Genomic DNA, 72,089 nt, shown 5'->3' with positions numbered 1-72,089 from the left:
TTTCAGAAATTAAAGTATGTTGGATCCTGCGACGCGGAATGAGAAGGAAGGACCTCCGGATGAAACGGTGGGTCTCCTTTATAAGGTTCGGCTTGAAATTTTCCCCTCCTGTAACTTTCTTCTGGGCAGCCGTGATCAGATTCAGCGGCCGTCTGCTGCTTACGCCGCAGATTTCAGTACGCTGACCTTTCCAGAGCAGCTTCTTTCAGAATGTCACCCGCCTGCCGCAGATTACAAAACTTGCGGTTTACTCAAGATCCAATTAGGTTTCCTTTTGCAAGGCTTTCAATACCTGCCCTATTTCGGTTAGCACGGTAATGGTTTTTGCGCCTGCTTGCCTCTGAAATTAAATTTAGCATCCCCTCCCGCCAGAAAGTCCCCAAGACTGTTCACGGACGTTTCGCTGTTACAAAGGATAGCTGCACACTTCGGGCATCGTAGGAGTAGCTGCAGATGCTCAATGTTTGGCTTTGAAACCGTCAGCCAAGCCTCAACACTAAGAATTCACAGGTCTAATACATACATAAGCGATAGAGCTATGTACAATTCTATTACGCACTCACCAGCCAGTGAGACCCAGTGTCAAATATTTCGAGGCAGCCATATCAACTAATTTGTTTTGTAATGTCCACGTAATTTTAATTCCGAGTAAGTTAGATGTCAAATTGGAATTAATTTGGGAAATAAAAAATGGTTCAAATGGCTCTGAGCACTGTGGGACTTAACATCTATGGTCATCAGTCCCCTAGAACTTAGAACTACTTAAACCTAACTAACCGAAGGACATCACACAACACCCAGCCATCACGAGGCAGAGAAAATCCCTGACCCCGCCGGGAATCGAACCCGGGAACCCGGGCGTGGGAAGCGAGAACGCTACCGCACGACCACGAGATGCGGGCAGGGAAATAAAAAGCAAGTCTAATCCATCAGCTAAAAAGCTTACATACAAAATTCTTGTCCTAAGTTTTCTTGAGAGTGGGATTCGTACTGTGGCTTTTTCATCAGAAGCGACACATTCTTTCCCTAGCAAATTTATTAACGGTTATTAACTGAGTCAAGTCGACTTCTCCGCAGGTAAACGAATCATTCGACAGTCGAACACAGGACGAGGTACCGTTTTCGGCGTAGCGGTAGGCAGTAGTGTCTGGCGGAAAAGATGTCCGAAATGGTAACTTATGCAGTAGCGTTAGCCGCCGAGCATTTGACGACGTGAATAGAGTCACTGGTAAACGATAACAATTTAGAAACCTAGGAAGTCTCAGTAATCCATAGTGATATGTAAATGGCTAATAAATACAATATAGTAATAAAAAATGAAAAATCATGCGATACAACGGATCCCCCACGAGAATTTACGAAGATCCTCGAAGGTCAGTTGAAAGGTATGATATCAGACTTGAGGGACTGGAGAGATGGACTCCAGAGGTATCGGACGTAGGACGTAGTATAGTCGTATTATGGCCTGCACGAGTAGTGAAAGTATAGAAATTTCCTAGCAGATTAAAGTAGTGAACCGTATGTTTCAAATCGGTGCACCCTCTGCGCCACAGTGAAAATTCGTTCTGGAGACTGTTCAAAAAAGTGGTTCAAATGGCTCTGAGCACTATGGGAATTAACATCTGAGGTCATCAGTCCCTTAGACTACTTAAACCTAACTAACTAAGGACATTTCACACATCCATGCCCGAGGCAGGATTCGAACCTGCGACCGTAGCTGTCGCGCGGTTCCGGACTGAAGCGCCTAGAACCGCTCGGTCACAGCGGCCGGCTGGAGACAGTCCCTAAGGCTGTGATTAAGCTATGGCTCCTCAATACCTTTCTCCCAGGAATGTTCGTCCCGCAACTTTCGCAGGGGAATTTCTACGAAGACTGGAAGGTAGAAGATGGGGTACTGCGGAAGTCAAATTGCGAGGACTGATCGTTAGTCATGTTTACTTAACGCAGTCGCCACAATACTTCTCCACACAAGAGAAAGATCCCGGGTTCGAGACCTGATCTGGTAAAACCTTCGACTGTGCGGCTGGTACCGGCGGAGGTTCGAGTCCTCCCTCGGGCATGGGTGTGTGTGTTCGTCCTTACGATAATTTAGGTTAAGTCGTGTGTAAGCTTAGGGACTGATGACCTTAGCAGTTAAGTCCCATAAGATTTCACACACACACACACACACACATATATATATATATATTTCCTTTTTTTTTTTTTTTTTTTTTTTTTGGTAAAAGCTTTTAGTCTCTCAGGAAGTTTCAAATCAGCCCACACTCCGCTGCAGGGTCAAAATTCACTCAGTGAAGCTAAACTGTTTTACTTTAGAGAGTTTGGTGCTTAGTATAAGTAATTAGTATAAGTAAAAGTAAAGTTAGACGAAGAAATACACACCATACTTGCTCCGGACACTGCGAGAGGGCTGTACAAGCAATGATCACACGCACGGCACAGCGGACACACCAGGGGAACCGCGGTGTTGGCCGTCGAATGGCGCTAGCTGCGCAGCATTTGTGCACCGCCGCCGTCAGTGTCAGCCAGTTTGCCGTGACATACAGAGCTCCATCGCAGTCTTTAACACTGGTAGCATGCCGCGACAGCGTGGACGTGAACCGTATGTGCAGTTGACGGACTTTGAGCGAGGGCATATAGTGGGCATGCGGGAGGCCAGGTGGACGTACCGCCGAATTGCTCAACACGTGGGGCGTGAGGTCTCCACAGTACATCGATGTTGTCGCCAGTGGTCGGCGGAAGGTGCACGTGCCCGTCGACCTGGGACCGGACCGCAGCGACGCACGGATGCACGCCAAGACCCTAGGATCCTACGCAGTGCCGTAGGGGACCGCACAGCCACTTCCCAGCAAATTAGGGACACTGTTGCTCCTGGGGTATCGGCGAGGACCATTCGCAACCGTCTCCATGAAGCTGGGCTACGGTCCCGCACACCGTTAGGCCGTCTTCCGCTCACGCCCCAACATCGTGCAGCCCGCCTCCAGTGGTGTCGCGACAGGCGTGAATGGAGGGACGAATGGAGACGTGTCGTCTTCAGCGATGAGAGTCGCTTCTGCCTTGGTGCCAATGATGGTCGTATGCGTGTTTGGCGCCGTGCAGGTGAGCTCCACAATCAGGACTGCATACGACCGAGGCACACAGGGCCAACACCCGGCATCATGGTGTGGGGAGCGATCTCATACACTGGCCGTACACCACTGGTGATCGTCGAGGGGACACTGAATAGTGCACGGAACATCCAAACCGTCATCGAACCCATCGTTCTACCATTCCTAGACCGGCAAGGGAACTTGCTGTTCCAACAGGACAATGCACGTCCGCATGTATCCCGTGCCACCCAACGTGCTCTAGAAGGTGTAAGTCAACTACCCTGGCCAGCAAGATCTCCGGATCTGTCCCCCATTGAGCATGTTTGGGACTGGATGAAGCGTCGTCTCACGCGGTCTGCACGTCCAGCACGAACGCTGGTCCAACTGAGGCGCCAGGTGGAAATGGCATGGCAAGCCGTTCCACAGGACTACATCCAGCATCTCTACGATCGTCTCCATGGGAGAATAGCAGCCTGCATTGCTGCGAAAGGTGGATATACACTGTACTAGTGCCGACATTGTGCATGCTCTGTTGCCTGTGTCTATGTGCCTGTGGTTCTGTCAGTGTGATCATGTGATGTATCTGACCCCAGGAATGTGTCAATAAAGTTTCCCCTTCCTGGGACAATGAATTCACGGTGTTCTTATTTCAATTTCCAGGAGTGTATGTACAGGCGGTGGACAAAATATTGAGTTACCTGTTACGATAAGTCGATGCCGGAGGCGATCTATACATTTGTACTACATTCTTCTGACGAAAGCCTCCGCTGCAGAGTGAAAATTCATTCTGGAAACAGTCCCAAGATCGCTATGTTAACACATTAGTGGATTACGACAATTATGGTGTTGTAACGCACATTTCTTGTGATCATTGTATGTTCTTCTTGTGACAGTGGTTTCAGTCACTGTATGACGTAACCGTAACTGTTTGGTTTTATGGATATGAAAATAGCGATTTATATTGCCGAAATTAGGAAACAATTAATTTGTTACCGTAGCGATCTCGGAGAATCAATAAATGGTTTTCAAAAGAAGACTACAGCTCAGAAATATGGTAACACTATAACGACCACAAGCCACCAAGACTAAAACGGAGAAGAAAGCCCAGCAGCACTCAAAACAGCTTCCAGTCATTTCGGAATGGATAAGTACAGGTCCTGTATGCAGAATGAAGTTTTCACTCTGCAGCGGAGTGTGCGCTGATATGAAACTACCTGGCAGATTAAAACTGCGTGCCGGACCGAGACTCGTACTCGGGACCTTTGCCTTTCGCGGGAAAGTGCTCAACCATCTGAGATACCCAAGCACGACTCACACCCCGTCCTCGCAGCTTTACTTCCGCCAGTACCTCGTCTCCTACTTTCCAAATTTCACAGAAGCTCTCCTGAGAACAATTCAGAACTAGCACTCCTGGAAGAAAGAATATCGCGGAGACATGGCTTAGCCACAGCCTGGAAGGATGTTTGAAGAATGAGATTTTCACACTGCAGCTTAATGTGCGCTGATATGAAACTTCCTGTCAGATTAAAACTGTGTGCCTGACCGAAAGTAGGAGACGAGGTACTGGCGGAAGTAAAGCTGCGAGGACGGGGCGTGAGTCGTGGTTGGGTAGCTCAGATGGTACAGCACTTGCCCGCGAAAGGCAAAGGTCCCGATTTGGAGTCTCGGTCCGGCACCCAGTTTTAATCTGCCAGGTAGTTTCAGATCCTGTATGGTTTTCAAGGGAATCGTATACCACTCTTCCTGCAGAACGGTAGAAATTACAGGTAACTATTATGGAGGCGGACTGCCCTACCACGCTCATCTCTCCGACATACGCTACAATGACTCAATAATACTGAGATCTGGTGGCTTTGGTGACCAGGGGAGATGCGACAATTCATCACAGTCCTCGCTAAAGTGGTCCGGGACGGGCCACCTGTGGGAAAAGGGTTGCTCTCTTGGAACACAGCTTCGCCACTGGAGAACAGACATTGTACTAAGAATGGACCTGACCAGCCAAAAGGTCTATGATCCTTAGCAGTAATGCTACCTTGCAGAGGAATTCGGGGTCCATGGAATACCACACGATATGGCTGCCCAGTTCATCGCCGAAACCCCGCCATTTTTCACGCTTGGGACGTAGCCTCGGCCATGTGACGGTACGTCACATAAATGGACATTTGGAGACGTGTGAAACATAAATTATCTAAAGACTAAGTACGTCTGCACGATGTATAACAAATAGTAAAGAACGTAAGTTATTATTATCAAAACACAGATATCGATGTAATTAACAAATCACAGTTTTTTGGTATAATAAAAAAAATGGTTCAAATGGCTCTGAGCACTGTGGGACTTAACATCTGAGATCATCAGTCCCCTAGAACTTAGAACTACTTAAACCTAACTAACCTAAGGACACCACACACATCCATGCCCGAGGCAGGATTCGAACCTGCGACCGTAGCGGTCTCGCGGTTCCAGACTGACGCGCCTAGAACCGCTCGGCCACACCGGCCGGCCTTTGGTATGATCTCTGTGTAACATAGGCCATAAAGGTCAGAGACAATGCTTTGATTGAACCAACTCTCCTTTTTTTTGTTTCGTCTAGAGGTAGGCCGCCATTGTAGAGTTGGATAATATTTAATGTAAGTTTGGTTGTAATTTAGTAAAATATAATTGTTATTAGCAAGTGTGTATTATTGACTTAGTTGTTACCTCTCATAATATCAACCATTAATTATAATTAACAACGTTTTTACAGAACTTCGTAGTGCAGGGAGCTCATCTCCCCTAACAGGATTTAGTCGGCCATTGCACAGACTGTATTATTTAATTAAAATTTCATGTCATTATATTAAACGAAAATGTGAGAGGTTTCTCTATGTAGTTTGATACATTAATAACCAGTAGCCCCTGAGACCCATACTAATAATTACAGTTCGCGTAAGAATACGAATATTTTTTTTTTAAATAGCAGCGCTCATGCAAACTATTTACTAGAAGGCGGTCAGTCACGCGTTTAGTTTAAAAAATATTACGTCGTACGTACTTCGGGGCAGCCGATCTCCGTAGTACTGTTATCGCGGTATAAGTTAATTAAAAGTCTCATGCTAGCCCACAATATTTCAAGCCATCCCACCCAAAATCATAAAATATATAATTATAAAAATAAAAATATATAATTAATCCGTGATAAAGGATCCACACCCACACACATGTACACTTATACCGTGATAGCCAGATGCTGGAAATAGTGCGCAACAAGATTCATCCGACCAAATAAGTTTCTTACATTGGCCCACATTCCAGATTTTATACCTTCGGCATCATGTTTTCGAGTTATAGGCCATTGCATTACTGACGAGTGGTTTTGGAATTCCAGCCGTCCCTGGTTCTGGTGCTCCCTTCGTGTTGTTTTAATGCTGACAGAGTTCGCAAGTGCGACAATCAGTTCTGCAGTGAGTTTTGCGGCTATCGTCTTCTTATCTTACCTCAGAATCCTCTTCAGTGACCTTTTATTACTATCACTCAACACGCATTTCCGTTCGCCGTGTGACTTAGCGTACGATGTTTTTTCGCTTCCCCTGCATTTGGTGTAAATCTTCGATAAGATGTCTCTTGGAAAACCAAACACTCAGACTGCCTCCGTTACGAAAGGAGGCACGATAAGAGTACCAACAATTTTATCACGTTTGAATTCACTGAACTATGACATAATTCACTGACAACTACACAGAACACTGTTCCGACAGTGACTGACGCTTTCACTGGTGCCGTTCGTGGTCAAGTACAACAGCGCAACCAGTGAGTTTCACTATCATCTGCATTTATGTTCAAGCATGCATTTCTTGCTTTGTTTCCACATATTTGTGTAACCTTTGTATGTTACTTTGTAGACAAAATGACGAATCCGTCATATTCTGTTGTTAATCGATACCGTACTGTCTTCTGCACTAGAAGAAAGAATGAATAAAACTGTGATACATAAAAAAATTTGTTCTGTACTATGTAAGGTAGATGAGCCGCATCGAACCAAAGACGACGTCATGCATATTTGAAAGGCGCAACAGGTCTCGGAATCACGAGACAAAAGCCGTACGAATACGCTTTCTCTTCTCCCATTGGCTCACCAGAGCATATCCTTCTAGGGAAGTGTTGTCTTTTCTGGCTCGTGACTGGCTAGTCTGACTGAAAGACGTACATACTGCAAGAGTGTATTTTATTCTATTTCAGCTGTGTGTCTATGACTACAGGCGCACGTTTCACAAGGATAGTTCTAGCGATAATTCATGTGTACCATGGCATTCCATGGCAAAATTGGTAGAAGCCGACCTCAGGGAAGATCAGTTTGCGTTCCGTAGAAATGTTGGAACACGTGAGGCAAAACTGACCGCACGACTTATCTTAGATTAAGGAAAGGCAAACCTACGTTTCTAGCATTTGTAGACTTAGAAAAAGCTTCTGACAATCTTAACTGAAATACTCTCTTGCAAATTCTGAAGGTGGCATGGGTCAAGTACAGGGAGCGAAAGGCTATTTACAATTTGTACAGAAACCAGATGGCAGTTGTAAGAGTCGAGGGCCATTAAAGAAGAGCAGTGATTGGGAAGGGAGCGAGCAAACAGTAAAGGAAACAAATATCCGCCAGGGTAGCCGAGAGCGCTAATGCGCTGCTTCCTGGACTCGGGGGGGGGGGGGGGCGCCGGCCCCGAATCGAATCCGCCCAGCGGACTAACGACGAGGGCCGGTGTGCCAGCAAGCCTGGATGTGGTTTTTAGGCGGTTTTCCACATCCCGATAGGTGAATTCTGGGATGGTCCTGACGTTCCGCCTCGGTTACTCGACTCGCTGACATTTAAAAACATTTTCGCCCTATTCCATGGATCACACTAGACGCAGAGTCGGGGTGCACACACTCCATCATGGGAAGGAGTGGGAGGGCGGGTATGGGGTGGTGACAGGAAGGGCATCCATCCACCCCTTAAAATTAACACGCCACATCCGGTTAACCATAACGGCAGATCCTGCAATTCGAGATCAATGCTTGGAAAGAGAGAATTAAAATCAATGTAGAAGAAATAAAAACTTTGAGGTTTGCCGATAACATTGTAATTCTGTCAGAGACAGCAAAGGACCTGGAAGAGCAGTTGAACGGAATAGACAGTCTCTTGAAAGGAGGATATAAGATGAACATCAACAAAAGCAAAACGAGGATAATGGAATGTAGTCGAATTAAATCAGATGATACTTAGGGAATTAGATTAGGAAATGAGACGCTTAAAGTAGTTAATGAGGTTTGCTATTTGGGGAGCAAAATAACTAATGTTGGTCGCAGTAGAGAGGAAGTAAAATGTAGACTGGCAATGGCAAGGAAAGTGTTTCTGAAGAAGATAAGTTTGTTAACATTGAGTATAGATTTAAGTGCCAGGAAGTCTTTTTTTCTGAAAGTATTTGTATGGAGTATAGCCATGCATGGAAGTGAAACATGGACGATTAGTGGTTTTGACAAGAAGAGAATAGAAGCTTTCTAGGTGTGGTGCTACAGAATAATGCTGACACTTAGATCACGTAACTAATGAGGGAGGTACTGAATGAACTGGGGAGAAGAGGAATTTGTAGCACAACTTAACTAGATGAAGGAATCGGTTGGTAGGACATGTTCTGAGGCATCAAGGGATCACCAATTTAGCACTGGAGGGCAGCGTGGAGGGTAAAAATCGTAGATGGGTGCAAAGAGATGAAAACACTAAACACATTCAGAAGGATGTAGTTTGCAGTAGGTACTTGGAGATGAAGAAGTTTGCACAGGATAGAGTAGCATGGAGAACTGCATCAAACCAGCCTCTGGAATGAAGACCACAGCAACAACAACAACAACAACAACAACCATGGCATCCCAAAGAAATTATCTAGAAATACATTCCCAATAGCCAAACAGACTGTGGAACATGTAGCTGATGGTTATTAATGTGTGCTATCAATGAACCTACTACCATGCGATATTTTCTGTGTTAGGGAGACAGCAGTAGGAGATACAACTTAGGCCTTCTCTCAGGCCTCATGGCTTACTTCTTTTTTCATGTATGACAAACTCGAAGACAAAAAAAGGCACGCTACGATGGAGTTATCTAAATGGAACGAAAATCGGTAGATACGATTTACGTGTTCTTAAACCTGATAGTCAAGGGAAGGCAGGATTCGGTTACGATTGTGGACGGCGCCGTAATCAGTTACTATTGGTTGCCTTTTACAGTTACACACATTTATTTTTAAAACAACAATTCCAGATTCAACAATAAATTTAAAAAAAGCCACGCGAATAAACAACTGTGTAAGTAATAGTGTTTTCAGTGCGTTACAATTTGGCAATCACCATACAATACAGATATAGATGATGTTTAAAAAAAGCCACTGTGATCACGGCTGAAGACCTTACAAGCCAAGGAATGGCAATAAATTAAGAGCTGTTTAAAACTCGCTGCAGGTGTTGAAATATTAAAGGCAAGTAGCCACAAACACATCAGACGGCATCAGACGCCAGGAATGGCAATAAATAACGTTTTAAAGGCTAACTGCGTAAATACAAATACAAATTAGAATTTTAAGGCAAGCGACCACAATCACGGATGAAGGCCTTACACGCCAAGAATGGCATTAATTAAGAATTGTTTAAGAACTCGCTGCAATTTACTACTTACAGATATTGAAATACACTCCTGGAAATGGAAAAAAGAACACATTGACACCGGTGTGTCAGACCCACCATACTTGCTCCGGACACTGCGAGAGGGCTGTACAAGCAATGATCACAAGCACGGCACAGCGAACACACCAGGAACCGCGGTGTTGGCCATCGAATGGCGCTAGCTGCGCAGCATTTGTGCACCGCCGCCGTCAGTGTCAGCCAGTTTGCCGTGGCATACGGAGCTCCATCGCAGTCTTTAACACTGGTAGCATGCCGCGACAGCGTGGACGTGAACCGTATGTGCAGTTGACGGACTTTGAGCGAGGGCGTATAGTGGGCATGCGGGAGGCCGGGTGGACGTACCGCCGAATTGCTCAACACGTGGGGCGTGAGGTCTCCACAGTACATCGATCTTGTCGCCAGTGGTCGGCGGAAGGTGCACGTGCCCGTCGACCTGGGACCGGACCGCAGCGACGCACGGATGCACGCCAAGACCGTAGGATCCTACGCAGTGCCGTAGGGGACCGCACAGCCACTTCCCAGCAAATTAGGGACACTGTTGCTCCTGGGGTATCGGCGAGGACCATTCGCAACCGTCTCCATGAAGCTGGGCTACGGTCCCGCACACCGTTAGGCCGTCTTCCGCTCACGCCCCAACATCGTGCAGCCCGCCTCCAGTGGTGTCGCGACAGGCGTGAATCGAGGGACGAATGGAGACGTGTCGTCTTCAGCGATGAGAGTCGCTTCTGCCTTGGTGCCAATGATGGTCGTATGCGTGTTTGGCGCCGTGCAGGTGAGCGTCACAATCAGGACTGCATACGACCGGGGCACACAGGGCCAACACCCGGCATCATGGTGTGGGGAGCGATCTCCTAAACTGGCCGTACACCACTGGTGATCGTCGAGGGGACACTGAATAGTGCACGGTACATCCAAACCGTCATCGAACCCATCGTTCTACCATTCCTAGACCGGCAAGGGAACTTGCTGTTCCAACAGGACAATGCACGTCCGCATGTATCACGTGCAACCCAACGTGCTCTAGAAGGTGTAAGTCAACTACCCTGGCCAGCAAGATCTCCGGATCTGGGACTGGATGAAGCGTCGTCTCACGCGGTCTGCACGTCCAGCACGAATGCTGGTCCAACTGAGGCGCCAGGTGGAAATGGCATGGCAAGCCGTTCCACAGGACTACATCCAGCATCTCTACGATCGTCTCCATGGGAGAATAGCAGCCTGCATTGCTGCGAAAGGTGGATATACACTGTACTAGTGCCGACATTGTGCATGCTCTGTTGCCTGTGTCTATGTGCCAGTAGTTCTGTCAGTGTGATCATGTGATGTATCTGACCCCAGGAATGTGTCAATAAAGTTTCCCCTTCCTGGGACAATGAATTCACGGTGTTCTTATTTCAATTTCCAGGAGTGTATTACGGCAAGTCACCACAAACACAGCAGATGACATCAGATGCCAGGAACGGCAGTAAATAAGGTTTTAAGGCTTAGTGCTAAAATACGAATACCAAATTTTAATTTTAAGGCAAATGACCACAATTATGGGTGAAGGCCTTACACGCCAGGAACGGCAATAGTATCAAAAAATTTTGAAACCTGCTGTGAAAAAAAAGGAAATACAATAGCAAAAGTTAATTAAGAAAACAAACAACTGATCCAGATGGTGCTCCAGGAATCGACCGTTGAGAAGGTCTGGCAACAAACACTTTGGCGAGTGATGAGACAGGCAGACAAGAGTTGCGTTCACTTCACAAGGTGGTAGCTCAAGACTAGGGGCAGTCTAACGAATGACTACTGATAATCTTGTTGAAGCTACCTGACGTCCGATAAACCAAATGCAACAATGTAACAATACACCAAAGCCGGAGCCAGCAGTCTGCACCACGACCCCAGAATACTGTGTTTAGAGCGCATGGAACGAGAAAAGAACCACTACCACCAGAGTAGAAGAATCACCAACCGGCCTACAATCAAGAAAGCCGCCAAAACTACACGTCTTACCGGACAGTAGTGGCAAGGCGAGGAAACGTACACTGCTGTTACAAACACTAACCCCCAGGGCAGGTAACTGGGGCGTTAGCGGCCACCAGCGAAGGAAAAATTACCGCTGGTTGAACTTGACAAATTGTAACAAGTTGAACGCAGTAAACAGTAACAAGAGGTCGAGGAAGGCTAATCAGATCCGCCTTCCCCAAACACTCCACTCGCTGCCCTTCGCCTCGGCGACACTATGAGCAGCAACACGAACCCGAGTCACTGGAGAATCGCGAAATATCACAGTGGCGGAGGTTTCTCTACTTGGATCGAAATTCACTCATCTGAAAGCCTGCTGGATCCGGTTTACGACTGGGTCGTGCACCCTCGTGACCACAGCCCTTCCATCCGGCAGTCCATGCGTGCCGCCAGCAGTCCCGGCGTGTTCTCACACAGTGCGGACCTGGCTCCTCCTGAGTCCCCAACCGAACTGGCGCACTCACACGGCCCAGAATAACAACGACGTCGCCCCAAAAATAGGGCAACAGTTACTACATATCGGTAACCGCCACTGCTGCCATTAGCGTACAGGCAACGCTTGCGAAACCGAGTGGGGCCAGTCATCACAAGAAGAAGACAAACAACCGCAACCGTGCCAACTAAACGATACGTCTCGACTGCAACAGAGGGCGGAAACCCAAGCAGCACCAACGTGAGACACAAATCGGCTCATGTACAGACAAAATTTCAGAAAAAGACGGATTATTTACTCAAAGAGTTCCCCAAACTGAGAATGGAAATAACACGTTGGTTCACCTATGGCCCTTATGCAAGCAGTTATTCGGCTTGTCATTGATTGGTAGAGTTACTGGAGGCATATTGTGAAAACATCTGTCCAATTCTCGCATTGTATCGTCAAAATTCCGAGATGTTGTATCGTCAAAACCCAAGATCGTGGGTGGGCCCTACCCATTACGTTCTGAATTCTCTAGAGATCCCTTGACATCACTGGCCATGGAAGGATTTGGCAAGCACGGAGACAAGCGGAAGAAACTTTAGCCGAGTCCGCGGCAGCACTATCTTGCTTAGATGTAGGCCCAAAATGCCTCTCCATAAAGAGCAACAGAACAAGGCGTAGAATACCGACGACGTGCTGCTGTGGTGTAATGGTGCAGCGTATGACAACCAAAACGGCCGTATGTCGAGCGACGGTCAGGTTGGTAACCCACCTCTGCCCAGGGGGTCTCCAGAGGCATCTTCGGCCTGGACTCTCATTGAATGGAGTGTAATAGTCTTTAGTGATGGACCCCACTTCGAGCTGACCACCAGGACCAGTGAGAGTAAGAGCCAAAGAGGCCTCTGGAGACGCCCCAGGCATCGGTTGGGTACCAACCTGACTGTTGCCTGACATACTGCCTGACAACCAGGAGCGATGGTTTCGGGTGTCACTTCTTTTCATCGCAGTGATCCTTACGATATTATACATCGCTTTTTCTTGCTCTTCATGGTAAGCCACCATAGACTTACGAGAATCACTCCAAAAGAAATGCACACAATTTTTGTAAAAATACAGTTTTCATTCTGCATGTGTGAAAGTTTTACAGTGTGTAGGTACATCCTTCCCACTTGTTTTCAAACTTAGTTCAACCTGTTCCCGTGAGTGGCGCCATCACAGCATGTCTTCAAGATGGCTGCTACACTTGACGTTCGTCAGAAGCAACGTGCTGTCATAGAATTCCTGTACTGTGAAAACGAGACACTGGGAAACATCCACAAGAAGTTGAAAAAGGTGTATGGAGATGATGCTGTCGATCGCAGTACAGTTAGTTGGTGAGCAAGCAGGTTACGTGATGAAAGCGGGCACGGCAATATTGAGGATTGTCGTCGCAGCAGCAGGCCTCGTACTGCACACACTCCAGACAATGTGCAGAGAGTTAACGAATTGGTGACTGCTGACAGACGCATCACAGAGAACGAATTGCCACGCTACGCTGGGATAGGGGAAGAAAGTGTTTGCAGAATACTGAAAGTGTTGGCGTTAAAAAAGGGGTGTGCCAAGTGGGCTCCCAGGATGTTGACAGTCGCTCACAAAGAAACAAGGAAAACGGCACGCAGCAAACTTTTGGAACAGTACGAGACTGGTGGAGATGAATTTCTTGGGAGAATTGTGACAAGTGATGAAACATGACTCCATCATTTTTCACCAGAGACGAAGAGGCAATCAATGGACTGGCACCCAAGAAAAATATTCAAAACCACACCTTCTGCTGGAAAAGTTATGTCTACGGAGTTTTTCGATTCCAAAGGACTCTTGCTTGTGGACATCATGCCATGTGGAACCGCCATAAATTCTGATGCGTATGTGACGACACTGAAGGAACTTCAAGCTCGACTGAGTCGTTTTCGACCACATCGGCAAAAGCAGGATATTTTGCTGTTGCATGACAATTTACGTCCATATGCCAGTCAAAAAACCATGGAAGCGATCACAAAACTCGGATGGAGAACACTGAAACACCCGCCTTACAGTCCTGACCTGGCTCCATCTGACGATCATCTCTTTGGGAAACTGAAAGACTCTCTTCGTGGAACAAGGTTTGAAGATGATGAGTCCCTTTGCACGCTGCCAAACAGTGGCTCCAACAGGTTGGTCAAGAATATTACCGTGTGGGTTCCAAGATGGCGTAAGGCAGTTGAGAGGGATGGAAAGTATGTGGAGAAATGAAAATATTGTTCCTAAGGGATGTATCTACACACTGTAAAACTTTCACACATGTAGAATAAAAGATGGATTAAAAGAAATAGTGTGCATTTCTTTTGGAGTAACTCTCGTATGTTTAAGGAAGATAATGCCCGCGCACACAGAGCAAGAATTTCTACTGCTTGTCTTCGTGATTGCAAAGCCCTAACTCGGCAGGTAAGATCTACGGATGTCTTCCCCAACTGTCAGCGTTTGGAGCATTATGGGCAAGATCCTACATCCAACTCGGGATTTTCACGATCTAACGCGACAGTTGGACAAAATGTGGCGCCATAACCCTTGGGAGGACATCCGACAACTCTATCAGTTAATACAATACAGCATCTGTTTGCATAAGGGAAGAGGTGGACCAAAGCGTTATTGAGCTGCTCTGTTTGTTAAGCCTTTCCTCTAGAATGAATCATCTAATTCTGCGGAACCCTTAGATAATTTGCTGTACACGTACGTCTCGTCTACCGATTTCCGTCACAATTGGTAATTCCTTCCTGGTGCGTACCTTTTTTGTATCTTGTTGTTGTGGTCTTCAGTTCAGAGACTGGTTTGATGCAGCTCTCCATCCTACTCTATGCTGTGCAAGCTTCTTCATCTCCCAGTACCTAGTGCAACCTACATCCTTCTGAATCTGCTTAGTGTATTCATCTCTTGGTCTCCCTCTACGATTTTTACCCTCCACGCTGCCCTCCAATACTAAATTGGTGATCCCTTGATGCCTCAGAATATGCCCCTACAACCGATCCCTTCTTCTAGTCAAGTTGTGCCACAAATTTCTCTTCTCTCCAATTCTGTTTAATACCTCTTTATTAGTTATGTGATCTAACCATCTAATCTTCGGCATTCTTCTGTAGCACCACATTTCGAAAGCTTCTATTCCCTTCTTGTCTAAACTATTTATGGTCCATAATTCACTTGCATACATTGCTACACTCCATACAAATACTTTCAGTAAAGACTTTCGCACACTTAAATCTATACTCGATGTTAACAAATTTATCTTCTTCAGAAACACTTTCCTTTTCAGTGCCAGTCTACAATTTACATCCTCTCTACTTCGACCATCATCAGTTGTTTTGCTCCCCAAACAGCAAAACTCATTTACTACTTTAAGTGTCTCATTTCCTAATCTAATTCCCTCAGCATCACCTGACTTAATTTGACTACATTCCATTATCCTCGTTTTGTTTTTGTTGATGTTCATCTTATATCCTCTTTTCAAGACACAGTCCATTCCGTTCAGCTGCTCTTAGGTCCTTTGCTGTCTCTGACAGAATTACAACATTATCGGTGAACCTCAAAGTTTTTATTTCTTCTCAATCGATTTTAATTACTACTCAGAATTTTTCTTTTTTTTCCTTTAACGCTTGCTCAATATATAGATTGAATAACATCGGAGATAGGCTACAACACTCTCTCTCTCTCGCATCCAAACCACTGCTTCCCTTTCATGCCCCTAGACTCTTACAACTGCCATTTGGTTCCTGTACAAATTGCAAATAGCCTTCTGCTTCCTGTAATTTACCCCTGTCACCTTCAGAATTTGAAGGAGAGTATTCCAGTCAGCCGTCCGGAGTGGCCGAGAGGTTCTAGGCGCTACAGTCTGGAACCTCGCGGCCGCTACGGTCGCAGGTTCGAATCCTGCCTCGGGCATGGGTGTGTGTGGTGTCCTTAGGTTAATTAGATTTAAGTAGTTCTAAGTTCTATGGGACTGATGACCGCAGATGTTAAGTCCCATAGTGCTTAGAGTCATTTGAACCATATTCCAGTCAAATTGTAAATAGTCTTTCGGTCCCTGTATTTTACCCCTGCCACCTTCAGAATTTGAAAGAGAGTATTCCAGTCAACATCGTCAAAACTTTTCTCTAAGTCTACAAATGCTAGAAACGTAGGTTTGCCTTTCCTTAATCTATTTTCTAAGATAAGTCGTAGGGTCAGTATTGCCTCACGTGTTCCAACATTTCTACGGAATCCAAACTGATCTTCCCCGAGGTCGGCTTCTACCAGTTTTTCCATTCGTCTGTAAAAAATTTGTGTTAGTATTTTTGTATATCAGAGTGAATTATACTTTCTGTAACAATAATCAATACGAAGTTAAGGAGGAGGTCAGACCAAACACAAATGATTTGCTTATATTCTTAATTCTAGAGCAATAATTTAATCGAACATTTACAATTCGAATTAAACTTCTACAAAAATTACCAAATAAACGCGTTATATTTCGATAACACACTACGTACATTGGTATTAAGGGGGGTAGGACGTCAGATGTGCCGACTTGGAGCAGGAGCGTCACCACAGGACATTTTAATTTACACTGTCTGTGCTTTTACAAATAAATTCATAAAACTTTGTTAGCAGGACCAGGATGGATTCAGGATTCACACATAGCAGTGGAAGTTCAAAAACAAAACAAAACAAAAATTTTTACATGCGAAATTTCATCATTTTTTCACTTGGTATTAGCTGAATTTGTTGCTGTAGGTGCACTTTTCTTCATAAGTAAGAGAGATTCTTCGATGAATTTTGCACAGCACACAAACCATACTTACAGGTGTATGAAACTCTAGAATTTCCCAAATCTGTTAAAAACTGTGGTAAAAATTGAGCTAATTAACTATGAAATTCGAGTTTTCTCTAAACGCGAAGTTTAAAATGTAACGGCCCATTCATTTTTCCATAGATTAAATAAATTCTAGAGTTTCATACACCTGTAAGTGTGGTGAGCATACTGTAAGACCTTCGGTACACACACCATCAGATTATTTGACTTGTCACTCTAACGAAGTAGGCGAGTGTCAGCAATATGTCTTGTGGTCTTATCGTGGCATGTTTATCTTCTGCCGTTAGGTCAGACGATAGAAATGCCACTTGCACTCTTAGAGTAGCAGATTGACGGTGACCAACTTGATTAATATTCACACACATTTATTAAAATAATAAAAAGCATAGACATTACATAATTTGATTCTGGATGCTGTTTACAATTGACAGTATGAAGTTCCTTTGGTCTTGGTGCGTTAATCTTATTCTGACATATCCCTGATACTTGACAAAATGTCTGTTCATTTATCTTCATGGCTATGTACAGGAATATGGTAATCTTATTAGGCGCAGACTGAAACTTGACTACAGACTGGTACAGACAAATGTAGACTGGTGCAGACTAATGCAGACTGACTCATCGGAGGTCTGTACACTCGTTATAATACCTCGAGCATTCAGGTATCAGTGCCCGAGTGTGATTCGCGAGGAGAAAGGGTTCTACGTTAGCAGCAATCTCATTGGCTGCGTTACATATTAATATGCGGATCGGCGGAAGCAGAATTTGGTCCATCTCTAAGGCAGCGCCATCTCGTAGTGCGGAGACGGACGAGCGCTGCGCCTGCACTGTTGTGGTTAGCGGGGCGCGCTCTAGTGGGAAAGTTGTGTACGCGGTGACTATGTGGAACTATGCACACAACAGTAAGTATGGTTTGTAAGCTGTGCAAAATTCATCGACGAATCTCTCTTGCTTATGAAGAAAAGTGTACCTATAGCAACAAATTCAGCTAACAGTAAGTAAAAAAAATTACGAAATTTCACATTTAAAAAATATTACTTTTCCGTGTTTTTGAACTTCCACTGCTATGAGTGTGAATCCTGAGTCCTTCCTGGTCATGCTGACAAAGTTTTATGAATTGATTCGTAAAAGTATAGGCAGTGCAAATTAAAACGTCCTGTGGTGCCTCTCCTTCTCGAAGTCGGCCCGTTTGACGTCCTACCCCCCTTAACACTGTTCCGCTATAATCAGAATCGCCGCGAGTTCCTCGCGTATCTGCGAAGACGCTCGGTCTGATTCATTAGAGATTATCAAGTGAATGGCGAGCGTAGTGCAGACCGGACGCTCTCTAGGTATTTCCAATTAGCTCCGCCGCGAGGTGCAAGGCTGATGGGGGGGGGGGGGGGGGGGAGGGAAGCTCCCGCCGAGCTCCAGACGGACAAATTTCCGGCGCGGGCGGCGGCACCTGCGGCGCGCCGCGGGTTGCGTCGACCCAAAGGTCAGGGGCAGCGGCGGCGTCTGCGCATGCGCGCGTCGCACAGTATTAAAGCGCCTTCCCTAATGAGACGCGGCCAGCTGCCGCCGCGCCGAACCCAGCCTCCGCCACCCACACACCTCTGCCACGCTCCCCCCACCCTCCGCCACCCAACACCGCGCCGTAATTTAAATGGCGGCCGCGGAAAGGCCCAATTAGGGACCGAGCGTTTCATTCGTGCAACTGCCCTAAATCGTGTACGTGTCGCCATTTTCGCCGGCGTGCACCCTTGCTCGGGGGACAAAACATAACCTGGGCTTTCAACCTTTGGCTCGCCTCCGACGGCATTTGTGTTCGCCGGAACGTGCATACTCCGTCATGCGGAAGTCTTAGTTTCTCGCTCGCCTCAGTATTGCTTTAGCTGCAATATTTCCGGCTTGCAAACCACACCGCTTCTTGTATCTGCACTGCGAAACGACACGCCTTATTGGGAAACTTTACACGCTCTGCGTAAATTGGAGAGCGGCAAACGTGGCTCCTCAATTTTAATTCCCTGCCAAAGTAAATGAGTGTCTCGTAACAAGTTTTCGTTTCAAGATAATCCCCATTTATTATTACTGCGTAACCCAAAAATTATTCAATAAAAGGGGGGAAAATAGCTATTCATCTGTCATTGCCTAGCTAATCTTCCTCCTGACAAGAAGAGGAAGAAACTCCATATATACCTTATAATGAAAGCATTTTGCTTACATGATTTCTAAAAATACATGTGTACTATGCAAACAGTAAAGTCTTTTTTTCCAGATTCACTATACAATTATATAAAAGTAAACTCCATTATAATTATTTGTAGATTCACCTCCAACAGAAATAGTAAAAAGTCTTATGGTTCCAAGTCTTGGACAGACAACATAAAGTTGTCCATGAGCGAAGGTAGGAAGATTACAGTTTGACGTCCCGTTGACGACTAGGTTTAAATGGTTCAAATGGCTCTGAGCACTATGGGACTTAACTTCAGAGGTCATCAGTCCCCTAGAACTTAGAACTACTTAAACCTAACTAACCTAAGGACATCACACACATCCATGCCTGAGGCAGGATTCGAACCTGCTACCGTAGCGGTCGCGCGGTTCCAGACTGTAGCGCCTAGAACCACTCGGCCATCCCAGCGGGCGACGACTAGGTGATTGAAGACACAGAAACATACCATTTGCACCCTCCCCCCTGTTGTAATACAACACAGAGTGTCATAAATTTTTCGCATAAATACTTCTGTAACCGTAATGTGACTGTGAAGGGGGGAAAATAGCTATGCATCTGTCATTGCCCAGCTATCCTTCCTCATGACAAGAAGAGGAACAAACTCTATCTATACTTATAATGAAAGCATTTTGCTTATATGATTTCTAAAAATGCATGTGTACTATACAAACAGCAAAGTCTTTTTTTTCCAAATACACTATACATTAATATAAAAGTAAACTCCATTATATATATTTGTAGGTTCACCTCCAACAGAAATACTAAAAAGTCTTATGGTTCCAACCCTTGCACAGGCAACATAAAGTTGTCCATGAGCGAAGGTAGGAAGATTACAGTTTGACATCCCGTCGACGACTAGGTGATTGAAGACATAGAAACATCATTTGCACCCTCTCCCCTGTTGTAATACAACGCAGTGTGCAATAGATCTTTCGCATAATTACTTCTGTAACCGTAATGTGACTGTGAAGGAGGGGAAATAGCTATTCATTTGACATTGCCCAGCTAACCTTCCTCATAACAAGAAGAGGAACTACATCTATACCTTATAATGAAAGCATTTAGTTTACATGATTTCTAAAAATACTATACAAGCAGTAAAGTCTTTTTTCCAAATTCACTATACAATTATATAAAATTAACTTCACTGAAGACATAGAAACATGCGATTTGCACCCGCTCCCCTGTTGTAATACAACACAGTGTACAAAATAATACATAATTACTTCTGTAACCGTAATGTGACTGAAGGAGGGAAAATAGCTGTACATCTGTCATTGCCCAGCTAACCTTCCTCATGGCAAGAAGAGGAACAAACTCCATCTACACTTTATAATGAAAGCATTTAGTTTATATGATTTCTAAAAATACTATAGAAACAGTAAAGTCTTTTTTTCCAAATTCACTATACAATTATATAAAAGTAAACTCCGCTAAAAATATTTCTAGATCCACCTCCAGGAGAAAAACTAGAAAGTCTTATGGTTCCAACCCTTGCACAGGCAACATAAAGTTGTCTATGAGCGAAGGTAGGAAGATTACAGTTCGACATCCCGTCGACGACTAGGTGATTGAAGACATAGAAACATTATTTGCACTCTCCCACCTGTTGTAATACAACACAGTGTGTAATAAATGTTTCGCATAATTACTTCTGTATCCGTAATGTGACTGTGATGTAATTTCTGTCACATGTACCTTTTGTTATTTTATTAATATTGGCATATAATTATAAGTCAAAGAATTAATTCAAACGAACTAATTAAAAAAGAATATTATAATTACGATGTAGTAAAAGCGCTGGCCTAGTCAGGGAAGTTTCCTACTGTATGGCGCCAAAGAAGGCGCGTGAAGTTAGGAGCAGTGTCACTAGGGGCGTAAACGCGGAGTCGGGCAGAAGTAGTCGGCGGAGAGAGTGGCCAGCTAGTACAAGCGGTCAAGCACAGACGCTGTGCGCGGGAATGTAAGGAATAATCTGTAAGAGCTTTAGTACAAAGCCAGGGATACTATATGGTTGTCAATGGGCACAGTAAATTGTCGTCAAGCGGAATTAATGTTCAAGAAGCGTACTCTGGGCTCAAACTTGTTATATGGATCGACGACAAAGAACAGCCTCTTGGCGTACGTCGTCGACGAATAATCCCCTACATCGCACCAACATCAACTCATCAAAGTAATAACCGACGAGTTTCATCTTTAGATTGTACAAGGCTAGCCATCGCAGTAGTTATTCTTAATTACATAAAAGAATGTTTAATAGAGCAACTGTTATAGTGTAAATGAACTTTACGTCAATCATTTATCTAAAAGGGTCCTATCCTATCTGCATTATTGACTCCGTGAACACGAACAGTGAAAGAATAGTAAAAGACTGAAAGTGATGAACTTATTTAATTTTGTTACCTCAGATAAAGATGTGGAATTTGTAAAACTGAGAACTATCCAAATCCGTTGTTTAACAGCAGTGAACGTTGTTACTTGGTAGAACAAACAGTTAAAAATTTAACAGTAAGAGAGTAATAATTTAAACGAATATTGACAAAATATGGTAGTCCTTTCTATGTTCTTCTTCTTTCATTCATCATGGGCTATTTTGCTACCTAGGTTGGAGAATTCCTTAACTTTACCTACTTCGTTATCACCAATCCTCATGTTAAGTTTCTCGCTGCTCTCATTTCAGCTGCTTCTCATTAATTTCGTCTTTCTTCGATTTACTGTCAACCCATATTCCGTACACATTATACCGTTCATTCTATTCAGCAAATCATGTAATTCTTCTTCACTTTCACTGAAGGCAGCAATGTCATCAGCGAATCTTATCACTGATATTTTTTCATTCCCTCTTGAACCTTTCTTGTATTTCTATGATTGCTTCTTCGACGTATAAATTCAACAGCACGCGCGAAATACTACATCCATGTCTTACATCCTTTTTAGTCCATGCTCTTCATTCTTGGCCTTCCACTCTTATTGTTCCTTCGTGGTACTTTCTCATAATGTATGTTACCCATCTTTCCCTTTACCTTAATTTTCTAAGTATTTCTTACAGGTTACACCATTTGACATTGTCGAGCGCTTTTTCCAGGTCGACAAATCCTATGAACGTGTCTTGATTTTTCTTTAGTCTTGCGTCCATTATAAACTGCAACGTTGTAATTGCCCCTCTGTTGCCTCTATTTTTCCGAAAACCAAACGAACGTATCCTCAGTTTTCTTTTCCAATCTTCTGTATATTATTCTTGTCATAAGCTTCGATTCATGAACTGTTAAGCTTATTGTACGATAATCCTCACACTTGTCAGCTCTTACAGTCTTCGGAATTGTGTGGGTGATATTTCTGCGAAAGTCAGATGGTATGCCGTCAGGCTCATACACTCTACGCACCAACGTGAGTAGTGTTTTTGTTGCCACATCCCCCAATGATTTTGGAAATTCTGACGGAATCTTATCTGTCCCATCTGGCTTATTTGATCTTAAGTCTTCCTAAGCTGTTTTAAATTCTGATTCTAATACTGGATCCTCAATCTCTTCCACATATACTCCTGTCTTTTCTTCTCTCACATCAGGCAAATCGTCCATCTGATAGAGGCCTTCAGTATACTCACCTATGGGCTCTATCCGCTCTTTCTTTTGCATTTAACAGTGGAATTCCAGTTGCACCATTAATGTTACCACACTTGATTTTACTTTCACCTAAAGCTGTTTTGACTTTCCTATATGCTGAATCAGTCCTTCCGACAATGATTTATTTTTGGGTCTCTTCACATTTTTCGTGCAGCCATTTCGACTTAGCTTCCCTGCACTTCCTATTTATTTCCTCCCTCGTTGTTGTTGTTGTGGTCTTCAGTCCTGAGACTGGTTTGATGCAGCTCTCCATGCTACTCTATCCTGTGCAAGCTTTTTCATCTCCCCGTACCTACTGCAACCTACATCCTTCTGAATCTGCTTAGTGTATTCATCTCTTGGTCTCCCTCTACGATTTTTACCCTCCACGCTGCCCTCCAATTCTAAATTGGTGATCCCTTGATGCCTCAGAACATGTCCTACCAACCGATCCCTTCTTCTGGTCAAGTTGTGCCACAAACTTCTCTTCTCCCCAATCCTATTCAACACTTCCTCATTAGTTATGTGATCTACCCATCTAATCTTCAGCATTCTTCTGTAGCACCACATTTCGAAAGCTTCTATTCTCTTCTTGTCCAAACTATTTATCGTCCATGTTTCACTTCCATACATGGCTACACTCCATACGAATACTTTCAGAAATGACTTCCTCACACTTAAATCAATACTGGATGTTAACAAATTTCTCTTCTTCAGAAACGCTTTCCTTGCCATTGCCAGCCTACATTTTATATCCTCTCTACTTCGACCATCATCAGTTATTTTGCTCCCCAAATAGCAAAACTCCTTTACTACTTTAAGTGCCTCATTTCCTAACCTAATTCCCTCAGCATCACCCGACTTAATTAGACTACATTCCATTATCCTTGTTTTGCTTTTGTTGATGTTCATCTTATATCCTCCTTTCAAGACACTGTCCATTCCATTCAACTGCTCTTCCAAGTCCTTTGCTGTCTCTGACAGAATTACAATGTCATCGGCGAACCTCAAAGTTTTTATTTCTTCTCCATGAATTTTAATACCTACTCCGAATTTTTCTTTTGTTTCCTTTACTGCTTGCTCAATATACAGATTGAACAACATCGGGGAGAGGCTACAACCCTGTCTTACTACCTTCCCAACCACTGCTTCCCTTTCATGTCCCTCGACTCTTATAACTGCCATCTGGTTTCTGTACAAATTGTAAATAGCCTTTCGCTCCCTGTATTTTACCACTGCCACCTTTAGAATTTGAAAGAGAGTATTCCAGTCAACATTGTCAAAAGCTTTCTCTAAGTCTACAAATGCTAGAAATGTAGGTTTGCCTTTCCTTAATCTTTCTTCTAAGATAAGTCGTAGGGTCAGTATTGCCCCACGTGTTCCAGTGTTTCTAAGGAATCCAAACTGATCTTTCCCAAGGTTGGCTTCTACTAGTTTTTCCATTCGTCTGTAAAGAATTCGTGTTAGTATTTTGCAGCTGTGACTTATTAAGCTGATAGTTCGGTAATTTTCACATCTGTCAACACCTGCTTTCTTTGGGATTGGAATTATTATATTCTTCTTGAAGTCTGAGGGTATTTCGCCTGTTTCATACATCTTGCTCACCAGATAGTAGAGTTTTGTCAGGACTGGCTCTCCCACGGCCGTCAGTAGTTCCAATGGAATATTGTCTACTCCGGGGGCCTTGTTTCGACTCAGGTCTTTCAGTGCTCTGTCAAACTCTTCACGCAGTATCATATCTCCCATTTCATCTTCATCTACATCCTATTCCATTTCCATAATATTGTCCTCAAGTACATCGCCCTTGTATAGACCCTCTATATACTCCTTCCACCTTTCTGCTTTCCCTTCTTTGCTTAGAACTGGGTTTCCATCTGAGCTCTTGATATTCATACAAGTCGTTCTCTTATCTCCAAAGGTCTCTTTAATTTTCCTGTAGGCGGTATCTATCTTACCCCTAGTGAGATAGGCCTCTACATCCTTACGTTTGTCCTCTAGCCATCCCTGCTTAGCCATTTTGCACTTCCTGTCGATCTCATTTTTGAGACGTTTGTATTCCTTTTTCCCTGTTTCACTTACTGCATTTTTATATTTTCTCCTTTCATCAATTAAATTCAATATTTCTTCTGTTACCCAAGGATTTCTACTAGCCCTCGTCTTTTTACCTACTTGGTCCTCTGCTGCCTTCACTATTTCATTCCTCAAACCTACCCATTCTTCTTCTACTGTATTTATTTCCCCCATTCCTGTCAATTGCTCCCTTATGCTCTCCCTGAATCTCTGTACAACCTCTGGTTCTTTTAGTTTATCCAGGTCCCATCTCCTTAAATTCCCACCTTTTTGCAGTTTCTTCAGTTTTAATCTACAGGTCATAACCAATAGATTGTGGTCAGAGTCCACATCTGCCCCTGGAAATGTCTTACAATTTAAAACCTGGTTCCTAAATCTCTGTCTTACCATTATATAATCTATCTGATACCTTTTAGTATCTCCAGGGTTCTTCCATGTATACAACCTTCTTTCATGATTCTTAAACCAAGTGTTAGTTATGATTATGTTGTGCTCTGTGCAAAATTCTACCAGGCGGCTTCCTCTTTCATTTCTGTCCCCCAATCCATATTCACCTACTATGTTTCCTTCTCTCCCTTCTCCTACACTCGAATTCCAGTCACCCATGACTATTAAATTTTCGGCTCCCTTCACAATCTGAATAATTTCTTTTATTTCATCATACATTTCTTCAATTTCTTCGTCATCTGCAGAGCTAGTTGGCATATAAACTTGTACTACTGCAGTAGGTGTGGGCTTCGTATCTATCTTGGCCACAATAATGCGTTCACTATGCTGTTTGTAGTAGCTTACCCGCATTCCTATTTTCCTGTTCATTATTAAACCTACTCCTGCATTACCCCTATTTGATTTTGTGTTTATAACCCTGTAGTCACCTGACCAGAAGTCTTGTTCCTCCTGCCACGAACTTCACTAATTCCCACTATATCTAACTTCAACCTATCCATTTCCCTTTTAAAATTTTCTAACCTACCTGCCCGATTAAGGGATCTGACATTCCACGCTCCGATCCGTAGAACGCCAGTTTTCTTTCTCCTGATAACGACATCCTCTTGAGTAGTCCCCGCCCGGAGATCCGAATGGGGGACTATTTTACCTCCGGAATATTTTACCCAAGAGGACGCCATCATCATGTAATCATACAGTAAAGCTGCATGCCCTCGGGAAAGATTACGGCTGTAGTTTCCCCTTGCTTTCAGCCGTTCGCAGTACCAGCACAGCAAGGCCGTTTTGGTTATTGTTACAAGGCCAGATCAGTCAATCATCCAGACTGTTGCCCTTGCAACTACTGAAAAGGCTGCTGCCCCTCTTCAGGAACCACACGTTTGTCTGGCCTCTCAACAGATACCCCTCCGTTGTGGTTGCACCTACGGTACGGCTATCTGTATCGCTGAGGCACGCAAGCCTCCCCACCAACAGCAAGGTCCATGGTTCATGGGGGGTTTCCTCCCTCAGCAACTTGTATTCCTGTATTTCCCTGAACATTTTTGTACTTCCTTCTTCCATTGATCAGCTGAAGTATCTCTTCTGTTACTCCTAGTTTCTTCGTAGCTACCTTCTTTGTACCTATGTTTTTCTGTCCAACTTCTGTGACTGCCTTCTTCAGAGATTTCCACTCCTCTTCAACTGTACTGCCCAGTGAACTATTCCTTACTCAGTAACCATAACCTTAGATGACTTCAAGCGTATCTGTTTATTCCTTACTACTTCTTTGATTGCTAATGAAGAGACTAAAATGCGTCGGCTAATGAAGTGGATAACGTTGAAGCTGTTATCGAAGTGGGCCCTCACCAGTCGGGCACAGCGCTTATGACGCCTTTCCCTAGAGGCGGCCACTGTTGCGTTGTCATCCTGGAGTGAGATCGGAGACCGTGCGACTGACTGACTTCTTCTCACAGCCTTCTCTTCTATATTGTTCCCCACTGGCGTGCAGGCGCTGACTTAACGCCGTAACACCATGCATCTGCGTAACATGATGAATAAAACCCGAAAAAGTTGTTTCAGATGCAAACTGCACGGATGTAAGGGTTTCGAATTTGTAGAGTGCGCTAGATGAAAAATATATCTGTTTTACAGAAGGAAGGAAATGTTTTTTTTAAAAAATTCCACAAAAATAGCAAAATAATGAAGAAAATATTATTGAATTTTCAATACAATAATAAAATAACGTTTCTTGTTATCTACACAAATATACGGGGAGTTCAAAAAGTCTCTCCGCGCATGCCGTATGCCGGAGTGAATATACCGAAATGAAACTCAGTGATATTAACAGGATCTTCCGTCGGTTCCTGGTAGAACAACATTATAATAATAAATGAAAGGCACCAGTTTGCTTTTCAAAAGCAAACAGAAACTCAGTGAAATACAAGTTATTCATTTTTACTGATATAAACGAAACAGTGGAATGTTGGGAGAGTCCACTTGAAGGGAAGTAACACAGGCAGGTGAACAATAATATGGCACGCGCGGCTAACAAAAAAAAAAATGGTTCAAATGGCTCTGAGCACTACGCGACTTAACTTCCGAGGTCATCACTCGCCTAGAACTTAGAACTAATTAAACCTAACTAACCTAAGGACATCACACACATCCATGCCCGAGGCAGGATTCGAACCTGCAACCGTAGCGGTCGCTCGGCTCCAGACTGTAGCGCCTAGAACCGCACGGCCACTCCGGCTGGCGCGACTAACAATCATACGGCACTGCGGAGAGACTTTTGATCACTCCGTATTTCTTTCTGGAAGCATTTGTAAGGAGACGTGAGAGAGAAATAACGAATAAGTCATTGAAAGAAACACACTTTAATTTTTAAATGAGATGGTAACTTCTGTTAATTTCGTACCATGTTTACGTTCTGGGACACAAATATTGCTCAGTGTGACGATCATCTGCACCCACGACAGCCGGAACTCCACTAGAGATTGCTCTACTGTTACCCAAAATATGTCATGTGCACCAATGAATGTTCAGCTGTCGTGACACGGGTCGTGCGCTGCTTCAAGATTGCACATTGCGTCCAGCATTCTCAGCCACGGCTACAGTAAATTCTTCGGCAATTTGTCGCGTTATTGGCCGTCGACCTGTCCCAGGAGCAATTCCTAAATCGCCAGTTAACTGGAACTGCCGAATCATGTTTTTCAACCCAAGTGCAGAAAGAAGACCTCTCCGTATGCCTTTAATGCGTCGTTGTTTTGAAAAAACATCTCTACGAATGAAGATCTACTCACCTTGTCCAGAACCATGTTGACCATCTACGACTGTAATGCACACATATGTTTCAATCCTTCCTCACCGCACGTGTACCAGCGCCTAGCAGCAAGTCGTGACATTAACATTACTAATAAAATCAATCCTGCAGTGCACTGTCTGAACATCACTCCAATAAAGTTGGGTACTCATACTGTACATAGATTACTCACAATAAAAATATACTAGTGGCCATTAATTTTGCTACACCACGAAGATGACGAGCTACAGACGCGAAATTTAATCGACAGGAAGAATATATTGTGATGTGCAGTTTTTCAGAGCATTGACACAAGGTTGGCGCCGGTGGTGACACCTACAACGTGCTGACATGAGGAAAGGTTCCAACCTATTTCTCATACACAAACAGCAGTTGACCGGCGTTCCCTGGTGAAACGTTGCTGTGATGCCTCGTGTAAAGAGGAGAAATGCGTACCGTCACGTTTCCGACTTCGATAAAGGTTGGATAGTAGCCTATCGCGATTGCGGTTTAAAGGTATCGCGACACTGCTACTCACGTTGGTCGAGATCCAATGACTGTTAGCAGAATATGGAATCGGTGGGTTCAGGAGGGTAATACGGGACGCCGTGCTCGATCCCAACGGCCTCGTATCACTAGCAGTCGAGATGACAGGCATCTTATCCACATTTCTGTAACGGATCGTGCAGCCACGTCTCGATCCCTGAGTCAACAGATGGGGACGTTTGCAAGACAACAACCATCTGCACGAACAGTTCGACGACGTTTGCAGCAGCATGGACTATCAGCTCGGAGACCGTGGCTGCGGTTAGCCTTGACGCTGCATCACAGACAGGAGCGCCTGCAATGGTGTACTCAACGACGAACCTGGGTGCACGAATGGCAAAACCTCATTTTTTCGGATGAATCCAGATTCTGTTTACAGCATCATGATGGTCGCATCCGTGTTTGGCGACATCGGGGTGAACGCACATTGGAGGCGTGTATTCGTCATCGCCATTCTGACTTATCACCCGGCCGGCATGATGGTATGGGGTGCCATTGGTTACACGTCTCGGTCACTTCTTGTTCTCATTGAGGGCACTTTGAACAGTGGACGTTACATTTCAGATGTCTTACGATCCGTGGCTCTACCCTTCATTCGATCCCTACGAAAGCCTACATTTCAGGAGGATAATGCGCGACCGCATGTTGCAGGTCATGTACGGGCCTTTCTGGATACAGAAAATGTTCGACTGCTGCCCTGGCCAGCACATTCTCCAGATCTCTCACCAAGTGAAAACGTCTAGTCAATGGTGGCCGAGCAACAGGCTCGTCACAATACGCCAGTCACTACTCTTGATGAACTGTGGTATCGTGTTGAAGCTGCATGGGCAGCTGTGCCTGTACACGGCATCCAAGCTCTGTTTGACTCAATGCCCAGGCGTATGAAGGCAGTTATTACGGCCAGAGGTGGTTGTTGTGGGTACTGATTTCTCAGGATCTATGTACCCAAATCGCGTGAAAATGCAATTACATGTCAGTTCTAGTATAATGTATTTGTCCAATGAGTACCCGTTTATCATCTGCATTTCTTCTTGGTGTAGCAATTTTACTGGCCAGTAGTGTATTTACAGTGGAGTCACCGCGATTCATGATGGTCCCCTGAACATTACAAAAAGAGAGACGTAATTCTTAATAGGGCGGCAGAGCCTGCTCTGCGGAGTGCTCCCATCCTAGTCACAAATTTGATAAGGAATTCTTGTGGTAGGGCCTTCCATCCGTCCACCAGCGGATGACAACCGCAGGATGGTCTTTGGTGCATGTGAACGTGCTGGCAGCACGTCTCGTAAACGCGTCCAAGACGTGTTTGATGGAACTCAAATCGCGGAAACTTGCGGGCCAGTCCATTCGACGAACATTGTCTCTTTCCGAGATCTCCTCCACTTGCGCTGTTCGATGATATTGCGCATTATCATCCATAGAAGTGAAGTCAACACCTAATGCTCTCCTGAAAGTCGCAGGTGGGGAAGGAATACCGCGTCACTGATTTCAAAGAATACGTGGTTAGTACGCCAATGAAACACTGTGTCTCTCAACATGACAATGCCTGGACCACCAAACCGATCGTGTTCGAAAATGTTACTGGGTTCATTGCTTGTTCCCATCCCTCCCCGTATGAATCACTACCCGGACTGAAACTGCTCTCACCCAAAAAGCGCACGCCACCCAACTCCTCACTGGTACATTCCCTACGCTCTTAGCACCATCACAAACGGTGGTGCCGATAGGCGAATGTCAACGCAAAAACAATGTACTGATCGTCGGGAAGAGAGGCCATTCCACATGCAGTCGCCGTGCTACTGTGAAGCGTGAGATTGATTGCCTTGCTGTCCAGTTAGATGTGGTTGCACTTGCACCCGATGTGTGCCCTGGGACCCCACCTGCTTATTCCACAACGTAGCGGTCAGCTGCTGCTGTATTGACCCGGGTCGAGCGCTTCTTCTCCTTCGGACAGAAGTGCCTCTGTTTCGGAGTCCTCCCCATGCACATGAAAGAATGCTCTCCGCAATATCAAACTACTGGGGCTACACTCGTTACACTTCATCCTTCTTCGCTCCTCCTCCATAGCTGACTGAGCAGCAGTCTGCCTTCGGCAGGGCAACAGTGCGGACACATCCGTGTTTACCGTGTGCGGAGCGAGAGCTCGCCTTGTTTACATTCTGACAGCCGTTGCTTAAGGGGAGGTTTACTATCTTTTGGGTTCAAAAATAAAAGTGTTTATAATCCACCCCTGAAACGGTTTTTCCGAATACGGAACGGAGTGCTAGTTCTGCAAGGTTCGCAGGAGAGCTTCTGTAAAGTTTGGAAGTTAGGAGACGACATACTGGCAGAAGTAAAGCTGTGAGTACCGTACGTCAGTCGTTCTTCGGTAGCTCAGTTGGTAGAGCACTTGCCCGAGAAAGGCAAAGGTCCCGAGTTCGAGTCTCGGTCGAGCACACAGTTTCAATGTGCCAGGACGTTTCATATCAGCGCACACTCCGCTGCAGAGTGAAAATCTCATTCTGGAAACATCCCTCAGGCTGTGGCTAAGCCATGTCTCCGCATTATCCTTTCTTTCAGGAGTGCTAGTTCTGCAAGGTTCGCAGGAGAGCTTCTGTAAAGTTTGGAAGGTAGGAGACGACATACTGGCAGAAGTAAAGCTGTGAGTACCGTACGTCAGTCGTGCTTCGGTAGCTCAGTTGGTAGAGCACTTGCCCGCGAAAGGCAAAGGTCCCGAGTTCGAGTCTCGGTCGGGCACACAGATTTAATCTGCCAGGAAGTTTCGAAATGTTTGTTATTCGCAGTTGAACAAAAAATCCTGCGGCATTCCAGTTCGGTGGAACAGATGAAGAAGACAATTTGGGCAACGTATTTCCACAAGTGTTCGTCGGATAATCACCCGCAACACCAAAATTGTCCGGCTGTGGAAACTAGCTGGCGCAAGTGGCGCACTGCAGAGGCTACCGGACATCTGGACGAATATCAATCAATACGACCAGCCGCTCTCCAAAGAAGTTCAAAAAGTGATTCATCCGATCTACGAGGCCCTTTCAGAGGAGGAGTTATTGTACCCGTGCGTGGGAGGAAACACACAAAATTCAAATGAAAATTTGAACGCGTGTGTTTGAAAGTTAGCACCCAAGCATTCGCATTCTGGTGCGAAGACTGTCGAGATTGCGACTTCCCTCGCAGTGAGCAGCTTCAGCGAAGTGTGTCCAGCAATTCTGAAGGCCATGACAACGACGGACGTCACGCTGGGACTCTATTCGACGCAGTTCGCCAAGCATTCGGACAACCACCGGATGCAAGCGGCCGAAAACCGCTTGTCACCGGCAGTACGAGCTGCTCTGGAGCAGCGCAGGATGGCCCAGGTGGAGCAAAACGCCCTCTGTGAGGAAGAGGAAGGACTAGTTTATGGGCCCGGAATAGCAGATTGAACGTAAGTTGCATAATATTGCATTTATAGTAGTCAAAACTTCAAACGCGTTTTTCCCGATATGACGTTTTTTTATCGCGCGGTATGGTGACTTCAAATCTTCTGAACCGATTGGCATGATTCTTTGTTCCCGACGAGGCTAACTAAATTGTCTAGGAGTTGTACCACTTTTATTCCAATCCATCAACTATAAATATTTTTACTTGGCCGAGGAAGCCGAAAAATCGATGAAAAAACCCTCTTTTTTTCAAATGGCCGCCATTTCGTTTCCTACGGTCCAAATAACTTAAGCGAGGTACAACTCCTAAATAATCTTATATACTTCGCTAACGTCGACTCAATTTTTATTTCAGACGTGCCGGCTGACCTGCGACATACCGCGCATGGAGGTTTACATCGAAATTTTGTTTCGTCCCGACGGCACTTCCACCATTGCTCTGCAACATTTCCGGTCGAAAAATTCAAATTTGTAGAGGAAATATCAATAAACATTTTGATATCTGTAACACATACCGAGAAAAAAAATTCTCAAAGAAAATGCTTTTTTCGGGCCACAGATAGTAAACCTCCCCTTAAGTGCGGCTTACCGTATACATCGCGAACCATTACCGTAAGTCTGCACTCCGGTATACTTTCTGCAACGATTATGCCCGACCTAAAGCACTCGAGGTGGAGCGTTTTCTGCGACAGGAAGTGAAGATCTCAACGACCGATAATATCGACATACATTTGTCGATCGTGAGCAGCACGGTGTAAAAATCATTAACGACTCGGCGTGCGAACGCATCCTACGTGAGACCAAACAGGAGCTCTGCTTCTATCATCCTGAAAGTATGTGGGGGCGGTAACCGTCTACGACGCGGGCTTAGGTGCGCGTACGATACGCATTTTCGAATTGCCATTCGAACTTCCTGCTGAGGAAGTCGTCGCGGAACTCCGATCGTACGGCACCGTCCACGGCCATACTGCGGAGAAGTAGACACAGTTTAGGGCATATCCTAAACGGCATCCGAGAGGTCACCATTGATCTCCGAAGCCACGTTCCGTCCTACTTACACATCGGCGGATGCTGTGCAATAATTATACAGGGGGTCCATTGATCGTGACGGGGCAAATATCTCACGAAATAAGCGCCAAACGAAAAAACTACAAAGAACGAAACTGGTCTATCTTGAAGGGGGAAGCCAGATCGCGCTATGGTTGGCCCGCTAGATGGCACTGCCATAGGTCAAACGGTATCAACTGCGTTTTTTTTTTAAATAGGAACCCCCATTTTTATTACATATTCGTGTAGTACGAAAAGAAATATGAATGTTTTAGTTGGACCACTTTTTTCGCTTTGTGAAAAAAAAGGCTCTGTAATAGTCACAAACATATGGCTCACAACTTTAGACGAACAATTGGTAACAGGTAGGTTTCTGAAATTAACATACAGAACGTAGGTAGGTTTGAACATTTTATTTCGGTTGTTCCAATGCGATACATGTACCTTTGTGAACTTATCATTTCTGAGAACGCATGCTGTTACAGCGTGGTTACCAGTAAATACCACATTAATGCAATAATGCTGTCCGTCAACCTCAATGCATTTGGCAATACGTGTAACGACATTCCTCTCAACAGCGAGTAGTTCGCCTTCCGTAATGTTTACACATGCATTGACAATGCGCTGACACATGTTGTCAGGCGTTGTCGGTGGATATCCTTCAACTTTCACCACAGAAAGAAATCCGGGGATGTCAGATCCGGTGAACGTGCGGGCCATGGTATGATGCTTCGACGACCAATCCACCTGTCACGAAATATGCTATCCATTACTGCTTCAACCGCACGCGAGCTATGTGCCGGACATTCATCATGTTGAAAGTACATCGCCATTCCGTCATTCAGTGAAACATGTTGTAGTAACATCGGTAGAACATTATGTAGGAAATCAGCATACATTGTACCATTTAGATTGCCATCGACAAAATGGGGGCCAATTATCATTCCTCCCATAAAGCCGCACCATACATTAACCCCCCAAGGTCGCTGATGTTCCACTTGTAGCGGTCATCGTGGATTTATCGTTGACCAATACTGCATATTATGCCGGTTTATTTTACTGCTGTTGGTGAATGACGCTTCGTAATTAAATAGAACATGTGCAAAAAAATCTGCCATCGCCTGTAATTTCTCTTGTGCCCAGTGGCAGAACTGTACACGACGTCGCCATGAAATTACTGGTGCATAGAAATAAGGTACGAGTGCAATCGATGTTGATGTAGCATTCTCAACACCGACGTTTTTTAGATTCCCGATTCTCAAGCAATTTGTCTGCTACTGATGCGCAGATTAGCCGCGACAACAGCTGAAACACCTACCTGGACATCACCATTTGTTGCAGGTCGTGGTTGACGTTTCACATGTGACTGAACACTTCCTGTTTCCTTAAATAACGTAACTATTCGGCGAACGGTCCAGACACTTGGATGATGTCGTCCAGGATACCGAGCAGCATACATAGCACACGCCCGTTGGGCATTTTGATCACAATAGCCATACATCAACACGATATCGACCTTTTCCGCAATTGGTAAACGGTCCATTTTAACACGGGTAATGTATCACGAAGCAAATACCGTCCGCACTGGCGGAATGTTACGTGATACCACGTACTTATACGTTTGTGACTATTACAGCTCCATCTGTCACAAAGCGGAAAAAGTGGACCAACTAAAACACTCATATTTCTTTACGTACTACATGAATATGTAATAAAAAATGGGAGGTTCCTATTTAAAAAAACTCAGTTGATATCCGTTTGACCTATGGCAGCGACATCTAGTGGGCCAACCATAGCGCCATCTGGTCTCCCCCTTCAAGCTATACGGGTTCCGTGAGATATTTGGGTCCCTCACTATCAGTGGACCACCGTATATATATCAAGAATTCCACGATGCATCATCTAAGTAGAATCGCTATAGCTTTGCCAGGATCCTGCATCTAAGAATTCCATGATGCATCATTTAAGTAGAATCTCTATAGCTTTGCCAGGATCCTGCATCTGGTCCATGAGGTATATATGTTCCATCACTAAATTAAGTACTTAAATTTCAAGCTAGCTCTCATTAAAAGAACTTCGAAAACATAATTTCATTTAGCCATATTTAAATATTTTCTTCAGCTTAAGTAATTGTTGCTATTCAGTTGTGATATGTTACTTTGTTTACTAACATAGTTGCGTCGTTGCGCCAGGTTTGTAACAGCGTTCTGTGTTTCTTATTATTTGAGACTTGAGTAGCAAGTACAAAAGACACCCTTCCTCCGTTTACCCCGACGATTGTGGCATCGGGAATAGCATCCAGCCACAGAGTTAAATGATTTAAATAAAATTTGACAAATTTTTAAAAAACGAAGATCCCATATTTAACGGGATAAACGATAAGGCAAAGAAACAGGAATAAATTATTATAGTTATAAAAAAGAAGAATTCAACACAGTTTTACTCTTCAAAATCTGATTGCTAGTATCGTATAAATTACAATATGTAGAACTTAGGATGCTGTATTAAACCGACGTTCGTGTTATTAAACGCCCGTTGGGCATTTTGATCACAATAGCCAAACATCAACACGATATCGACCTTTTCCACATTAGGTAAACGGTCCATTTTAACACGGGTAATGTATCATGAAGCAAGTACCGTCCATAAAAAATCGAGGTTCCTATTTTAAAAAACGCAGTCGATATCCTTTTGACCTACGGCAGCGCCATCTAGCGGGCCAACCATAGAGCCATCTGGTTTCCTCCTTCAAGATAGACGAGTTTCGATCTTTGTAGTTTTTTCGCTTGATGCTTATTTCGTGAAATATTTGGCCTGGTCACTATCAATGGACCACTCTGTATACGTCGGCCAGCCTCGGACCTGTTCTGAGTGCGGCAAAGAAGGCCACCTGAGATCCGAATGCCTACAATGGCGTGTTACGCAACTTCCAACTGCTGGAGGACCACCCACATCGCAACCTACGGTGTTACCGGTGACCTACGCCGCTGCTCTAGCCTCTCCTACCTCTTCGCAAAGCCGCCTGGACGCCACAGACGACTCCACTAATGAGCCCGACCAGATCCCGATGGAAAGCGCCTGGGACGTTCGCCACCTCGGCCGACCGTCGACGCCGCTCTGACGATGCCGACGCGACTGACCGCCGACCCTAACACTCGGCAACACGATGGAGGTCGACTCGCTCATCGTCCCTAGGGCGGCCTTCCTGCCAGAGCGACGCGGCGCTCTTCCGTCGTCGGACACTGAGGGTCGCATAAGGAAACAACGTTCTCCGAAACGTCGCAAGAGAAGGCTCCACACTGTTTCCGGCCAAGAGGAGACGTCGCAAGCCGAGGATGACGTAACCGTCGAACAGCACGACGCTCCAGAATCCACTACTGCTGACGAAGACGTTATGAGCGCGGAGGCACCCACCGGTGAGCCTGCGCCCGTCACCCCGACGCCCCATGCGGACGCTGAAATAATTGATGCACAAATCACAGCCGACACTACACCACGATCCATTAAATGATCTTCCGCAATCGACGATACACCGGTGCCCGCCAGCACGGCGTGGCACGAGGAGGAAGTCGAGGAGCAAGACCCGTTACCTGACCAAATGGTTCCAATGGCTCTAAGCACTATGGAACTTAACATCTGAGGTCATCGGCCCCCAAGACGACTTTTTTTTTTTTTTTTTTTTTGTCTACTGACTGGTTTGATGCGGCCCGCCACGAATTCCTTTCCTGTGCTAACCTCTTCATCTCAGAGTAGCACTTGCAACCTGCGTCGTCAATTATTTGCTTGACTTATTCCAATCTCTGTCTTCCTCTACAGTTTTTGCCCTCTACAGCTCCCTCTAGTACCATGGAAGTCATTCCATCATGTCTTAGCAGATGTCCTATCATCCTGTCCCTCCTCCTTATCAGCCGGCCGAAGTGGCCGTGCGGTTAAAGGCGCTACAGTCTGGAACCGCAAGACCGCTACGGTCGCAGGTTCGAATCCTGCCTCGGGCATGGATGTTTGTGATGTCCTTAGGTTAGTTAGGTTTAACTAGTTCTAAGTTCTAGGGGACTAATGACGTCCGCAGTTGAGTCCCATAGTGCTCAGAGCCGTTTGAACCATTTGAACCTCCTTATCAGTGTTTTCCACATATTCCTTTCCTCTCCGATTCTGCATAGAACCTCCTCATTCCTTACCTTATCAGTCCACCTAATTTTCAACATTCGTCTATAGCACCACATCTCAAATGCTTCGATTCTCTTCTGTTCCGGTTTTCCCACAGTCCATGTTTCACTACCATACAATGCTGTACTCCAGACGTACATCCTCAGAAATTTCTTCCTCAAATTAAGGCCGGTATTTGATATTAGTAGACTTCTCTTGGCCACAAATGCCTTTTTTGCCATAGCGAGTCTTCTTTTGATGTCCTCCTTGCTCCGTCCGTCATTGGTTATTTTACTGCCTAGGTAGCAAAATTCCTTAACTTCATTGACTTCGTGACCATCAATCCTGATGTTAAGTTTCTCGCTGTTCTCATTTCTACTACTTCTCATTACCTTCGTCTTTCTCCGTTTTTCTCTCAAACCATACTGTGTACTCATTAGACTGTTCATTCCGTTCAGCAGATCATTTCATTCTTCTTCACTTTCACTCAGGATAGTAATGTCATCAGTGAATCGTATCATTGATATCCTTTCACCTTGTATTTTAATTTCACTCCTGAACCTTTCTTTTATTTCCATCATTGCTTCCTCGATGTACAGATTGAAGAGTAGGGGCGAAAGGCTACAGCCTTGTCTTACACCCTTCTTAATACGAGCACTTCGTTCTTGATCGTCCACTCTTATTATTCCCTCTTGGTTGTTGTACATATTGTATATGACCCGTCTCTCCCTATAGCTTACCCCTATTTTTTTCAGAATCTCGAACAGCTTGCACTATTTTATATTGTCGAACGCTTTTTCCAGGTCGACAAATCCTATGAAAGTGTCTTGACTTTTCTTTAGCCTTGCTTCCATTATTAGCCGTAACGTCAGAATTGCCTCTCTCGTCCCTTTACTTTTCCTAAAGCCAAACTGATCGTCACCTAGCGCATTCTCAATTTTCTTTTCCATTCTTCTGTATATTATTCTTGTAAGCAGCTTCGATGCATGAGCTGTTAAGCTGATTGTGCGATAATTCTCGCACTTGTCAGCTCTTGCCGTCTTCGGAATTGTGTGGATGATGCTTTTCCGAAAGTCAGATGGTATGACGCCAGACTCATATATTCTACACACCAACGTGAATAGTCGTTTTTTGCCACTTCCCCAATGATTTTAGAAATTCTGATGGAATGTTATCTATCCCTTCTGTCTTATTTGACCGTAAGTCCTCCAAAGCTCTTTTAAATTCCGATTCTAATACTGGATCCCCTATCTCTTCTAAATCGACTCCTGTTTCTTCTTTCTGTCACCAACGTCGCCTTCCTTCCATCAGCTCGGGGCATGGCAGTCACTGCCATGAGGACATGCATCATTAATAGCTACTCTCATCAGGCACCGTCCAACGACATGAACGGGCCTAGTTTTATTTAGAGGATGTAGCTCCCTGTTTTTAGGGCGATATAACCTCTGCCTACTAGCAGGTGATTTTAACTGCGTTCTGTACCCAAAAGATCAGATTCCACTCGTCACTACATGCCAGGAACTACGTATAGTGGTGCGAGACCTCCTGCTTCACGATACCTGGGAACGCTTGGTACCCCAGGCCGTAGATGAAACCCCCAAGAGCGGGTTTGGTGGGCGCGGACCGCAGAGGGAACACCTAGAACCGCAGCGGACGGAAAACGGAGCAGCAACGCTACAGCAGGTCGCAGGGAATGGGCGCGGACCACAGAGGAAGCGCCTGCAGCCGTTGGTGGAGGGGAAAGGCCATAGGCATAAATACTGGACCAGGTCCACTCGAGGAGCAGTCTCAGGTCGCACCTGATGAAGGTTACGAGCTACGTGACCGAAATATCGTGCAAGTACGACGCTGATATCCGGCAGAACACTCGACAACCCAAGATGTCATTAGATCGCCGGGAAAGCCTGAAGAGTTAAATACTTCTCATCTGCATGACATGACTCGTCGCCAGCAAGTCACTGAGACGTGGACAGCCTGCAGAAGACGCCTTCCACGCTAACCGTTCGACATTGACATGGTGGATGGACTGCGCCAAACCAGCGATCCGAAGGACACTTGGCCGATTGACATCACAACACTGTTGACGTCTATTATGCGATTCTCAGAGATCTGGACACTCATCCGCCATCCCCAGACAACCAGTTGGAACGTCAAAGAACAAAGAGGAGGATAACTGCGCTGGCACGCCGGATATTGCAAGGGGTAGTGATACGAACTCGGCGCCACGATCATGTGAGTTTCGAATTTCCATCCATGCATCATATAGTCGGCAGATCATCAACACTCTGACCACGCCTCATGGCACGCGGGTGACCAATCAGAATAACATCGTCCACGCATTCGTGGAACACTGCCGTCGTACTTATAGTGAAGGAGATAAACAGACGACACCATTTTGCATTACGTCACGTGCACCCTCCCCCACACGAGGGAGGATGCTCTGACAGTGGCCGTCCCGCGAGACGAAGTCGACAACGCAATCGACAGGGGTGTAGCCAACATGTAACACCATAGCTCTAATGCTCTACTGATTTATTATGCCTTTTGTTTTATTTAATGTTACATCGTTGAGCTTCTGTAAATGTTGTTTGATTCTATGCAATGTGGTGTATCTGTCATTTAAATTCTTTGTCCCATTTGGAGGGAACAAAACTTACTGTATATAATTGTAATTTCTGTGTGAATAATTCTTTGTAGAAATGTCAGTATGTGCAAATGTTCTGTTTTATTTAATATGTTTGGTTGCTGTTATGTAAACTGTTGACCTTCACTTACGGTTCTTAGTTATTTCGTATGTAAAATTTGTTATGGCTTCCCTCGAGAACGGAACTTGTAGCGCGCACAAAATGTGGTTGACATACGTAGAAAAGGTGGAACAAAGAGTCAGACGGGGACGAGCTACCAAAATGTTAACTGCTCATGTAAAAGCTGTGTATTGTGCTGGTGCTGAGAGAGGCTTTCCGTGCCGCTTTCCAATGCCTCGGGTGGATGGCTAAAAAGCTGCAACTATTCTGGAATTGATATCTATCATCGCCACCAAGAAACGACAGAGTCCAGCAATTCTACCTGCAAATCCATCTACCAACATGCAATCGCCAGCACATTGCACAATCACTGAAAAAGGAACCAAGGAATATTAGAAATTTATGGTGAAGGATCAGCTCATTGGATGTTCTAGTGTGCAAAAAAGGTAACTTACACTCGAACTTTATACTTACCTTGGTTTTTATCCCTAGTCACACAACCATTTAGGGTCCTTCCCATGCTAATGTGATTACCGAGTGTCCTTACTGAAAGAACATTAAATCTCAGAGTTTTAGCAGAACTGAGTAATATAGTAAATAATGCTTACTGAAAATAATTTTTCTATTATAACTGCTTGTTAAAATTTTGTTGCCAACTTCTAAAGCGAAAGTTCTCAAAACTGAGGATTATAAAGTTTTGCTTAGTAAATGATCACAGCACAGTCTGTTGAAAATCAACCAAAGGTGAGCTATTTTCGTATAACCACATCAAGTTGTGTTCTACTGCAGTAAGAGTTTAGAACTAATACTGTTGAAGGTTACATGTTCATAGTTGTCAAGGGCTTGTTTCTTTAGTGTAATGAAAGTGTATTTAGTTTGCTCTACTACAGTGGTGAAGATTAAGGGTCCCCCTCCACTGGAAGTAGTTCAAATGCACAAAGTTACTTAACTATAGCAAGTTTCAATTACTCCTGCTATTCAAGTGAAATTCTGTACAATACTGGGCTCTCTTGTGTATAAAAAGTGCATATTAATGGTGTTACATGATCAACAGTTTTTCTATTGTGCTCATGCTAGATAAAGATTAATAGAAAGACCACTATTTATGAAAACAATAATTTCTTTATTCAAAAGACAGTGAGAAGTAACCTGTTAGTGAATTCCATTTAACTTTCATTCTAAACAGAAAAGTATTTAGCTGAAGAGACTTAACCAATGACCAGTTCATAATTTTGCAGTGAAAATTTGGGAAATGTGTGAAAAGTAATACTGAACCTATGTCCAATTTACGATTCCACAGTGAATATTAATAATAATGTTATAAAGACCATTCAGTTTGAATAAGCCCTGAAAGTAATAGTGGGCATTGTTATATGTTATATTTATGCAAATAGTTGGCTCTGATTTGTTAACTCCAACCTTAAACTCAGGTGCCAGAGTTCATTGCACTCGCGTGTGGCTAAGTATAGGTAGTGTTTGTCCGTTAAAGTTACTGATACCTATTTTCGTGAATAAGAATGTTACTCATTCTTATGTCTAATTAGGCTGGTGACCGTTTTCTTTATTCTTTGAACTGTGTAGGTAGGTAAAATATTGTTTATTACTGTTTAAATATTTACATAAGTCTGACTTTCACTTCCGATAAGCCACCTGTGTTAGGTACAACACGGTCAACAAACAAAATTCCTCACAGAGGGTAACACTGCTCTGTTGCTTTATACCATAATTACTTTAACAAAAAAGTCCCATTTTACAATCTGCTTACCACGTTAAGGTTATGGTATAGCAGTAGCAGACGGTAGTGTTATACGTGGCTTTTCCGTGACAGGACTAATTTGTTCTGTTGGGGCATAGCATGTAATAAGCCAAAGTTGGTATTTGATTGTATAAGCTACGTAAATCCTGTTGCAGTGTGATAAACGGATCGTCCAGCATTGACGGCTTACTGATTGAGTTGTACTGTGCCTTCAAGGACCGCATGACACCGCGGTGGACGATTATGTATCAGGAACTGATGATATCTGACCAAGCAATCCCACCCGCCTTTGTTGATGGCATCATCATTCCGGTCCACATACGACAGTCACGAGCTACAGACCGCCCACCTGCTCTGTGCCGATCACAAGATTTTCGCTCGCTTACTGGCAATGCGTCTCCCAACCATACTCCCTCATATCCTCTCCCCAGAGCAAACGACGCCCGACAGCGCCTTCGATCAAGTGAGCCATCGTTTCCTGTTTTCGGTGGCGGCCCGAATGGGCATCCCTCCATCGTTCCTCGACGTCCTTCAGCGTCTTTGCAACAGTGCCAGTTCACGTGTCCAAGTCAATGGACGTTTAGCAGGGCCGGTACCAATCTACCATTCCATACGGAAAGGGTGGACCCTCTCTACCATCCTGTATGCCATTTCCCTTGAGCCCCTAATTGGCCTCACCCTACACCAACACACTTTTCGCTGTCAGGCATATGCTGATGACCTCCTCCTTATTCGCTCCCAGCTCTGACATTGGAGCAGTCCTCGATTTGATGACACGTTAGGGGGCTTCCGCTGGCAGTGCCATGAATGTCGCCAAATCTTCTGCAATGCACATTGGACGAAGCCTCCAGGAAGGTGAGGTAGAACCCCTGCCACTTGTGCCGACTTCCCGGTATCTGAGCATTCCCTCTACCCCCACAGTCTCACGCACAGTCATCTGCAACGACGTCCGCCAGAACCTCCTGCGCCGCCAGGATACACTTCAACGCGTTGAGTTTCTTAATCGTTGTGTGGCATCAAAATTGGTCCACATCGCGCAAGTTCTCCCTCTGCCGACGGCGATTGGGCACAACCTTCAGGCATCTTTTGGCTATTATCTCACGGCGGATTCCATGTTTAAAGTCCGTTACCAGAAACTTAAACTGCCCCCACTGGATGGTGGCCTCGGGATCGTCAATGTCTGTATGCGAGCTGCAGCCTTGTATATCAGTACCATGAAAAGACAGTGGACCAGACGGGGCACGTCTATAACACGCAGCTTGCTTGAGGTCTTCCAGCCTGCTTATACCTCACCACTGGTGTCTGTTGGCCAGATCGTGCCTCATTTGTCTCACATTTCGATCTTTTTCGTCGACTACAGTTACGCACATACCAGTTTCCCAGATAGGCGCCCACCCAGGACTAAGGATTTTTACAACCTACTAATGCGCCATGTTCCCTGGAATGTAATGGAGACCAAACATCCCTCCATCCAGTGGCCCCTACTTTGGACTACCATCCACCAGCCCTTCCTCCATATGGACTTAGGGCACTGTGGTATCACATAGTCAACAGGACATTTGCCACAGAACAGATACTGCACAACATTGACTTTCAAATTTCCCTCTTTGTCTCCTTTGCCAGCAGCTGGACACTGATGACCACCGTCTGATATGCGTCTCTTAACAAGATGTCTGGCGTTTCGTGCAGCTAATCATTGCCTGTTATCTCCGAGTGCCAGCAGACACAATCGAACCTCGATTGTTTCTATACCAGGAGGACAAACATTTTCCCGCTCACCAAATGTCATGCAGTTACGTCGGTCAAGGGATGGGAGATCGCTTATCTCTTTCATGGGGGACCCAAATCCCGCCTCAACTTCTGGACCTAATTACGAACAGCCCACGCCGCTCTCGAAAACACGCCACGTTACCGAACATTATTTTCTAGCTATCTTCGAGTGGTCTATGTTAGACCTCCACTAAGTTGGGTGGGGGGAAGGGGGGGGGTGCATGGAGCGGAGGCCACCTACCCCTCCTCCCCCCTCCGCCGATGATCGATTCTACCTCTGACCTCCGCGGATGAGAGTGTGTGTCGTAGATTGCGCGGATTTTATTTCAGTTTTTCGTTTCCTTTTCCTTTTTCTTTTCTTTTTCTTTACCCAGGATTTATATTTTTTTCTCTGTCGATGATGTATGATCCACATAATTACATAATAATAGTGAACATTACAAAACAAAATGCAAATAAATAAACAACAACAACAACTTCTATTATTGTTGAATCCTGTGCCTCCCACTTTCCTGTGCTCCACGGGCTCGGTGTTGGTAAGGGGGACATGTGGCCTGGCCTCGGGATTCGACCCCTGCCGACTTTGCCCCCTGAGCCCCCAACAGTCCACTATCCCTAAAAAAATAAAAAATAAAAAAGTGCTAAGGTGAAAAAAGTCAGAAAATACTTGACTGCTATAAAAAGAAATAGTGAGCGCCGCAGAATGTCATGCAATGGGCCCGGGTTCGATTCCCGGCTGTATAGGAGATTTTCTCTGTTCAGTCAGCGGGTGTTGTATTGTATTTATCACCATTTCATCCTCATCGACGCCCAAGTCACTGAAGTGGCGTCACGTAAAAAGACTTGCACCAGGCAACCGTTATGGGAGCCCGCCCGGTTAGCCGTGCGCTCCAACACAAGGCTTTCCGGGCGGGAAGGAGCGCCTGGTCCCCAGCACGAATCCGCCCGGCGGACTTGTGTTGAGGTCAAGTGAGCTGGCTAGTCTGTGCATGGTTTTTAGGAGGTTTTCCACCTGACTCGATGAATGTGGGCTGGTTCCTCTTATTCCGCCTCAGCTACATCATGTCGGCGATTGCTGCGCAAAGAAGTTCTCCACCATCCCTTCTGTCGTTTCTAGGCCCCCGGTTAACATACAATACAATACAATACCCTGCAGGAGGTCCTCGCCGCACGACATTTCATTTTATCCTTCCTCCAGTGTACGGCGATTCTTCTCCGTGTGAAATGGTTCAAATGGCTCTGAGCACTATGGGACTTAACACCTGTGGTCATCAGTCCCCTAGAACTTAGAACTACTTAAACCTAACTAACCTAAGGACGTCACACACATCCATGCCCGAGGCAGGATTCGAACCTGCGACCGTAGCAGTCGCGCGGTTCCGGACTGAGCGCCTAGAACCGCTAGACCACCGCGGCCGGCTCCGTGTGAAATCATCCAAATGTTCTCACCGCAGTGCCATGTTGTGCTGCTCGCTGGTAGACAGACAGTGATTTTTGCCGTTCCTTCAACTGCCTCGTGTTGCTTGGCCAGCCCCATTTGGCGCTACGGTCCCTCCGACCTCACATCACGTAACGTCCAGTGCACTACTGAAAGACGTCTTGCAACATGCTCCTCCACTTTCATTCATTTGTACCGAGGACTTGATGTCATTCATTAATTAAAACTTCCGAGCTGAATTGCCGTGGTCCATATATAAAACTTCTTCTCCTTCCTCACATTTCGTTCCCTACTGCGGGTAACATCTTCTGAGGTGAGCCGCCGACTGAAAGCTTACAAGTTATGATGAGTACTTGATGTGTTATGTTACTTTATCTATCTCGTCCTTAAGTTTCACAGAGTGTACTTCGGCATTAACTAGCATGTCTCATGTGGTTGAGAAACAGGCGTTGGTTATTAACAATTCTGGGAGTTGCACAGACAATACCGCTGAATTCACTGAGAATACCTCTCGAGGTCTGTTCAAGAGCACCACAGGTAGGGTGGCAATACCTTTTTCATTATTTTTTGTTTCTATTCTTTAGACTTGCGTATATTTCCCAGAACGAAGCTGTCTCACAAATTAACCGTGTTATTCAAAACGCTAGCTGTGGGATCAATCTAGGAAAGTGCTGGGTGAGCACGGAAAAGTTTTCCTTCGCCAGCGGCCGCTGCAGAAGGCACGTTCGCTCTCTGGCGAGGCTTTCTCCGTTCGGAAGCCCGCGGACAAAAGACTGCCCCGGCCGCCAGCCGGGAGCGCCGCGAGTAAACCAAAGCACGCGCCGGCATCTGTGCACCTTTCTGCTGCGCGGTGCGACCGCCGAACGTAGCGACGGCGGATTACCCACCGGCGCTGGCGCGGCAACTTCCTAACAGTGACTACTATTTTAAGGGAACGATTACTGCAGCACAACTGCTGGAATTCCTACTAGAGTGCGCACAAAATAGCTTGGAATCGACCCGTACAGGTCTCAACGGTAATGGTGGAAGTTCTACGTTTACATCTACACACACTATGTGATCAAAAGTATCCGGACACTCCCAAAAACATATTCTGCCTCGGGCATGGATGTGTGTGATGTGCTTAGGTTAGTTAGGTTTAAGTAGTTCTAAGTTCTAGGGTACTGATGGTCTCAGAAGTTAAGACCCTTAGTGCTCAGAGCCATTTGAACCATTCTTAGAGCGCAACGTGGAACTCAGGGACTCCGAACGTGCTAAGGTGACTGGGTGTCACTTATGTCATACATCTGTACGCGAGATTTTCACACTTCTTAACATCCCTAGATCCACAGTTTCCGATGTGACAGTCAAGTGGAAACGTGAAGGGACACGTACAAAAATGGCTCTGAGCACTATGCGACTTAACTTCTGAGGTCATCAGTCGCCTAGAACTTAGAAGTACTTAAACCTAACTAAGCTAAGGACATCACACACATCCATGCCCGAAGCAGGATTCGAAGCTGCGACCGCAGTGGTCACGCGAATCCAGACTGTAGTGCCTAGATCTACTCGGCCACCCCGGCCGGCTGATAGGGATCCCGAACACCCAAGCAGTACTCAAGAATGGATCGCACCACTGATTCTATAAGTGGTTTACCGTATAGACGAGCTATACTTTCCTAAAGTTCTCCCAGTAACCCGAAGTTAGCCATTCATCTTCCCCACTACCATCCTTAGGTGGGTGTTCGATTTTATATCGCTTTTCAGAGCTACATATAGATCTTTAAACACGTGTTTTTGTAAGCAGTGCACCACTAATACTGTAATCGAACATCTGTAGTATCTATCCCTATATTTAGAGCTATCCGCCATTTATCACACGAAGCAGAAATTTTGTCTAACTCATTCTGTATCATTCTAAAATCACTCAACGACGATATTTCCCCGTATACTTGTAACCTCCCACTCACTTATCGACCTTAATGACAGTGAAAAATTAAACCGCGTGTACCTAATGGAAATTTGGGAAAAGCAATCATCACCGAAGTTAATCTGTCGATAAAGAGGGAGGAAAGGGTTACATCTAAATGAAAGGAAAAATGCAACTGAAACTGATGGAAATTAATTTTGAGAAAAGGGTGAAATTAATAAAGGAAGTAAATGTGCGGCCTTTACGTTAACAACTAACTAACGGTAATTAGATATTTGAGATCTGGGGGAAATTACGGTCGCCAGTCCTATGGACAATTACTATAGTAACTGAAAAAGAAAGGTTATTACACATATAATTAGCACTAGAAGCGTGGCAACTGAAGGTTGACACGTGTAGTGTGAAAACTGAAAGTTTGTCAGAAGTAATAAATTTCGCTACACTCTGACTTAATTTAGCAAAAGAATTAATAAAACCGGAAAATTGAAAGTTAATTTAGTGGCTGAAATTAATAGTGAGCTTTGTTTCTGAAGCACATCGAAATTCAGTAAAATACGGTTAGTCTTGGGCTACCTCAACAATCATTTCAATAGCTACTTGAATCTACGCAATTTAGAAATAAGAGATTTAATTTTGAACTTGAATTAAATGATTCTGAACAATTAACAATAGTAATATTTAGTACGTACCAAGCTGAGCTGCAGTCACAGGTAAGCTAAAATATGCTAACAAAACTCGCACTCTTAATTTGTGCTTGTGTAATCTAAATATTGTAGCTAGCTATGAATACCTTAACTGAACTTTGAAATTAAAGCAGTGAAATCGAATGATATTACTTTAATGCTGGCGTCTGAATTTCAACGACACTCGGGTTCATTTCGGAAAAGGAAGGGACGCTGCTTGGTAATGCAATTGGGACAATGAGCAACAAAGGTTCATGCTAAGATGCTGTAATTTTGTGATGCAACAATTTTAAAAGCTGAGGTCTGCCATACAGTTCTAAAACTTTACGTGCTTCCAGTCTTCCTTGTTGGATGATTGAAGGTTTGAAGCTGTCGATCGAGGAGGTGGTGACAGTCACTCATTGTCGGCCGTCGCTGTTGCAGAAGCTGGATGTTGGCGCGCCTTCTTCTCGACACAGTCACCAGGCGAAACGGGCTCTTGATGTGTGCCAGCTAACGCTTCCCGTCCGCGACACCATGTCCGAAACTAACATAGCAAGTCGAGCGCAATTACATGCTGCCAAACCCCGAAAGCGCGGCAACTCGCGGGAGCGTCACACAACACACCTGCTCCACTGCACTACCCCAGCCAGACTCCTCTGCTCTGCCCGCGCTCCACGCGGCAGAGTTAACACTACCAAAGATCCTAAACACTTTGGTTCTCCATACGACCTATCGATGTATTCGTTCGATAGCATAGTTTTCCCTAGGCCAGACCCAGCGTATAAATACAAATAATATTCACAAAACAAACCAATTATACATCGACATAAATTCATATATATATACAAATAGTAAAACAATTACAATATACAAAGACACAGAAATGTTATATCTTCAGGTAACAAAACAAGGAAAAAAATTTGCAGTGCAATAGATGGAAACAGGAGGATATGCATTTCCGGCGTTACATACTACTGCGCCATACCCCATTATAAAATACTTTCAGATTGCTGCTCACTATATCCGTCAGATCTTCTACGTTTACAAAGAACAAGAATGGTCGTGTCACACTTCCCTGAAGCACTCCTCACGATGCCCTTATCTCCGATGACCGCTCGCCAGAGAGGACAACGCACTGGCATCTGTTGCCTAAGAAGTCTTCTGACCACTACCATATCTGAGAACATATTCGATATCTAGGGAACTTTGTATTTATTTTGGGTTCAACAACCGCATTACAGCAAATAAGTTTCAAACTACACAAAAAGCAACAAGGCACACAAATATACATTACTACAGTATGTTCTTGTTGTGGTCTTCGGTCCAGAGACTGGTTTGATGCAGCTCTCCATCCTACACTATCCTGTGCGAGCTTCTTCATCTCCCAGTACTTACTGCAACCTACATCCTTTTGAATCTCCTTAGTGTACTCACCTCTTGATCTCCCTCTACGATTTTTACCCTCTAAGTTTCCCTCCGATACTAAATTGGTGATTTCTTCATGCCTCCGATCATGTCCTATCAACCGATCCCTTCTTCTAGTCAAGTTGTGCCACAAATTTCTATTCAATACCGCCTCATTAGTTACGTGATCCACCCATCTAATCTTCAGCATTCTTCTGTAGCACCACATTTCGAAAGCTTCTATTCTCTTCTTGTCCAAACTATTTATCGTCCATGTTTCACTTCCACACATGGCTACACTACATTCAAATACTTTCCGAAACTTAAATCTATACTCGATGTTGACAAATTTCTCTTCTTCAGAAACGCTTTCCTTGCCAGTGCCAGTCTACATTTTATATCCTCCCCAGATAGCAAAACTCAATTACTACTTTAAGCGTCTCATTTCCTAATATAATTCCCGCAGAATCAGCCGATTTAATTCGACTACATTCCATTATCCTCGTTTTGCTTTTGTTGATGTTCACCTTATATCCTCCTTTCAAGACACTGTCCATTACGTTCAGCTGCCCTTCCAAGTCCTTTGCTGTCTCTGACAGAATTACAATGTCATCGGCGAACCTCAGAGTTTTTATTTCTTCTCCATGGATTTTAATTCCTACTCCCAGCTTTTCTTTCATTTCCTTTACTGCTTGCACAATATACAGATTGAATAACATGGGGTACAGGCTACAACCCTGTCTCACTCCCTTCCCAACCACTGCTTCCCTTTCATTCCCCCCCGACTCTTATAACTGCCATCTGCTTTCTGTACAAATTATAAATAGCCTTTCGCTCCCTGCATTTTACCCCTGCCAGCTTCAGAATTTGAAAGATAGTATTCCAGTCAACATTGTCAAAAGCTTTCTCTAAGTTTACAAATGCTAGAAACGTAGATTTGCCTTTCCTTAATCTATCTTCTAAGATAAGTCGTTGGGTCAGTATTGCCTCATGTGTTCCAGCATTTCTACAGATTCCAAACTGATCTTCCCCGAGGTCGGGGAAGATTACAGTATAAATATGGAATTGTGTAGTAAATCTTTGGCATTGTCATTAAGTATATGGTAGTCGTTAAGTCATCCACCAGGAAGCCCGTATCATCACAACTTGAAATATGGTTCATAGTCTGATCCATTCAACAGTTTAACTTCCCTCCGCATTTAATTGAAGTTGAATTACTATGACTGAACAATGTCTAGTTACTTGAATGGAAACGTTTGGGCCAGAGAAGTTGCTTCGCCAATATTTTTAATACAAATCTCTCCCACACTCTCAGGTATAAATTTAATTCCTCTTTGAATTCACAAGTCTATAAAACAAAACGATTAGACAGTCGATGTCGAAGTCAGCAGCTGGAAAAAAATTTCTGCGGCTCTGCAGAATTCTGGTGATTGTCGACTCTGAAAATTCTTAAAATAGTCAGAGACACAATCGTACGCCGTGGGGAAGCCGTCTTGGGTGCTATGACGTACTCATTTTGCACCATGGGAATCATTGTCCAAGTTGTGTATCAAAGTCACGAAATTAGTTGTGTATTCATTTCGATAAAAGTCCCGAAATTAGTCCCTCAAAATAGAACATAAGCGACCTTGGTGCAGGGTGTACTGATTTCCCAGGATACAAAGTTCCCTACGAGTTACGACACATCAAATAATGTTCCAAGCCACAGACAAGGGCGAAGTTAAAATAACCAAAGAATTAAACGTACCTTTTTCCATTCATGAAATTATATTTTTCCATCAGTGATCTTCATAGCTACATTTCAGGATACATCATCCTCTTGTATGAATTGAAATGACGTCATAATTAATCAAATTACATTTCGTATTCAAAATGGCTGCTTCCAGCAATGCTGCTAATTACAACTGCGTTGCTATCACGCTCTCCGCAGTTGCTAAATCAGAAGTAAGTAGGTTCATGGTACACGTAATGTTCCACATTACACCCACAGAGTTTTCATATCACGAAGCAGAGGCAATCTCTCTGTCTCTCTCTCTCTCTCTCTCTCTCTCTCTCTCTCTCTCTCTCTCTCTCTCTCTCTCTCTCTCTCTCCCGCTGCCGTAATGAGTCTTTGATCCATACAGTTCATTTAAGCAGTTAATCCATACGGATCACTTAAGCAGTTACACATAAATATTTGCGCAAAAAGAGAAAAAGTGACAGGAAAAGGGCGTTCTTACAACAATCAAATCTGGGCTGTTCGACAAATCCACACTTCACAATTAAATGTCTGCATTAAGAATCTTCTATGTAAGACGCATTCAGGAAATCTAGGAAAATGAAATCTGCCCGTTGCCCTTCGTCCTGGATCGTAGGATATCATGCCAGAGAAGGTTGGTTCAAATGGCTCTGAGCACTATGGGACATAACTTCTGAGGTCATCAGTCCCCTAGAACTTAGAACTACTTAAACCTAACTAACCTAAGGACATCACACACATCCATGCCCGAGGCAGGATTCGAACCTGCGACCGTAGCGGTCGCGCGGCTCCAGGCTGTAGCGCATAGAACCGCTCGGCCACTCCGGCCGGCTGCTAGAGAAGGGCAAGCAGAGTTGCACACGAGCGATGCTCTCTAAATCCGTTCTGAGTTGTGGACAGGAGTTTTTCTGCTTCAAGGAAATCTACAAATTCAAGCTAAGATATATGTTCAAGAATTCTGCAGAAAAACAGTGTTAAGGATAATAGTCTCCAATAATACTGCTCTCATTCACAGGATTCACCTGTGATTCTTTCCAGTAGCCTGTCTTGTAAAGCCTCGTCGCAAGTTTTGCAAAGGCATCGTCGCTACTGCTGTGGAAGCCGAGTTGCCACTGTTGTTACGGTAGGCCGAGTTTGTGGGTTCGTCAAACGGCTTCTGGTGCCGTACACCGCTAAGACAATTTCTCCGTGCAACTATTACACAGCTATGCCCCAGAGTCAGGTAACATGGTAGGAGAACGTAGGTTCTACAACACTCCAACAAATTAGTAACAGAACCACACAAATGAGTTAAAAAGGTTTACTATCTTAGTGACTTGTTGAATGATTAAGTCTGCAACACTGCATGTAACATAACACAAAAAGACCCTCAATGGCTAAGTGCAAACAATCGTTGGTAGACTTCACAGAACACAGCAAATGCAATTAACAACTACTGTCTGTCCACTTCTAACAAGGGAACCTCCCCATCGCACCCCCGTCAGGTTTAGTTATAAGTTAACACAGTGGATAGGCCTTGAAAAACTGAACACAGATCAGTCGAGAAAACAGGAAGAAGTTGTGTGGAAGTATGAAAAAATAAGCAAAATATACAAACTGAGAAGTCCATGAGAAAGATATACAACATCAAGGATAGCGTGAACTCAGCAGCGCCTTGGTCCCGTGGTTAGCGTGAGCAGCTGTGGATTAGGAGGTCCATGGTTCAGTTCCTCCCTCGTGTGGAAATTTTAATTTCTTTATTTTCGCGAAGTTATGATCTGTCCGTTCGTTGATTGACGTCTCTGTTCATTGCAATAAGGTTAGTGTCTGTGTTTTGCGACCGCACCGCAAAACCGTGCGATTAGTAGACGAAAGGACGTGCCTCTCCAATGGGAACCGGAAACATTTGATCGCTAGGTCATAAGTCAACCAATTCCTCCACAGGAAAACACGTCTGACATATTCTATACGACACTGGTGAGAGCATGTGCGTCACATGAGAGGAATATATTGTCGACCCACCTAACTTGTACACTTGGCGAATGGGTAAAAAGATTCTTCTAACTTGCCCGATTTAGGTTTTGTTGTGGATGTGGTAATCACTCCCAAAAAGCGATGAAAACGTAAGAGTTTTTCACAGACTGAAAATAAAAAACTACAGGTTTCCGATTATTGAACCGAGGACCTCTCGTTCCGCAGCTGCTCACGCTAACCACCGGACCACGGCGCTCCTGACCGCCCATTCGCTTGATGTTGCCTATCTTAAACATGGACTACTCAGTTTGTATATTTTGTTTATTTTTTCATAGTCCCACACAACTTCTTCCTGTTTTCTCGATTGATGTGTGTTCAGTTTTTCAAGGCCTATCCACTGTGCCAACTTATAACTAAATCTGAGGGGGGTGCGATGGGGAGGTTCCCTTGTAAGAGTTCATCCCTGATCTAACAAGGGGAGGCCACGACGTTTGGAACGCGGATTTAGTGCAAACTTCGTACACTCGTAGTACTCCATGAGGACAACAAAATGTGTAAGCAGTAGCACGTACTTCTCAAGCGTTATTGAGAAAATCGCAAGACAATTTCGGTCGTCGAATATATCTGTGCGTGGCCATTTTAACCATGAAGTGGCTGCACCCGAGTGGTGCCGGCAGGGTAACTCAGCATGTTCTGTCAGAGCGTTAGTTACCCTCTGTAATATAAAAGCTGAGCGAACGGATCATCGAAAAACTGAATGGGTGTCATTCGACGTCCGCCCTGAACAAATTCAACGAACAATACAGATTTTTTTTTTTTTTAAGTGTTTGGCGTTCAAGCCGCTGGATCGCTGGATCGAGTTGCGTTGGGCAGTTTGTTCTTCTGCATCTTCCCTCGGATACAGATGCCTTAGGAAATACTTGTACCTACGCCCCCTCCCGCCTCCCTTCCTTATTGTTTTTGTGCTGTCTAGGGAACCTGCATACTCAGCTCGCAAGTCAAACATTCAAACAAATCGTATTAGTGAGTTTTCTTACAATTAAACAAATTACAATACTTAACTTTTGCAATTACACAGATGTGTCACAAGCAAAGGGCGACATACAAAATGATAAACCTTCTTCGCGGCGAGGTGTAGCTGCGCGGTCTCAGGCGCCTTGCCACGGTTCGCGCGGCTCCCCCCGTCGGAGGTTCAAGTCCTCCCTCGGACCATGGGTGAGTGTGTGTTGTCCTTAGCGTAAGTTAGTTTAAGTTATATTACGTAATGTAAGCCTAGAAACCGATGACCTCAACAGTTTGGTCCCGCAAGAACTCACCACAAAATAAATAAATAAATCTTCTTCAGTTCAAACAATTCCAAAAATGGTTGAAATGGCTCTGAGCACTATGGGACTTAACTTCAGTGGTCATCAGTCCCCTAGAACTTAGAACTACTTAAACCTAACTAAGCTAAGGACATCACACACATCCATGGCCGAGGCAGGGTTCGAACCTGCGACCGTAGCGGTCGCGCGATTCCAGAGTGCAGCGCCAAGAACCGCTCGCAAGCAATTCCAAATCTGTTCTTCGTAGAGAGGACATGCGAAGTGAATAGAGTTGACGCTGCTATACAAGTGCTGCTATACAAGTGTTGCTAATGAACTGGCTATCACCAGTCGGTCGCGGTGCTTATGTTCTCTTCACACAGGGGCCGCTGTTGTCGCGTTGTCGTCATGGTGCGAGGTTCGTTCAGCGTGGGATTGGCTGACGTCCTGTCACAGCCTTCTCCTCTTTGTCTTTCCCGACTGGCGTGCCGGCGTTTGACTTTACGCCGTAACAGTTTTTATTTCTGTGCGATGTGAAAATCCAGTGGCTGACGCCACCATTTTAGAAACCCTTAGCCGGCGGTTCTAGGCGCTTCAGTCCGTAACAGCGCTGCTGCTGCAGTCGCAGGTTCGAATCCTACTTCGGGCATGGATGTGTGTCATGTCCTTGGGTTAGTTAGGTTTAAGTAGCTCTAAGTCGAGGGGACTGATGACCTCAGATGTTAAGTCCCATAGTGCTTAGAGCCATTTGAACCATTTTTGACATACTTTTCAATGGATTTTTACTCCCTCATCTGCTCTGCATACATTAATTTTATGGCATTACACACAGTCTCCCGTGCCTGACTAGCACGTTTCCAGCATCTACGATCCTTGTTGATAGCGATTCCATGCGGAGTAGAAGAGAGACAGTAATCAGAGCGCTCGAAGTACGCGGATTGCCAGCCAACATACGGTTGGCAACTCACTAGTAGCAGAGCGCACAGCTAGCAGATGATACGGGCCTTGCCGTCATCTCTTGAGAACAGTGTATTGGACTCTCTTAGCTGTAAAAACGAGGTTATGTTTCGCACTGGGGACACGTTATTTTGCGTGAGCTGTAATTGTGTTGTTCAGCGTTGTTTTGAGGAGACTTAAGCGCATCTCATGCTTGGGGTCCCCCCCATGAACCTTTCCGTTGGTGGGGAGGCTTGCGTGCCTCAGCGATACAGATGGCCGTACCGTAGGTGCAACCACAACGGAGGGGTATCTGTTGAGAGGCCAGACAAACGTGTGGTTCCTGAAGAGGGGCAGCAGCCTTTTCAGTAGTTGCAGGGGCAACAGTCCGGATGATTGACTGATCTGGCCTTGTAACAATAACCAAAACGGCCTTGCCGTGCTGGTACTGCGAACGGCTGAAAGCAAGGGGAAACTACAGCCGTAATTTTTCCCGAGGACATGCAGCTTTACTGTATGATTAAATGATGATGGCGTCCTCTTGGGTAAAATATTCCGGAGGTAAAATAGTCCCCCATTCGGATCTCCGGGCGGGGACTACTCAAGAGGACGTCGTTATCAGGAGAAAGAAAACTGGCGTTCTACGGATCAGAGCGTGGAATGTCAGATCCCTTAATCAGGCAGGTAGGTTAGAAAATTTAAAAAGGGAAATGGATAGGTTAAAGTTAGATATAGTGGGAATTAGTGAAGTTCGGTGGCAGGAGGAAGAAGATTTTTGGTCAGGTGATTACAGGGTTATAAACACAAAATCTAACAGGGATAATGCAGGAGTAGGTTTAATAATGAATAAAAAAATAGGATTGCGGGTAAGCTACTACAAACAACATAGTGAACGCATTATTGTGGCCAAGACAGACACAAAGCCCATGCCTACTACAGTAGTACAAGTTTATATGCCAACTAGCTCTGCAGATGATGAAGAAATTGATGAAATGTATGACGAGATAAAAGAAATTATTCAGGTAATGAAGGGAGACGAAAATTTAATAGTCATGGGTGACTGGAATTCGTCAGTAGGAAAAGGGAGAGAAGGAAACATAGTAGGTGAATATGGATTGGGGGGAAGAAATGGAAGAGGAAGCCGCCTTGTAGAATTTTGCACAGAGCATAACTTAATCATAGCTAACACTTGGTTCAAGAACCATAAAAGAAGGTTGTATACCTGGAAGAATCCTGGAGATACTAAAAGGTATCACATAGATTATATAATGGTAAGACAGAGATTTAGGAACCAGGTTTCAAATTGTAAGACATTTCCAGGGGCAGATGTGGATTCTGACCACAATCTATTGGTTATGAACTGCAGACTGAAACTGAAGAAACTGCAAGAAGGTGGGAATTTAAGGAGATGGGACCTGGATAAACTGAAAGAACCAGAGGTTGTAGAGAGATTGAGAGAGAGCATAAGGGAACAATTGACAGGAATGGGGGAAGGAAATACAGTAGAAGAAGAATGGGTAGCTCTGAGGGATGAAGTAGTGAAGGCAGCAGACGATCAAGTAGGTAAAAAAGACGAGGGCTAATAGAAATCCTTGGGTGACAGAAGAAATATTGAATTTAATTGATGAAAGGAGAAAATATAAAAATGCAGTAAATGAAGCAGGCAAAAAGGAATACAAACGTCTCAAAAATGGCATTGACAGGAAGTGCAAAACGGCTAAGCAGGGATGGCTAGAGGACAAATGTAAGGATGTAGAGGCTTGTCTCACTAGGGTTAAGATAGATACTGCCTACAGGAAAATTAAAGAGACCTTTGGAGAGAAGAGAACCACTTGTATGAATATCAAGAGCTCAGATGGCAACCCAGTTCAAAGCAAAGAAGGGAAGGCAGAAAGGTGGAAGGAGTATATAGAGGGTTTATACAAGGGCGATGTACTTGAGGACAATATTATGGAAATGGAAGAGGATGTAGATGAAGACGAAATGGGAGATAAGATACTGCGTGAAGAGTTTGACAGAGCACTGAAAGACCTGAGTAGAAACAAGGCCCAGGGAATAGACAACATTCCATTAGAACTACTGATGGCCTTGGGAGAGGCAGTCATGACAAAACTCTACCATCTGGTGAGCAAGATGTATGAGACAGGCGAAATACCCTCAGACTTCAAGAAGAATATAATAATTCCAATCCCAAAGAAAGCAGGTGTTGACGGATGTGAAAATTACCGAACTATCAGTTTAATAAGTCACAGCTGCAAAATACTAACGCGAATTCTTTACAGACGAATGGAAAAACTGGTAGAAGCGGACCTCAGGGAAGATCAGTTTGGATTCCGTAGAAATGTTGGAACACGTGAGGCAATACTAATCTTACGGCTTATCTTAGAAGAAAGATTAAGAAAAGGCAAACCTACGTTTCTAGCATTTGTAGACTTAGAGAAAGCTTTCGACAATGTTAACTGGAATACTCTCTTTCAAATTCTGAATGTGGCAGGGGTAAAATACAGGGAGCGAAAGGCTATTTACAATTTGTACAGAAACCAGATGGCAGTTATAAGAGTCGAGGGGCATGAAAGGGAAGCAGTAGTTGGGAAAGGAGTGAGACAGGGTTGTAGCCTGTCCCCGATGTTATTCAATCTGTATATTGAGCAAGCAGTAAAGGAAACAAAAGAAAAATTCGGAGTAAGTATTAAAATTCATGGAGAAGAAGTAAAAACTTTGAGGTTCGCCGATGACATTGTAATTCTGTCACAGACAGCAAAGGACTTGGAAGAGCAGTTGAACGGAATGAACAGTGTCTTGAAAGGAGGATATAAGATGAACATCAACAAAAGCAAAACAAGGATAATGGAATGTAGTCAAATTAAATCGGGTGATGCTGAGGGAATTAGATTAGGAAATGAGACACTTAAAGTAGTAAAGGAGTTTTGCTATTTAGGGAGTAAAATAACTGATGATGGTCGAAGTAGAGAGGATATAAAATGTAGACTGGCAATGACAAGGAAATCGTTTCTGAAGAAGAGAAATTTGTTATCATCGAGTATAGATTTAAGTGTCAGGAAGTCGTTTCTGAAAGTATTTGTATGGAGTGTAGCCATGTATGGAAGTGAAACATGGACGATAACTAGTTTGGACAAGAAGGGAATAGAAGCTTTCGAAATGTGGTGCTACAGAAGAATGCTGAAGATAAGGTGGGTAGATCACGTAACTAATGAGAAGGTATTGAATAGGATTGGGGAGAAGAGAAGTTTGTGGCACAACTTGACTAGAAGAAGGGATCGGTTGGTAGGACATGTTTTGAGGCATAAAAGGATCACAAATTTAGCATTGGAGGGCAGCGTGGAGGGTAAAAATCGTAGAGGGAGACCAAGAGATGAATACATTAAGCAAATTCAGAAGGATGTAGGTTGCAGTAGGTACTGGGAGATGAAGAAGCTTGCACAGGATAGAGTAGCATGGAGAGCTGCATCAAACCAGTCTCAGGACTGAAGACCACAATAACAATACATGCTTGGGGTATGTCACACTGAGTATTGAATTCCACTACAGCTCTGGATTCTTGTGACAGAAGTGCTTAAGTGGGGTAGGACGTCAAACGGGCCGTCTTGGAGCAGGAGAGACGCCACAGGACATTTTAATTCCCACTGTCTATACTTTTACGAATAAATTCATAAAACTTTGTTAGCATGACCGGGAAGGATTCAGGATTCACACTCATACGAATGGAAGTTCAAAAACATAACAAAATTAATTTTGTTTTACATGTGAAAGTTCATCATTTTTTCACTTTTGTTGGCGTAGGTACACGTTTCTTCATAATTAGGAGAGATCCTTCGATGAATTTTGTACAGCACACAAACCATACTTACAGGTGTATGAAACTCTAGAAATTATTTAATTTATGAAAAAATGAAGGTTATGTTACATTTTAAACTTCATGTTTGGAAAAAAACTCAAATTTTATAGTTAATTATCTCACTTTTTACCACAGTTTTCAATAGATTTGGAATATTCTAAAGTTTCATACACCTGTAAGGATGGTTTGTATGCTGTGCAAAATTCATCGAAGAATCACCATTACTTATGAAGAAAAATGTACCTATGGCAACAAATGCGGTCAATGGTAAGTGAAAAAAGGTCAAATTTCAAATGTAAAAAATAAGTTATTTTCTTATGTTTTTGCACTTCCGCTGCTATGAGTGTAAATCTGGAATCCTTTCTGGTCATTTTGACGAAGTTTTATGAATTTATTCATAAAAATATAGACAGTGGAAATTAAAATCTCCTCTGGTGCCTCTCCTGCTCCAAGTCGTCCCGTTTGACGCCCTACCCCCCTTAAACGGTCTTGTACCATGTTATGAAAAATTCAGTGTTTCCGAAATAGTCTACGAATTTAAGGAAGGATGGGAACTTGATTAGCTGGTGCAGAACATTAGATGGAATACATAGCCATATGTGAGGCGGACAACGTGAAGGACTTTTGAGGAGTTATTAAAGTTAGGAGAAGGCAACACAGTTGCCCCGAGGAAATTGTGAGAAATCCTTTGTCACGGTAAAGGTTTCAACCTGAAACATCTCTGGAAACATTTCCGACATATTCTCCTGTATGAGTTCTATAGAGGGGTGACAGCAGCGGAGATGGCCAGAAACATTTGCACAGTGTATGAGGATAATGCCACTGGACAGAGCAAAGAAAGAAAATGGTTTCCTCGTTTTAAGGACGAAAGTTTTGACATTAGTGATTCTTCACATTCAGGAAGACCTTCAGGATTTGATGAAGATCATTTACATCTACAGCTATATCTACATGGATACTCTACAAATCATATTAAAGTGCCTGGCAGAGGGTTCATCGCCGGCAGTGGTGGTCGAGTGGTTCTAGGCGCATCAGCCCGGAACCACGCGGCTGCTACGGTCGCAGGTTCGAATCCTGCCTCGGGCATGGATGTGTGTGATGTCCTTAGGTTAGTTAGGTTTAAGTAGTTCTAAGTTCTAGGAGACTGATGACTTCAGAAGTAAAGTCCCTTAGTGCTCAGACCCATTTGAACCAATTTTAGAGGGTTCATCGAACCACCTTCACAATTCTCTATTATTCCAATCTCGTATAGCACGCGGAAAGAAAGAACACCAATATCTTTCCGTACGAGCTCTGAGTTCCCTTATTTTAATGCTGTGATCGTTTCTCCCTATGTAGGTCGATGTCAACAATATATTTTCGCATTCGAAGGAGAAATTAGGTGATTGGAATTTCGTGAGAAGATTCCGTCGCAAAGAAAAACGCCTTTCTGTTAATGATGTCCAGCCCAAATTCTGTGTCATTTCTGTGACACTCTCTCCCACATTTCATAATAATACAAAACGTACTGCCCTTCTTTGAACTTTTTCGATGTACTCCGTCAGTCCTATCTGATAAGTGTTCCCCATTGCGCAGCGGTATTCTAAAAGAGGACGGACAAGCGTAGTGTAGGCAGTCTCCTTAGTAGGTCTGTTACATTTTCTAAGTGCCCTGCCAATAAAAGGCAGACTTTAGTTAGCCTTCCCCACAACATTTTCTATGTGTTCCTTCCAATTTAAGTTGTTCGTAATTGTAATACCTAGGTATTTAGTTGAATTTACGGCTTTTAGATTAGACTGATTAATCGTGCAACCGAAGTTTAACGAATTCCTTTTAGCACTCATGTGGATGAGCTCACACTTTTCGTTATTTAGGGTCAACTGCCAATTTTCACACCGTTCAGATATCTTTTCTAAATCGTTTTGCAATTTGTTTTGATCTTCTGATGGGTTTATTAGTCGATAAACGACAGAGTCATCTGCAAACAACCCAAGACAGCTGCTCAGATTGTCTCCCAAGTTGTTTATATAGATAAGGAACTGCAAAGGGCCTGCAACACTACCTCGGGGAACGCCAGAAATCACTTCTTTTAAAAATATTAATCCACAGTGATTCACGTCATTGTACTCTAGAACTGACATATATGTTGAACTATGTTCATTCCACCATCGTGCGACATTTGCACGTAACGGGAAAGTTCAGAAATCGGGTGTGTGGGTACTACATGCTGTAATCCAAAATCACAAATGTCAGGAGGAGACCAGATGTCCATCTCTGCGTGCTCGTCATCAATTGACTCGTGAACAGCACCGACCACTCCTGTCCTGTATCGTAAATGGTGATGGGAAATCGTGTCTTCATAATAACATACGGGAAAGGAAGGAATGATTGAGCCCCAACAAAGCAGCACTCCAGTATAAACACATGCGCCCGTCCACAAAGATAGTGTGATTCATTTGATGGCATAGCGGACGGTGTGGTTAACTACGAACTACATCCCCGATGTATAGCCTCATGACATCTACTGTCAACAACTGAGACGTCCTGCAGACGCAGTGCAAGAACAACGGCCAGAGAGACTGCATGAAGTGATGTTATTCCACGATAACGCCCGCCATATTCTGCAAGACTGGCCAAAAATGCTACACAAGAGTTGGATTGGGAAGACATTCCACACTCACCTTATTACCCAGTACGTTGTCCTCGATGGTGAGTGTTCATCGGAGGTGAGGGTATCATCTGCAGTACCCCAGGAAAGTGTGGTAGGTCCGCTGTTGTTTTCTATCTACATAAGGGATAGGGTGGATAGCAATGTGCGGCTGTTTGCTGATGATGCTGTGGTGTACGGGAAGGTGTCGTCGTTGAGTGACTGTAGGAGGATACAAGATGACTTGGACAGGATTTGTGATTGGTGTAAAGAATGGCAGCTAACTCTAAATGTAGATAAATCTAATTTAATGCAGATGAATAGGAAAAAGAATCCCGTAATGTTTGAATACTCCATTAGTAGTGGTGGCGCTTGACACAGTCACGTCGATTAAATATTTGGGCGTAACATTGCAGAACGATATGATGTGGGACAAGCATGTAATGGCAGTTGTGGGGAAGGCGGATAGTCGTCTTCGGTTCATTGGTAGAATTTTGGGAAGATGTGGTTCATCTGTAAAGGAGACCGCTTATAAAACACTAATACGACCTATTCTTGAGTACTGCTCTAGCGTTTGGGATCCCTATCAGGTCGGATTGAGGGAGGACATAGAAGTAATTCAGAGGAGGGCTGCTAGATTTGTTACTGGTAGGTTACGGAAATGCTTCAGGAACTCGGGTGGGAGTCTCTAGAGGAAAGGAGGCTTTCTTTTCGTGAATCGCTACCGAGGAAATTTAGAGAACCAGCATTTGAGGCTGACTGCAGTGCAATTTTACTGCCGCCAATTTACATTTCGCGGAAAGACCACAAAGATAAGATAAGAGAGATTAGGGCTCGTACGGAGGCAGATAGGCAGTCATTTTTCCCTCGTTCTGTTTGGGAATGGAACAGGGAGAGAAGATGCTAGTTGTGGTACGAGGTACCCTCCGCCACGCACCGTATGGTGGATTGCGGAGTATGTATGTAGGTGTGGATGTAGATCTTATGCCCTCAGATTTTCAACTTTTACACTCTATCGAACAACCTTCAAGCAACATCCTTCCCGGATGAAAATGCGCTCTGAAATAGCTCGAAGAGTTCTTCGCATCAAAACCACATGATTTCTACGGTCACGGAATCGGGAAGTTACGTCAGCGTTCCCAAAGTCTTTTAAATAGTGAAGGAGAATATATCACTGATGACTAAAGTCTCTTTTACGTGTGTCTGTTGTATTTATTGATCTTATGGAAAAATGCTACGAACTTATGCACCATGGATAGAATTTGTAGTTTTCCATCTAATCACTAGAATAATGTTCTCACTTCCTCAGTGCTTTGTTCTCTGTGAGCGGTGGAATAATTCAGAGAACACTTCTTCTCAACATATTTTTGAAATATCAAGAGTAAACAATTCAGAAATTTAATTTCTTTGGTATCTGCGATAGAACACGCGCCGAGCCGTTATTTCGGAAAACTCTTTCGGCACGTGAAGCAGTGTGTCTTCAGAAGTTATCAGGTCGAGGCGCGTAATAATGTCTGGTATCAGACGCGTCGTGGCCCCATAGATTCCACAGCGAACTTCGAAATTGGCAAAGTTCAGTTTCCGATCTGCACGTCTGCTGATAACGTGGGAACAGAATAGGGGGAAAGCAATTGTGAGCCCTGTTACAGAGTTTTAGCTTCCTTAACTGACATGGTGACTTAGCTTATTCTATTAATGGACATGTAATCGTCTGTTTATTCGGTAAAAGTAGCTTTATAACTAAAGTAGGCTTTCACAGCCGGAATTTGTGTCCTTGGAGAATGGGCATTAGGCAACAATGGTAAGCACATTTCTGGGCATAACGTTTCGTCTCATAACGCCGGCGTCATCATCAGAGGGCTGTAAAGAATCAGACAGCAGTACCAAATTCAAACAAGCTCCGCAAGCCGAACTGTTTTTACGTATTCAAGCAACGATCGGACCGTGACGTCATCAGACCGCTACTTAAGTATGAGGAAGAAGGGTTCAGTCATTTAACAATTCCTTTTAGAACAAACATCTATTCAGGCAAAGAGATAAATAGCGCATTGCATCCTAAAAGACCTGGAGCCTCGAGTGAGAAAGAAACAGCTAAAGGGGAAGTTTCACTCCCATTTGCAAAAAGCAGTCACGGATCGCTTCAGGAGAGTACTAAGAAGGTACGGTATTGACACAGCGTTTAAACGAGCAACAGAGGTACGTGAATCCCTTGTAGATGCGGTCAAGTGTACATAGCAGCTACAAAAATCATTAACACTCAGCTTAAGGAGCGCAATAGTGTAATGCCGTCTGGGAAACATGGATAAATCGACAGTAGCAGATAATGGACTGGGACCGGAACACACCAAATTCGTTTCTCCGATAGTACAGTTTCATCAAAATGCAATCATTACTATTTTCGGATACACAGGGAGGCCGCCTTTCTCTTGATTTGAACAGAATGTTGATTTACCTCTTTAAAGAGTACTTCTCTCGGTAAACCTCTTGGTATCACACGTTTGCGACGCTTCGGTAGAAAGATTCAAGGAACTCATTACAGAACTTTGAAATAAATAATGCTTACATTACTGTTTTATTGTGGTTAATCAATATTATAACAGAACCATGAATTTCATAAATGGAAACATTTACGACCAGAGTTATGGGACATGAAAAGTAATGGATACAAATACCATATTAAAAAAATAAATAGATAAATAAAGTAATGAGGGAATTAGTATATTTCAACTAAATATACAAGGTATTAGAGATAAAGTTAGTGAACCGCTTATATATGTTGTCTCTGAAATTATTGGTATATTTGAACACTTCTTAAATAAGGAGATAATTCAGAGGCTTCCTTTACCAGGATACAGGTTGGCTGGCAGCTTTTCTAGGAGCTCTTTGCGGTGTGGGGGAGTAGCCATGTATGCGAAAAACGGTATCCCATTTGAGTCAATTGATGTTTCAAAGTACTGCACTGAAAAGGTGTTTGAATTATGTGCAGGTGTGGTTAAATTTGGTGGAGTTAAACCACTAACTGTTGTTATTTATAGAGCCCCAGACTCCGATTTCACAAAATTTTTGCTAAAGCTAGAGGAGGTTCTTGGTTCACTTTATAGGAAATACAAAAAGTTAGTTATATATGGTGACTTCAGTATTAATTGTATAAGTGATTGTGCAAGGAAAAGGATGCTGGTAGACCTCCTTAATTCATATAATCTTATGCAAACCGTTTTCTTTCCAACGAAAGCGCAAGGGAACAGTAGAACAACCATAGACAAAATCTTTGTTCATTCCTCATTACTAGAAGGGCACTCTGTTACCAAAAAGGTGAATGGCCTTTCAGATCATGACGCACAAGTTTTAACTCTAAAAGATTTTTGTGCTGCAACACATGTTAAATATAGTTATCAACTTTTTAGGAAAGCTGATCCAGATGCTGTAGAGACCTTTGCAAACCTTATCAAGGAACAAGAGTGGCAAGATGTTTATAGTGCTGATACAGTAGACGATAAATATAATGCTTTCCTCAAGACTTTTCTCGTGCTCTTTGAAAGTTGCTTTCCGTTAGAACGTTCAAAACAGGGTACTATCACAAACAGGCAGCCTGGGTGGCTGACTAGAGGGATAAGAATATCCTGTAGAACAAAGTGGCAATTATATCAAAACTTTAGAAACAGTCAAAATCTAAATGCAGTACCCCGTTACAAACAGTATTGTAAGGTGCTTAAAAAAGTTATTAGGAAGGCAAAAAGTATGTGGTATGCAGATAGAACAGCTACGTCTCAGGATAAAATTAAAACCATACGGGCAGTCGTAAAGAAAGCGGCTGATCTGCAGAGACAGGTCGAGGATATGGAATCAGTGCGTAGTGGGAATGTCCGTGTTACTGATAAGTCGCATATATGTACAGTATTTAATAATCACTTTCTGAATGTAGCAGGTGAACTAAATAGAAACCTAGTCCCAACAGGGAATAACATAGTGCTCGTAGGAGAAAGTGTTCCGAGACTGTTACCTGAAATCCTCCTACATGATACTGACAAGAGGGAGATTGAGTTAATAATTAAATCACTAAAGACCATGAACTCTCATGGATATGACGGGGTATCTAGCAGAATACTGAAGTATTGTTCTATGTATGTTAGCTTAGTACTTATCCATATCTGTAACTTTTCCTTTAGGAGTGGTCGGTTTCCTGACCGATTAAAGTACTCGGTAGTGAAGCCACTTTATAAAAAGGGAGACAGGGATAATATTGACAATTAAAGACCTATTTCTATGCCATCGGTGTTTGCTAAAGTTATCGAGAAGGTTGTATATACAAGGTTACTGGAGCATTTAAAGTCACATAATTTGTACAGTTTGGTTTTATAAATGGTTTAACAACTGAAAATGCTACATTCTCTTCTCTCTGTGAGGTTTTGGACGAATTAAATAAAAGGTTGCGAACGCTAGGTGTTTTCTTTGATTTAACGAAGGCTTCAAACTGTGTTGACCACAAAATATTACTGCAGAAATTGGACCATTATGGAGTAAGGGGAGTAGCTTACAATTGGTTCGCCTCTAACTTTAAGAACAGAAATCAGAAGCCAATTCTCCGCAATATTGAGAGTGGTAATGATGTTCAGTCCAAATGGGGCACTGTTAAGTGGGGCACTCCCCAAGGGTCGGCGCTGGGGCCACTTCTGTTTCTTATTTATATAAATGATATGCCTTCTAGTATTACAGGTGATTCAAAAATATTTCTGTTTGCTTATGACACCAGCTTGGTAGTGAAGGATCTTGTGTGTAATATTGAAACATTATTCAAATAATGTAGTTCATGAAATAAATTCGTGGCTTGTGGAAAATAATTTGATGCTAAATCACAGTAAGACTCAGTTTTTACAGTTTCTAACTGACAATTCAACAAGAACCGATATTTTGATAAGACAGAACGGCCATATTGTAAGCGAGACGAAACAGTTCAAGTTCCTAGGCGTTCGGATTGATGGTAAGCTGTTGTGGAAAGCCCATGTTCAGGATCTTGTACAGAAACTAAATGCTGCTTTATTTACCATTAGAGCATTATCTGAAATAAGTGACAGTTCAACACGAAAAGTAGTCTACTTCGCATATTTTCATACGCTTATGTCATATGGTATTATTTTTTGGGGTAATTCTTCTGATTCAAAAAGGGTATTTTTGGCTCAAAAACTGGCTGTTCGAGCTATATGTGGTGTAAGTTTGAGAACCTCTTGTCGACCCCTATTCAATAGTCTGGGAATTCTGACATTGCCCTCACAGTATATATTTTCTTTAATGTCGTTTGTTGTTAGCAATATTAGCTTATTCCCAAGAGTTAGCAGCTTTCACTCAGTTAATACTAGGCAGAAATCAAATCTGCATGTGGAATGCACTTCCTTGACTCTTGTGCAGAAAGTAGTGCACTGTTCTGCTGCATCCATTTTCAATAAGCTACCACAAGAACTGAAAAATCTTAGCAATAGTCCAAACACTTTTAAGTCTAACTGAAGAGTTTCCTCATGGCTCACTCCTTCTATTCTGTCGAGGAGCTCCTGGAAGAGCTGAAAAATTAAGCAAATTCCAGTGTTTCATTGTTGATTTTCTTAATTTAAACTTACGTATTGTCGCCTGAATACGTTTCTTATATTTCATTTTATCTGTTTCTACTGTCGTGTTATAATTTCATGTACTGACTCGTTCCATTACCATGGAGACTTCTCCTTAATTTGGTCCCACGGAACAATAAATAAATAAATAAATAAATTAAATAAATACAGACAGCTGAAAATATGCTACCCATAAACATGGAAACATATGTAATGAAGCTTCACAAAACTTCGGAGTCTTACAAACCTATGTAGAATAATATTATAGCTGATTACTGCAGATCCACTACGACGGTAGCAGTAAAAATATTCTTTGTCACAATTAGGTCTTCCTGTGTATTATTTGTTGTGTTTTTTTTAATTTATTTGCTTTCGGTTACAGCCGTCTGAACATTCTAAATTCATTTATGACCATCCTCGGCCGAACCACATTGCCAGTTAGTGGAAGAAGGAACGAAGAAGGTGTTTTCAAGAGATATTTAATATGATGCAACACTTACAAACTGCATATTTTCATAATACGCAAATATAAGTTCATAATGCTCCGAATACAAGATGTAAACACACAGCTTGACTAAAGACGATTGTGGTGCAAGAGAAAGATGAAATATGGTCAAACACAATGGTGGAAAAAGACAGATATGAAAGACGTATCCATTGAAGGTACAACCTTTGTCAATAAAATAAAATTACTTTTAATAATAAATGATGATTTAGTAAAACGTGACACACAAACACACACACACGTTGCCTGTTGTCACTTGCTGCGAAGTACACTCACTTGAACCTGCTTACTGCATACATGCATTAGTCTCCCTCTACAATTCTTACTCCCCAGCACCCGCTTCCCTCTCTTACCAAATCGACGATTTCTTATTGCTTCAGGGAGTATCGCATCAACAGATCCATTCTTTTAGTAAAGCTGTGTCACAAATTTCTTTTTTACCTATTCGATTCAGTACCTCACACCGATCTAATTTTCAGCATTCTGTAGTACTACATTTGAGAGGTTTCTATTCCCTTCTTAAGTGAACTTCTTTTCGTCCACGTTTAACTTCCGTACAAAGCTACACTCCGGACAAATACCTTGAGACAGGCCTTCCTAACACTTAAATTTATCTCAGAAGTTTATATATTCCTGTTTTTCATAAATATTTTTGTGTTACGGTCAAATTTTATATCCTCTCTACTTCGGCAATCGTCTATAAATTCGTACCGAAATATCAAAACGCGTGTAGGCCTAGTAGTTTTAGTGTCTCGATACCTAATTTAATTCCCTCGGCATCATATGATTTAATTCGACCACCTTTTATTACTCTTGGTTTTCTTTTTTAATGTTCATATTGTAATATCTTTTCCAGACACTAGCCATTTCCTTCAACTGCTCTTCCAAAGCCTCTGCCGACTCTGACCGAATCACATGTCATCGGCAAATTTTGAAGTTTTTACTTCTTCCCTTTCCAAAGTTCTCTTTGGTTTCTTTCAGAGCTTCTTCGGTGTACAGATCGAATAACATGTGGCACAAGCTACAACGCTGTCTCATTCCTTTTTCAACCACAGCTTCCCTTTCATGTCCTTCGATTGTTATAATTGCAGTCTGGTTTCTGTACAAGCAGAAAAGAAGGCTTTTGGTCCCTGTACTTAACCGCTGTTACATTGAAAATTTCTGAGAGAATTTTGTAATTTGACACTTTCAAAAGCTTTCCATAAGTCTCCAAATATTATATTAAATTTATCTTTCCTTAACCTGTCTTCTAAGACATGTTATAGGCTTAGCATTTCCTTGTGTGTGTCTTTGGAACCCAAAGTGATCTTCCCCGAGGTCGGCTTATACCAGATTTCCAACTTTCTGGAAATAATTCGTGACAGTAATTTGCAACCGTGTCCTGTTAAACTGATAGTTCGGTGATACAACTGTCCTCGCCTGCTTACGTTGGAATTGGAATTATTAAATTCCTCTTCAACTTGGCGGTACTTGGTCTGTTTCATGTACACGTATCTTGCACACCATGTGGAATAGCTTTGTCATGGCTGACTGTCCCAAGTATCTCAATAATTCTGAAGGAATATCATCTATTCCAGGAGCTTCGCTTCCACTTATGCTCTTTCAGGGCACTGTTAAATTCCTCTCGCAAAATCATATCTCCCAGTTTATCTTCAATTACTTCCTCTTCGCTTTCTACACTGTCCAGTCTCATTCATGTGAGCATATGTCAACAGCCTGAATAACCACCTTTTGCAGCGCAGACAGGTGCGATACAAGCAGGAAAAGCGACGGTGAAGTTCTGGAAGATACAGACGGGGATGTGAAGCCATGCCGACTCCGCTGCCGTGGCCAGCTGCATCATGTTTCTCGGTTGAGGATCCACGACTCGAATACCCTGATCGAGGTGGTCTCACAGATGCCCGATTAGGCATTACTGGGGAGCGTATCCAGGATGTTTTCTTGCAGATGTTCCAGTCCGATGAATCCAAATACGTGGCTCATCCGCCACTCAGTGGACTCCAGTTGAGGTGCTGGAGTGAAAATTCCAGCCTTCGTCGTCGATGAACAGTAATCAGCGTAACTGCTATGAACAAGACACCTACTGCGGAGGCCCATATGTCATAACGTTACTGACCGGTCGTTAGGAGACTTTGTTGTAACTCCTTGGTACATCTAGGCAGTCGGACGCTCAGCAGCTGCACATATATTCGTCGTTCACCGGTGTCATCTATGGCCCGTCGTAAGCCACAGTTGCCTCAGCGTAGGTTTTGAAGAGCGCCATTTTGCCATACACTGTATACTTTACGCTATTACCTTCAAGTTCATTTCTCTTGTATAGTACTTCTGTTTATTCTTCCACTTTTCAGTTTTCCCTTTGCGGCGGGGCGGTTCCGTCCGTCCCTTTGTAACGAACCTGCACCTACCTGTGAACATTGTCACAGCAGATCATCAGTAGGGAAGCCGAGCGAAACCTACTGTACTTCGACGTAAACCAGGCTGCAATTAAAGTGACTAATCTACGTTTCGAGAGAAAGTTTTCACACTAAATGAAAGGTTGGAAACTTTGTCCTTAATTAATATATTCTGAAACTTCGGTGAACAAGTATCACTGCTAAGACCGTGCTAGTCTTAACTCAGTCAGTCACAATCCCTTTCACTCACATTAGCAAGTTTATGGTGTTGAATTTCCCGAAAAAGTAATAGCTACAAAAATACGGATTGTTTTTCATTGAGAATGCTCGACAAATATTAAGTCTGTCGGTACCTAATGCAGTCACAGTTTTTAGCGACCGACCTGCTCAATACGCCATCCGGAATTTATGTCTTTTTTCGTCACAAAATTCACTAAAAAATTCCGAAATTTCTACGCACCCGTCGGAATAATTATGCCGTCACCTTACAACACTTTTGATGTGTGAAGCAATGCTAGATCCGGCAACTTATCATTTCCATCCGAACTACTACTACACACGTCCGAACTGTTTCGTGGCTAGGCTCCGACGCTTCTCTAGAATACTCTAAGTCTTCTTTCCAGCAGAGAAAGGCGCTCGAAGAATATTGCTTTACCATTGATCAGTTGACTCAACAGCCAATAGCAAAACAACATTCTCCCGCGTCAGTCCGCGCTTTTCATCAATAACCAACCTAGCGACTGCACTTTTTACCGACGTAATTATCTAATATGCTGAAGTTTAGTTTATGCATAAAGTTATTTATTATTGTTATTTATACCTGAATTAACTTTCCCTTTACCATAAACTTACTTTACAAATCCATTCTACAAAAATCCCCTTTGTCCACATCCATACTTCTTCGAAATGTTCCCACACTAAATCCCACTACATAACTCGTTAAACAATTATCTTCAAATTAACCGTAAACCACACTCACGCATCATTCATACTGCTAAAACACATTTATAACATTTTACATACACAAAAGGACATAATAACACTTTATGAAAATACTAGAACAGTTTATGAAAAACATTCTATTACTTTAGTGCACTCTAGTGGGCACAATCGAAACTAAATCACAGTCCCCTATCCAAGACTGTCCTCTATCGGCTGATACATAAACTACGTGCTCCAGCTCTGAGACACATCTCCCACTTAACCGCCTCCAAGGCAGGATCGGTATACGGTGCTACGCCTCACCTTCTTTGTCAACCGAGCTCTTGATACTCACATGACTACTTTTCATTTACCTGAAGCCCTCTTTAATTTCCCTGTAGGCGTCATTTATCTTTCCCCTAATTATGCGTTCTTCTACAGCCTTGCATTTGTCTTATAGCCACTCCTGCTTTGCCATTTGTCAATTTCTGTCAATCTCATTTTTTCGACGTCTGTATTCCCTTTCACCTGCTTCATATGCTGAATTTTTATTTTCTCCCCTTTCGTCAATTAAATTCATTATCTATTGTGTTATCTAATGATTTCTACTAAGCCTTATCTTTTTCCCTGTTTGATCTTCTGCTGACTCCTCTATTTCATCTCTCAAAGCTATGCATTCGATTTGTGTTGTATTCCTTCTCTGGTTTCAGACGATCATTGCCTGATGCTCCCTCTTAAACTCTCAAAAACCTCCGGTCCTTTCAGTTTATCTGACTCCCAACGACTTAATATTCGATCTATAACGGTTAGAATTAACTGTACAGTCGCATGCTTGTCAACGGAAAGCAATATGACTAAGGTCTTGCTATGCTGGAACTAAAAGCTTATATAAGCACTAAAAATATAGTCAATACCAGAAACGCTACAGAAAAGCTGATGACAGCGCTGAAATCACACTGAAAATACGAATTCAATAAAATTATTGCCGTATTTATGCAACAAATATTAACAAATTTACTAACATTTATGGTTAAAATTGTGTATAACAACAGTAAAAAACCTATCGACATGCTACATATACGTGCGACACACATTTGGATAGATCTTGAAGTCACATATAAAATGACAATACTTAATATTGAACAGACAGGCTAATTATTCAAATGGGTCAAATGGCTCTGAGCACTAAGGGACTTAACATCTGAGGTCATCAGTCTCCAAGACATAGAACTACTTAAATCTAACTAACCTAA

This window comes from Schistocerca americana, chromosome 3, assembly GCF_021461395.2.
Source record: "Schistocerca americana isolate TAMUIC-IGC-003095 chromosome 3, iqSchAmer2.1, whole genome shotgun sequence".
In the NCBI taxonomy this organism is placed as follows: Eukaryota; Metazoa; Arthropoda; class Insecta; order Orthoptera; family Acrididae; genus Schistocerca; species Schistocerca americana.
The sequence above is the reverse complement of the archived record's forward strand: the minus strand, read 5'-3'. Positions refer to the sequence as shown.